Raw genomic sequence first — 72089 nt, 5'->3', positions numbered from 1 at the left:
GGTGGCGCAGTGGTTGGTTAGCATCTTGCATGGCAGCTCGGTCGCCATTGGTGGGTGAATGAGACTTAGCTGTAAAGCGCTTTGGGAACCGTGAAGGTTGAGAAGCGCTATATAAGTGAGACCATTTACCGTTTATCATTTTACATGACAGACTTGACATATTTGGTCCTGGTCCATTTATAAGCACCCCAACTTTTAAGACTGGCGCCAACCAGCTTCGTCCTTGTTTAAAGCCGGAAGAGCCAAGAGATAGACGGATCTCAACTACGGCCTTGACGAAAGCCAAATCGAATGGTTTGAAATCCTCTGCAGCAACACTAAGGTTTGATAAATAAACTCCTTCTTTTGTTTCCGACCTGAGAAGCAATCGCATCCCCCGCCTCCAACCCATCTCTCTCACCATATTCTGGCGCTCCTTTATCCACCTTTCCGCTGATCTGAAACTCCGCGTGAAGGCTTCCCGACGAGGTCAAACCGAAACTGCATTACCCTGAAGTTGTGCCCCCCCCCCCGTGATTTCCAGTTGACGTTTAAAATCCTGTCATTTGTAAAGCATTTTCTGTGGCACTGCATGGCTCTGCCCTCGCATGCGTCTCCGCTCGGCTAGAAGCCAGGGCCCCCTCCGAAACGGGGCTTTTGTCCGCCCTTCCATTTAAGAAGCAGTCATATGGCGACGGAGCTCCATCCCTCCTTCCATTCAGTCCATCAGTAACATTAAGAATGATCCAAAACACACTTGAGTGCCTGCATGAGTGGGGCCGTGGGTGTGTTTTGTTTTTTTTGCTTTTTGGGTTGATGGATTTCCTCGCTGCCCTGAACAGCATCAAGCGCGTCGTGTTTAAAGCACTGTTAAAAAAGTTCCGGTGAAAGTTTTGGAAAGTACAATAGAACGGAAAACAATAATCTGTCTTTTCTTTCTGCCTTTTCCTTTTTTTTTTTTTTTCTCCGCAACGTGGGAGCAAAGCCTCTCCGCGGACTGCTGAAGAACTTAAAACACGCGCACAAAATTAAGATCCTAATTTGGGATTAGGCGACGCACGCTGCCCACCCGCCCGCCCCCATTTATCTGGAAGTGGTATGTAAATGTGGCTGCTCTGTGAGAAGTTTTTTTTTTTTTTTTTTTAAACAAATACATTTTTGCTAATTTGTCAACCCTGGCGCTCGATAAGACGTTACATTCTTAATTAAAAGGGGATATACCGGAACAATCTGTGAAATGTTTTCCATTTAAAGCCTGGCAAAGTTTTGATTAGGCTCAGGCGATGGTTCCTGATTTTCTAGCGGAGCAGCAAATGACATCCTTCTTCGGCGGAGGAGCTCGGTGGTCTCGCTGAGGGGAAGGCACAGACGCTCCAGGCGTTTATCACTCTTGTTTAAGGCAGAGCTGAAGGTACTGTGTGCCACTGTTTGCGGACGTGGAAGACTTAAGGCGGGTTATGTTAATTAAAGCAGTCAGGACGGTGACAGATGAAGGCCAGAATGGAAAAACAAAACAAAACATAACTAAGATTCATTGGCTGGTCTGTCTGCACTCGCGATATGTGACAGTGGGAATTCCTCTTATATTTTCCCTGAATTTTCTCTTCCCCAGGTGTGCTGAATGATGGCAACGCCCCCTAAACACTATATCAAGGGCAGGCGTTTGGCCACGTGCAAATACTCAGGCACATGCCCGGGAATGGGAGAGACACCACCAAATAAAATGCTGTGAGAAGACGCAATGCCCAAGCCAAGCGCTTTCATGGCCTTACAGTCACGTTTCCTTGCGTTGGGCAAACAGTTTGAGGACTGTGTCTTTCCCCTTTTCTTGGCAAGAGTGCTCTCGACCACTCGCAAAGTTTCCTCTTACCTAAGAGAGGAGCGTTGGTGAATCCCAGAAATCAACGGGCAACTAACTAAAATAAGAACCGATCGTGGATATCAATGAAAGAACAAGAGGACATTTCTGCGTACATCGCTTCCTGCATGAGGCCCCAATGAATTCCAGGCGTGTGTTTGTGCGTCTACCTGTTAGGGAATAGGGTCACGAGGCCTCACGCGAGGCAGATCTGTCCTCAAGCGTCATTCGCGGGTGATTTGAGAAACCGAGGTACTTGCGCTGCTCAAAACCTGTGATGCTGCCTTTGAGGCTGGGGATCCAGAGCCAACTTGCGGACACAGCTGACGCCAGGCGAACCCCAGCTCGCGCGAACCCTCCATCTAGCCCTGTCGCACCTGGATAACAAGTACACCCACGTGGGACTGCCGTGTATTGATTTCAGCCCCAGCTTTCGGAATGGATATTGAGGCCCCTGGGCCTAAACAGCTCCCTTTGTAACTGGATCCCGGACTTTCTCACAGAGAGAGACTCCGCACAGTATACATCTGGGACACACCATCTCTGTAGCTACCACACTCAGCACCGGCGCCCCCCCCCCCCCAGGGATGTGTGCTCAGTCCATTGCTGTTCACACTTATGGCTCATGACCCCTGCTAAATATGACTCCAGACGATATCAGGTTTGCGGAGGTGGGCCTCATCAGAGGTGTCAAGACAACAACCTGTCTCTCAACGTCGACAAGATTAAGAGATGACAGTTGACTTCTACTCATCAACAGATCCTGCAGTGGAGCAAGTCAGCGGCAGACCGCCAGTCCGTACAGGGGATGGTGAAGTCAGCAGAGTCCATCATTGGGACCTCTCTCCCCTCCACCCATGACATTTACACTAAACGCTGCACAAACAGGGCCTCCGGGATCATGAAAGACCCCTCCCACAGACTCTTCACCCTGCTGATGTCTGGAAAAAGGTACCCGGAGCATCCGGGGCGAGATCCTCCAGGGCTGTCAGACTCCTCAACACCGTGCTGCCCCCAAACATGACATACGCAAAAAAAACCATGGACCAACGCAGAGAGAGAGAGAGAGAGAGAATATGCACTAATAAGCATGGTGGGGTTGGGGGGGGTGGGGGGGTCCACTCTGTCTGGGTGAAAGTGTGTGTCCATTGTTAATGGATGTTTCTGCTTTGCGTGTGGTTGAATGTGCATGAATGTGTCTCAGTGTTTTCTCTCTCCCTTTTAGAGGCGCACTAATCCCGTTACACAGCCAGCGTTGCGTGGGTGTGCACCTTATAATGGGGGGGTCGCCAAACTTTCTCATCTTCCTTCTCACTTTGCTTACCGCTTACCCCCCCCGCTACGTCGTGTTATTTTCCACGCCGTCAATACATCCTTTCATCCTCAGCTCCAAAGGTAGACCTACACAAAGCCAAGCATGAGGGGTGGGGGGGGGCTTAAATACACTAGCCAAAAAAGAAAAAGAAATACTTACAAGAGTCGACTACGTCTTCCGAGACCTAAAACTAATAACCTGAAGGATAAGAGTTCTATACAAAGCCTCCTCAGATTGGAACATTTTACCAGCCTACATCAAATGCATCACTTGCTCGGAAAGTTCCAAACTGCAAGCGACATGGATTTGATTTAAAGTGGCGCAGCGTAAACGTCTGACTTCTATCTCCTTTTTGGGGTTATTATTGGGGTTAGCCTTGTTTTATTTATTTATTTATTTATTTTTGCCTCCGGTCACTGTTGCGGGCAGAGATATCATTTTCCCGAGCATGTTTGTGTGTATTAATGGACGCCACGAAGACCAGCAGCCGCATTCAGAGGCAGCGCGCTGCACGGCATCCTGCTTTGACGATGAAAAATTAAAAATAAACTGACACGAGGGAAACTGCACCGGGAAGCCCTTTCGAGTTTTACAACCCCCCCTAGCCCTCTACTAATTACTTTTTTTTTTTTTTTTTTGCATTACAGCTTTAGCCCCAGAAGGTTCCACAAATAACAAAATTGCCAGTATTGTATTGTCACTCTTGTGGGCTGTTTAATGAGCATTAAACCCTTCAAGGCCACGAGTGGGGCTTTTGGGTTTCAGCAGAAGGGGTGCTATCATCTTACTTAACATATACTGCATTACTCAATATATCATCGCATACCTCTGATGAGACAAAGAAACCTTCTCGAGTCGACCCCACCCACCCCTCCCCACTTCCTTCTCCTTCAATTCCTTTGCCACCCTGCACCTCTGTCTCTTTAATGGCCGGCCAATTAAGCCGCTCACCGCGTTGTTAGTGGGGTGTTCAATAACACACAAGGGTCAACGGCACTTGAAAAACATTGCGCGCCGATGGTAATTATAGTTTTTGGAAAAGTCAAAGGGGCGGGCGGGTGCGGCAGGTTTAAATGCCAGCATGGGGTAACGGTTTCTAAATGGACCTCGTCAACACATTTGCCTGTTATCTTATCTTTTCTATTTCTGACCCCCCCCCCCCCACCCCACCACCGCCCCTTTTTTCTCTCCATCTTTTTTTTTTTTTTTTTTTTCTTTCCTCCACCCATCCTTTCCTCTGTATTCTGGGGGTTTCTGATTAAGTAGGGGTTGCTGGTAATGAGCCATGAGGACTAATTGGCATTGTCACAAAGGGGGGAGACAGCGGGAGACGTAGTGCTTTGGCATTTCCAAGTGCAATAAGTCAAATATGAGGAGAAGAGATGAAAAGAGGAAGTTGCAGAAATCCCTCAAGATTCCCCATGAATCACGAAGAGTCTGAAAGCCTTTTTTGTATTTTTTTATTATTATTAGCTTGAAATAAGGGAACAAATAGTAGCTTTTTTTCCCCCCATAGTGTTATTATCCTCACATTTTAAATCATTGGCTCATTTTGGCCAGCTTATGATTTGGCTGCAGAAGCTCTCGACACTGTGAAACTGAGCTGAACTGTCAGCTTTGGGTAATTTGCTTGTGTGTGTGTGTGTGTGTGTGTGTGTGTGTGTGTGTGTGTGTGTTCATCTACTTGCAAGGAAAATTCTGCTAATGTAGTGAGATACTGTCGTGCATCTTCTTGAATTAAGAGGCATTCATCTTTGTGGTGCCTAACGTGTGACTGTTGAAAAGGAGTGAATGTGAGTCACTGCTGTTGGTAGGTCGCTCCCTCGCTGAAATAAAAAAAAAAAAAAAATATATATATATATATATATATATATATATTTATATTTATAATAAAAAGATGGCTATAGCTGAGACACAAGGTCAAAACACATGAAAACACATTTTTAATTCCAGTATTATAGTGAAATTGAGTCTCTACGCGACGGCGAATAGGTCAAAATGCCAGCGTGCAAGGTGAACACCGGCGCTCGCAAACAAACGGACCAAGTAAGCAAAAAGTGAGGAAAGTTGAAGGCCATAAAAGCTGTTTTTCCTCCCCTCTCCGTCTCTCTCTCTCTCTCTCTCTTTTTTCCTTTTTTTTTTTAAATCACTCATTACCGAGTTGGCACTGCTCCAGAGACCGTCATTAAATGAAGGTCCGGGGATATATTTCTTTATTTCTTCATAAAAAAAAGAAGGTAAAACAACACATTCCTTACTCTTTAATTTTCTTCCCTCATCGTTTTTTTTATTTTTTTTTATTTTATTTTTATTTCACTTGGACGAAGAAGGCTATTGTCAACCTGTGCCCTCAAAATGCACCTTTCGCATTAAACTGAGCGTCTTAATCAGGCCAGACCAATTGAAGCAGGATGAACGGCATCCAGAGCCGCACCTTCCTCGACATCATCACCGACTCGGGGGTCAAATCAGAAAGAGGGGTTTTGCGCAGTTTAACGGAACGCGTGGTAATTAGACTGCTCAACCTATAAATTTCATGTGTTAATACACTTTTTTTCTTTTTCTTCCTGCGACTAAAAGAAACACATCAGCTATTTTTTTTGTGTAAAAGGAACAAACTGTAGTACGTTCTTTTTCTTCATTTAAAAAAAAAAAAAAGAAAATTGTAACACATGTAAAACATAATACAGTTGCAAAACATTTATTATTGTATTTAGAGTCACTCTTATGCACTTCCTGTGGACAAAGACAAAGCTGTGTTAATGCCACGCCGACATGATTTTGATCTTTTTTTTTTTTTCTGAACTCGCCCGTTGCACAATCCGGACGTCATGTCAGATGCCGGACTTGTCGCCTCCTCTTGGGAAGCCGACGAGTCCGGTACAGGCTTTTCAACAAGTCTTTTTCTTAAAAATCCTCTGGCCTCTACAGTGATTTATTTGTGTGTGTGTGTGTGTGTGTGTGTGTGTGTGCGAGCGAGCGAGTCTCTCTGTCATCCACTTTGCCTTTTAGATTGCATAGCTTCATTACAGACATTAGCGCATTAACAAACAAAATCCTCTCAGCGCGCACATTAAAACGCATCTCATTCCCACCTCGACGCACAATCAAGGCCATAAAACAATACGTTACAGCCCTGACTAATTACCAGTGTGAAAACTTTCATAATTGAATAGCGCCCCTTACCCAATCCCGCCTGGCCAGGGTGTATTAAAAGAGGCTGCTCTCAATTTGAATTTGTCAAAGCAAACAAATGAGATAGTTTGCGCGGAAGCGATTTGTCTGAAGTCAGGTAATAAGGCGGGAATCACAACCACTTTGTTGTCCGGGCGTTTGCTAAATGGAGCTCATTAGCGGTGGGGGAAACTCCGCGGAGGACGTCGCTAAATTGTACCGAACCCCGGTGATGAGCAAATGAATGTACATCTGCGAACGCAGACAGTATAGATCAAGGTTTACGATTGAACAATTAAGTTGTAGTTGTTTTTTTTTTTACTGTGGCAGTTTGTGTTTGCATTGATGTTACTGTCTGCACGTCTGTATTGTATCAGCAGGCGCTCCCTTTGAATAATAGGGACCGCCGCTATTTTAAGACAGAGACCTAAAAGGGTGTCTTTTAGAGTTTAGCCTGACAATCCTGAGTTTAGGCTGCCATTTTGTTTTCACTCGCATCCGGGCTATTTGAAATGACATGGGGGAAAAAAAGTCGGAGCTGCGGACGCTGACGCAGAGGTCTGGAAGCCGGCTCATGCTGCCACGCAGGAAAACAATAATATTATAATGGCAGGAATGCACCAAAAATCACAGTCATAGTCATGCACTCCCAAAAATGTACCACTTCCAAGAACTTAACAGAATAAAGGAATGTCTGTTACCCGGAGATGTTATGTAACCAAAATGAAAGAGCTAAATTAAAGGAATACTTTTTTTTTTGGCCACTAGGTGCCACGTCCCCTTTAGGAGACCAGCGGCAGGTCCCGGGTCTATTCACTCTGATAAGAGAAGCGACCGTGAGCGCAGGTTGCGACCCATTCTTTCACCAAAGTAAATATTGGACCCATTTTTTTTTTCTTACAAGCCGTGTCACCGACAGACGAGACGGGAGAAAATTAACTTTGTCCAAGATCTGGCAGCACAGATATCACTTCTCGCTGCTGGTGCAGAATTAAACGTACCTTTGATTAATACTACTATTGCCGTTATTATTATTGAACTGTTTTTGGAGGGAAGAGAAAGAAGGAGCGGGGGGGGCGACCACGCCCACTTAGGAGACAGGAATTGTACACCATACTTATATGTCCGGCGGACGCGGAGAAACATTGGAATTCGAGCGAGACCACAGCAAAATGAAGTGAATGTGCCATAAAACCAAAAAACGAGGAGTTGGGTGCAAGAGGGACATCCGGGAGATCCATTTGATTCAGTGCTAATGCATTAACATTGACTCTCTGAGAGAGTAAACTTGATTTAAATAATAATAATGGTAAATTGTGTTTTTTTTTAATGTATTTTACTTATGCAACTCCATTCAAAACTACTCCTATTTTCACTCATCGTATTTTGTCTGATTTTATATATATATCTTTATATATCTTTACCTTGTTTTATCATGTGTTTCTTCGAGCTAAATGCCGCTTAATTGAAACAAGGAGAGAGCCAGAGAAAGACATCCAAATGCAAATAAAGCAAAAGAGACTGTGACATTCACTTGACATTTACTATGGATTTACACAATGAACTGCAATGTCATTAGAGACGCGACGACAGCCAGTCAGTGATCCGAATCAATTTGATGTTTGTCACTTGTGTGTGTGTGGGGTGGAGGGTGGGGGTTGGGGGGGGGGTCTCTTTTCTTTTTCTTTCTTTTTTTTTTTACAAAGTGTTTTATTGATTATGAAATTACTCTTAGCGATTAGAGAAATGCTGCGTTCCCTCACCTATCCTGGAGCGTACTTCTTCAGCTTTAGACGGCGGTCTAGTTGGTGGGGTTGATGAGAGAGGCAGAGGGGGAGCACTAAAAATCTGATTGAGCCCCGAGTCTGAGATCCTGAGAGTTTTTTTTTTTTTGTCCTATCTGCACTGGAAGCTTATTTCGTCTCTGATTCCTCAGCCGAACCAGGGAAATTAAGCTTTCAAATTCGGCTACAGTGGACTTGACGCAGTGTGTTTTTTGTTTTTTTTTTGCTCATGAGCCACAGAAGACTAATAACAATAATTGTGCCTGAATTTGCAGCAAGTGGAGAGAGCATCTGTTTTTTTTGTCTAAAAACCACTTCACTTGCCTCTATAAGCATCTAGTTTGTGGAGAAAAAAACAGAACACATTAATTTATTTTTAGAACAATTAAAAACTCCTTTTGCCCGAGCTCATGAACGCAACGCTTGCCCGACTTTAACTGAACGTTCCAGCCAAATGTTGGGCTTTTTATCATAAGTGTTCTCGAAATGTAGCGCGTTGGCGTCGGAGGTCTGCCCGCTCGGCGCCTGGAGACATTAACGCACGTCCGAATGTAAGGCATTAACAGACGCAGGATGCACAAGATCTAGATGTCTGCATTTAAATTCACGTTTAATTGTTGTTTCTGGTTGACAAGGAAACAGAAAGTCCCTTTAAATGTTTCAACTTTAAATTCATCCCAACCGAGAGAAGGGTTTAGCGAGAACCCCCCCCCCCCCGGTAGCTGAGCTGGAGAGAGTAGGCAGCAGTATGCTTTATAATCATATCTAAAAACAAAATATAAAATTGATGAGAAGATGTACTCAGAGCTTAGGCTCCGCGACAGAACTAAAAACACACCGCGGTTCTACCTGTAATGTTCCTTTAAAGCCTGGGGTAGGCAGTTTTATTTTGGCATCATTGGGGAAAAGAAAAACCCCCCAAAACAAAACAAACATAATAACCTTTCAGTATGTTGTTATTCAAGCGGTCTGAGAGGAAACTAGATTCATCCTCCTGGCTTCAGAAGATCCAGCCCGTGACGGGAGATTTTTGCCCAGTCACAGAAAAACGAAAGGGGCCGATGAGAGCGGTGAGAAGGTGAAAGGAGGGTGAAACATAACACAAACACAAGGGAGGGGGGGTGTTTCTGTCAAACACAGAAAGAAAAGGGAAGGGGAGTAAAAGATTTATACAAATGGGATGAACGAAGGAGGAAAAGAGGGTCTTTGATGAGGAAAATGGGGGGGGACAAGCAAAAGTCATGAAGGAATAATAAGAGAGAACTGGAGATGAAAATACTTGGAAAGGGCCGGAAAGGTGTGAAGGGGAGAGAGAGAGGAGACACCCCGAGAGAAACAGAGGAGGTGAACACAAGAGGAAGTTATTATGGAGGAAAGAGCCGTGGCGGCCGAGGCAGATGGAGCCCCTCTCCCAAAGTGAGATACGGCCCCCCCGCAGGCCGCCGCCGTACAGATCAGGGGGAGAGCAGGGGTCGTGGTCCTGGTTGCAGTCTTCAGGGGGTCAAGGTTCGGCCTTCGCGTTTAAAGGAAATGACGGTACGCACAACAGTCGATGCCGATGTTTTTTTCTGCCTCCAAATTTTAGCTGCGAGTATTTTATTATTATTATTTAATTATTTTATTTTATTTTATGCCCCCCTCATTCCTTTTTGTCCATTATGCCCAAGAGGATCTATTTTATGTTTTGTTTTTTTTAAGAACCCTGAAACGGCAGGGAAAAAAAGGGGTTACCCTAAGACTGGTAAGAAAAGAGATGGAAGTTCCACTTCTACAACGGGGGCCGCAGAGCCCTCTCAGTGTAAGCGACTTCCGTCCGACTAATTTATGTCGTCTTTTAACAAAAGCCAGGCCGTTTTCGGGGGGTAGCGTGCGGAGGCGAGGCGAGCTGAAATCTTAGTGCCGGGAGAAGGCTCTCTCTCTCTTGGCTGTTAGCTCTTTATCTTTTTATCTTTTTTTTTTTGCAGGGCGTCCACATGAACTAAACACCAGGTTAAAAAAAAAACAACAACAAAAAAAAACATTTGAATAACAGCAGACTCGTCGCACGTGATTTACCTCACAGGAGTATTTTTAATTTGGTTGCCACGGCGTCACTTCTACCACGACCAATGTCGTAAATGCATTTTAATATATTCAACTGAAAGATAATAGAACTTAACATCAAAATGAAGCTCACGTCACAATTAAAGGTGTTTTTGGCAACAGTATTATGCTCGAGCGCAAATTACATTTGCACGCTTAGTTAATATAATAACACGGTGTCTTATAATTATTATGATGTATAACATCTGTGTTATAAGAAAAGTTTAAAAAGCACTAGGTTTCTTTCTTTTATCCCTTTCAGGTCAAACATTTTGGGGGATATTTTGGAAATATCTATATTTTGCTTTAGTTTTTGTGTTTTTTTTTTTTTTTTCTTTTACAATCTTTTATTTCCGCAGTTACAGCCTGAATTGACAAACGGTCAGGGACGCTAACACACTGCTGTACCGCAAAAGGGGAGGTGAACAACAAACACAGATTCAGTAGTAAACCGAACATTTGTGAGAAAATTGAAGTGGAACTGGTCCAAAACAAAAAGAAACTACCTTCAGCGTGTTCAAATTCACCAGCATACCTTTTTGGCCAAGGCCTTGCTTATTATAACAGAATATGGTTCAGCATCAGCTAGAACTTTTTTTTTTTTTTTTTTTTTTTTAATTTCAGTAGATGATGTAAGTCATCTTTTCTTTAAAAAAAATAGGGGTGGGCGGGGAGAACGCTGACATATCGACCCAGAAAAGAAAGTCATCAGCCTCTTTACAATAATTTCAGATTCACAGCTAAATAACGTCCTAATAGCGACATAGAAAAAGACTGAGCCGCTCAGCAATTCAGCATTTTAAAAAATGAGTGAGCGCTCGCGGTTTTATCAGTCCCTGCAGAGCCGATCGGTCCGGAGAGAGAGAGGGGGGGCGGGGGGGGTGTTAACACTTCCCCAAAAGTATACCGACGTGCTGCATGCAGGAGATTTCTGTATAAACAACACTACAACGTTAGTTTTACCCGGCCTTGTGCAGGGAGATCCCACTTCCATCTTCACGTTGGGACGCATGCATGCACAGATCCACAATAACAGATTTGTGTGTGTGTGTGTGTGTGTGTGTGTGTGTAGGGCAGACAGCACTGCTGCAAGCGGTGAAGGGCAACATGAACAATTTGGCCCTGTTGAAAACCCCCGAAGGAGCCTTTCGTACATGCAGACTACAGACAGCAGTTTCAAAGATTCGAGCATTTAAGTCAGTTGCAGCGGACTCGGTCCTGTCCACCGGCTGAAGCCTCGGTGGCAACTCTGGTTTTTGATTGGATTGGTCCCAGTCTGGACCTTACTGTTACTGTACAGGACTCAGATTCACATGTTTGTAATAATGCCCCTGCTTCGACTAATAAAGCTAGCGAATTCGAAAATACCTGGATATGAACAAAAGAAGAGAGTTGAGCGGAAAAAGCGGCCCGAAAAGCTTAAAGGCCAGAAGGAAAACGAGGAACACTCACCCCCTCCAAACTTTCAGCCTTCTTCTTCGAACGCCTGCACGAGCTGTTTCTTTTTTTTTGTCCCCCCCCCCTTGTTTTTCCATCAGTTTGTCGGCGAGCTAATTTAATAACACTGTTCCCTCGGCTAAAGTAAATGACAAGACTCAAGATCAAAATTACCTCGACGTTCCAGCCAATAAACAACACAGTTTTTCTCGACAGACACCAATAACAAATATTTGACCAAATGTCTGGGCAGCGGGCTCTGAAACTCCGCACAAGCCTCTGCGCCATTACTTATTCAGGAAGTTTATTGGTGTGTTAATAATTGATCACCTAATTAAGGGGGGTGGGGGTGGGTGGGAGGGAAGTTGGGGAGATAGGGGGCTGAATGCCTCTTTACCAGTGGGCTTTTGGTAAGTGCATGGTTTGGTGGAGCGCGACAGAGCGGCGCCGGCGAGAGTAACTTCTGACCAGCGCGTAAAATTCCTTTTCGTATGAATTGACACAGCTTTTTTTTTTTTTTTTTGGTCACGTGGAGAGCCACCTGTGTGTGTGTGTGTGTGTGTGTGTGTGTGTGCCTTTTGACTTGGGCAGGTATTGCTGTTCATTTGAGACCTGATCTTGCTGGAGTTGTGCAAGTCTTAGAACATTAGTTGCCAAAACAAAACAAAATAAAAAAAAGAGATTTTTGAACAAATCATCAATATCAAATGATAATAACAATCAGCTTGACACGTGTCCTGACAATTTCGCTGTTTGCAGAACAACAGAAGAAGTCCGCAGGGTTTCCTCCTTTCTTATTGTCAACAAATCCCATGAAAAGATGCAAACCAACGATGAATTGATCCTGCCATCAAGTATCGTGTGTGTGTGTGTGTGTGTGTGTGTGTGTGTGTGTATCCAAAGCCTGATGCATCTCATTCAATGTCTGGAAATACACCGTTGTATTGCTGCTGCCACTGATAAAGCCTTCAGGTTCCTGCATTTTTCTTTCAAAATGTCATTAACTGAGATTAAAAAAATATTGACCATCTAATTAATAAAAAAAATAATAATAATAATAAAACAAACCCACAATTGATCCGTCATGTTTCGCGTTCGTTCTACAAACAGCTCCGACAACGTTTTTATCCCCATCAAATTTCCACTGCCGTCACAAACACATCATTGCACTGGGTGACACACACACACACACGCCCTGGTGGCCAGCAAATCAATCGATCAATCAATCACGTTTATTTGCTCCATGTAATCACAAGTGAAATGTAACCCCCCCCCACCCCCACCCCAAGTCCCTTCGATGTATCCCTTCAAACGCTGAAGTGACGGAGGTTAAAAGGTATTAAGTGACTGACGCATCGTTAGTTTTGGTCCTTTTTTTTTTCTTCATTGACAAGACAAAACACAGAGTGACACCAGCCTTTCCCTTTTTAAAATTATTATAAATAAATGAAAGTTATCGCTATGGAATAAATGGTACGGGTACCGACTGTGAGTGAGATAATTTATTTGGATGAACTAGATAGCGGACAAAGGTTGACAGAGCAGGCCTTTCCTGTGTGCACTAGCTAGTAAAACTCACAGAGGAAGTATCTGGGGGCAATCAGTTCTGGAGGGCGTTGATTTTTCCAGCACTATTTAAGAGAAGTTTATGCACAAAATGTTCAAAAAAAAAAAATATATATATAAATATATATATATGCAATATATATGCAATTTTCCTATTTTTTTCTTCTTTTTTTGGCAGTATAGGGTTTGTCATTCGTTAAATCATAAAGTCACAAAAAAAACCAACCCATCAACGTGCACTGTGAATATGGTAAAGTGGCTTTCCACATCAGCGATGGTTCTATAAAGCACCATTTCCCCCGTCACACTCTCCGCGGGACTCGCTCTTTTCAGAGTGATGATTTCACCGTCGGAGCCAAACGGGATCCTCCTGGAGAGGCCTTTTAAGAAAGCCGCCTAATGCCAGCCATTCATCATCTCGTCGGAAAACACATGCCAAGCCGAGGCAGATAAAAGTGGCATTCATCATTCCATTTAGCGCACATGAACATAAATATCAGCCATTTGGGCCACACTTTTTAACTCGACGTGGCTTTACAGTAGAAGCAATTCTGGAGCGAGAGGCTCCAGCGAGACTGGGATCAGTGTTTTGCATCACGCTTTGCCCAGGGGAGTCTTAAAGATTCTTATTTTCTTCTTTTTGTGTGTGCGTGTGTGTGTGTGTGTGTGTGTGTATCGGGGTAAATATAGTGTGATCAAACCATAACAATGTGCTTGAAATAAAATAATATGTGGAAACTTTCCACGTACTGCAGCTGAAAATTGCAGCTTGAAGTGTTTGGAACCCCCCCCCCCAAAAAAAAGAAAAAAAAAATGTCTTTCACTGTAAGTTTCCAGATAATGGAAAATATGATTTTGCCTGAATGAAACCATCCAATTTTTGTGAAAGGAAGGGATTTAAATGTGAATATATAAACTCTTTAAAACACTGCGCGCTGCAATCTGACATGAGAACAGAACGCTGTGTCGCGTCATGCATCCATAATAAAGTCAGACGAATATTAACAAAGACTGTAGATAGTGAGCGCTAGTGTCTTTGGTGGTAGTGTGAGCGTAGTAGTATTTGCTCTTAAAGTGCACTGACGTAGAACGCGATGACATGGTTAAGCTACGTTTGAGTCAAAAAAAAGTGTTGCAAGAACAAAACTTTCCACTCAGGATGTTTGATTTGGAGGAGAACTTATTTTAACTCTAATTATAACCATTCCAATCATCTGACTCACTCTGTGTCGAGTGTTTTGTCAGAGTGAGTGTCGCTTGGGGTGCTTTAACTGTGCGCTCTCCCTCATGGGGGAGCAGTTTTTCTCCCCTACCCTGCTCTCTGCTGGACTGTTACAGCGCGTAACCATCGTCTCTTCTTCCCACAGCAGCAGGTTTTATGTTGTTTCCCAGTTTGATTCCCCCCCCCCCCCCCACGGTGAGTATCAGGTGTTGTGCTGCCTCTGTGCCATCTGCACTCGCATGATGTACCGTGACGCATTGGCAAAGTGTGGACTGGTTATTGATTTCACCGCGAAAGTGGGTGCGTGTTTGTGCGTGTGGGTACCGGACGGACCCAGTGGGGGCTTGGACCACATCCTGCTTCGCTAGCGATAGCTTTAAGATGGATTTATGGTCGCCGTGGTGTCCCGGGCGCGAGGGGTCCGTGTGCCCAAAATGACACCATCGTGAAGGTTTGTAACTAGGCGACGCGACATTTCAACGTGGAAGCTCACGCGAACCCGCTAGCATAAACAAGGCTTCAGAGGGTGAAGCCTTTACGAAACAGAATAATAGTTATGTACCGTAACTCCAGATTCTATGAGTAGCATGCAGGCGTAACCCCCTAAGGCTGTCGCTAGTGCGTTCACCCCTAGCCTCGGCGCAGCACTTTAAGACTTTTAGTCCAGCTTACGCCCATTTATTATGTGGGCCTCACCTTGTGTACATGTTCATACTGAGGAAAGTTAAAGGAACCAGAGGGCTGCGCCTAGAATAGAATCTGGATTTACAGCAAGTAACTAGCATTCACGCCTGTTCATTTTGAAAGAGCGATGGGGAAACCCAGTGGTGTAACTCCGTCTCTCCCTCTCTCAGTAGGTCAGTCACGGACAGACTTTCACGTCTACGGGGTGTAAAAAGATGTACCGACGTACACGTTAAAGCATCGGGTGTCACCAAAGACATCAGGTTGTATATCTGCAGCCTTTTTTAGCTCCCTCTTTCCTCCAGTATCCAGATGCGCTGAGTTGAAAGAGAAGTAGGCCATCTCCCAGCCAGAGGCAGCTGAATGCAGTATTTAAAAAGCGTCAGTGTAGACTACAGTACAGTAATGGGCGTGCTGGGATCACTGTATTTAAGCGTCACACTGCTGGCATAAGATCCCAGCGTGGGGCCCTGAGGGGTAAACTTTTTTGTTAGCAACAAAAGATGCCAAATAAGAATGCTCGATTCCAGGCCTTGATCAGGGCTCATTACCAGTTGCGGCCTATATGTTGATTTTAATCTAAATTACAAGCCCCTCAGCATTTACTGGGGGAATTGAACATTCTGCAGTAAGTGAAGTGAAAAACAATCCCACAGCGCATCTACAAATGTAAAGATAATAACATGGCAACAGAAGAGTTCATAAAAAGGGTGGCTATGAGCTCCCGGCTGTGCTTTTTCAACAATATTTACACGTCATTTTGTTTGCATTTAACCTAAGAAATATGCATTGTAAGTTCACCTCAAAATGTCCTCAGCCTAAAAGGCTGGGGGGGGGGGTACCGCCGAGTCATCGTCCAAACGTGCCGAAAAGTGTGCCACTGTTGAATGAAGCAACAAACATTTCTGCACGAGGTCAGTCACGGTTAGTTAGTTTATTTTATTTTTTTGAAATTGACATATGTCATTTTCCTACCAAAAAGAAAGCGTTTCAAAATAAACTGAAAGTGACGTTTTCCACGTTCGTATTTTCCAAAGTGCCCGAGCTTTTAAAACTAAAAATGAGGAATGGAATCAGGGTGGAAATCTGGGCACACGCTGGATTTATTTCATTTAAATCCCTACAACAACAAAAAAAAACATGCGATGAATACAGAATATCGGGCGGTACAGACTGTTATTGTCGCCGTGGTCAGGGAGGAAGCTCCGTCCTACCACAGGTTGACAACATTAATCAGCTTCAGCGTCAGTCGAACCCTATTTGAAAAAGCCCTCTCGGCGCGCCTCTTACGAGACAATCAAGACATGGACATCGATAATTGGAAGTATAATAAAAAAAAGTATAATAAAGAACCCTATGCGTAACAAATGAGCCGAGGAGGACGAGACCACGAGTGTGGTCCAGCCGGGAGAGGGGTCAAAGCCCAGGCGCGGTGAAGTTACATCTGTGCCAATGAAGACGACCGCTGGAGCTCCTCAGTTGAGCTTGTTTGGCCTTTATTGTCTTCATTTAATTACTGCTGCGGTTGTGGAGCAGTCGCCAAACGAAGCTGATACTGTAGCACGTGGGGGGTATAACTGATTCTCCATTTCGATTAAACTCTAAACCAAAGATTCGGATGACGATGAAATGACGCTTGAATGATAATAATAATAAAGCGGCAATCAATCACGTCGTGCGGACAGACCTGACATTGTTATTAAATAAAAGGTCAATACTGGGCTTATTTGTTGGGAAATTGATAAATTAGTAGAGCCCTAACCAATTAGGCATGACAATACGCTGACGGCTTGATTTCAACCAACAAAATGAATGCATGTACTAATATAAAATAACAACTGTGAGATAAGAATGGAACCGTGTAACACAGTAGAAAATGAGCCGGGCCTATAACCAGACACGCAAAACAGCGAGACAGTCTTAAATGAACCAATCAATGGAAACTGAATAGGTTAATTACCCAATATGTTTTGATTAATCATTGTGATTAGAAAACAGAATCAGCGACGGAGTGGGCACGATGACAAATATGAGTTTTTTTTTCAATCAATCAATACTCATTGTATAGGTTAATAGTCGCACTAATTGCCCAGCAGTCGCTGGATGGATGGATGGCGTTTAAGGAGCGTGGCAGCCAGACGAGAACATGACAGGAACATCTTGTGATCTGAAGAGAATGGGACTGAGGAGGCATAATAGATGCGTTCTTTGCAAATCCGTATATTTAGGCATACTTGATGATGATGCTTTAAAGAAACCGTAACTTTCATATAATAGTCATATTATAGCAACAATACTTAGCTTAGTTAATAGTGCCATGCTCATGTTCTACATGGAGTATGAACAATGTAATGCTAATATCATGGAAACGGTTCATTGCTCTTAAAAAAGAAATCAATGGCTCATTGTTTTGGATCTAAATATATTTGTGGCTATTAAGTACAGTTCCTACATGACCTATCAAAAGCACATTTTCAGCTAATAATTATTTAATGCCGCAGTGCGGCTGAGGCTGAGTGGAATTGGGTCATGAGATTTTGAGGTTTCTTGTCATGAACCACTTGAAACGACTTTTGAACTGCTTGTGGGGAATATCTTGACTTCATCCAGTCAGTCTTCAGGATTCATGTGCCAAATTTCATGACAAAAAGTTCCGATAGTGGAGGGGGGACTGAAGGCCGCAGTGCACAGGAAACCCAGACCAATAGCTCAATTTGAAATCAAACCACCACTCACAACATAATAGGTCAGTTGTGAGAGGCGGATGGAAGGGGGAGGCTCAGCAAGTCCGAGGGGGGCACTCTAGGCCAACTGGTCCAGTGGATGATTAGAATCCCGCCCAGGCTTAAGACCAGGACAGACACCACTAACTTAACAGGGTCCACCAGGACAACCCATTCAAGACCTCTGCTGGTACATCCTAAAGACAGGACCGCTCAGAGACTTGAGTGATTTGTGGCATCAGGTGCAGCATGATCAACACGGATGCTGATGGACATTTTGTATCTTGCATTGATAAAAGAATAAACCTTCCCTGAAGTGTTGTCCACGTGGCCTTCGGGCCATGAAACAGGCTCTGTTAGGACTTAAGCATGAACTTCCCCAAAACACCCTGTCTTCATATGACCTCCGGGTCATGAAACAGAACCCGCCAGGCCTAAGACAGGAAGCGAATGGAAGTTAACTTGATAAACTCATGAAAAAGACGTTTCGGGCAAGACGCCCTTCTTCGGCATGTATTCTGGCAATTTCACCATCAATATACACAGGTGGGGTTAATAATAGGCGTCCGAAACCAGCACAACGAGTACATCCCAAGGGTGGGGGGGCCACAACCTTTCCAGGCACAGAGTCTAAGGATTTAAGATACTACCCCACAATGCCTGAGAGAGAGAAAAAGACCAGCAGGTGAAACTTTCCTGTGATAGCGGGTTGATGCTATAGATGCTATATATAGAGTAGCTTAATTTAGCGCTAGATCAGGAGTAGGATCTCCCTTCAATACAATCGCGATAGGGAATCGCTTCCCAATAACCCCTCCGCCGCCGAACGGTGCATTAAGGTGATTTCATACATTAAAGTTTTCACTTAGTGTTTTCCTGTGCTTACACAAGTTGATCCAGCTTGCCAAGATAGACCCTTCACTGCATCATCCGGTCTAAAACGGTCCTCAATTTATGCATTCATTGTCTATTGTTGTATTCATGGCTTCATTCATGCCTTCATTAATTCATAGCATTTATTCATGGTTGCACTTGTTCAGTTACAGTTGTGTGTGCAGTTGGTCATTTTGTGAGGTACTATGGTCACTGTACACAAGCCGAGACTAAGTTAATCAATTAAATAAATCCCTCTACTTCATTTTGCACCAATTTGTATTTCGGCCTACACCACATATTTTTGGTGCTGCCTTAATTAAGTGGTATTAACGCTACGCATGCAACAGCTCTGGGGAACACTACGTTGGTGAGATAGTAAGACCCTGGTTAGGCAACCCCATTGCCAGACAAGAACGTTGATATAACGCAAAACGACGATATGTTTACGTTCAAGTGACAAAGCCTTCTAATGGTGGGTATTGTGACGGGACCTCTGCACCCTTACTTTCCACTTTGGTACATAAAGGGCGCGCTACTTGATCATCCAACATGAAAGAAAAACTGAAGGATACTGAGCTGGGACAAGAGACTGAATGAAAACTTTTCGAGGCACAAACTAGGAGGAGGGTCAAAATCATCAACCAGGAGGAGTCGGCAGGAGAACCATCAAGGAGGGCATTCATTTCCGACGGCAAAAGCCACCTTTGAACTGAGACAAGGGCGCCACCTCCATTTGCTGAAGAAGACTGTGGAGATGGGGTTGGCATCGGATTACTAGATATCCAATCTGTCAAGATACTTCAGTCCGTTAAGCGTTGGACTGACTGACATCGCCAGGCCTAAAGGATACATCCGAATACACAAACTAATGCATGTCCTGGAAAGGTCCGTCGATGGTTTTGATTCGCAACATTTTGCACATTTAAAAAGCTGACAAACCAAGACACAGAACCATTTACACATGGTGCCTTAAAGACCTCCTCCTCAGACAACACATTTTCTGGAAGACTTGAAGAATAAAGAAAAAAGATTTTCAAGGTCCGCCCGGCCCCTGCATGCATGCATGTATGGTTTGATGGACTGATTGATAGGTGGCTGTGAACCTTTCGATGCCAAGTGAACACCCACCTTACTGAGTGAAAGGTCAGGGAGAGATGAGAGATGATAATGATTTTTTAATGGCGGTTGTGAAAGGCACCCCATTTGCCTCCCATGTGAAGTGCTTTGAGGGACGGAAGGAGTTATGCCGAAAGACAAAGCGAGCTCGAGAAGACACGGGCCTGACAAGCACAACTGGCCACCCCTTATATTCAGCTACAGGGCCTCACCCCCCTCCGTTCTTCTCACTTCTTAACTATAATACTGTGTGATGTAATGGCTTGAAAAAAAAAGAAAAAGTTTATTCAACTGTTTGATGTAACATCTTTCGCTTTACTTACATTTCAGTTGTAAAGTTTGAGATACAGCAGTGTGCTCAGATGTAAGAGACGTTTAAAAAAAAAGAAAAAAAAGAAGGTCAGTTTTCAAAGGGCTAGCTCGGTTTGTTGTTTGCCGTTTCTCAGCAGGTTTCCTGTTCCGCAGAGGCAACAGAAGAGAAAACATAAAGTATGGAGTATGTGTGGAGAGCCGGAAAGGAAGGAATCTAAATTTAGCGGAGGTGGTGAGGAGAGGATTACCATTGCAGAGTCAATTTGATGCGTTCACATCAGATGTTGTTTGATAACGTGTTCGTGTAACGTTACAATATGATACAAGGAGTGTGCACTGATATTTAGGAGGCTTTCAGCTTCCTAAAGGTGGTTATTATAACTCGTCATATTAGTGAAATATTGACTGGTGCTGTGCATTTAGATAAATCCCAAACACTGCGGATTAGTGCTGTAGGTGGGAAGCGCATTGCCAAGACCTTGATTATAATGATTTCAACGAATCACAACAATGGTGCCTCCTCAGAAATACATCAGTCAGAGGAGAACACACGCTTCTTTTTGTTGTTGTTTTTTTTCCCAGACAGCGAGAAAAACAAGAAAGAACTGCAGTGACACAGAAATTATGACAACACTCAAGAAATGAAATGAATTATTCAAGCAGCCAGTCAGTCATCTGTTGCGGATGCAGTGGCATTATGACCTACGCAAGAAAAGCGGCATATGGAGGGAGGCTGCAGAGCAGGTGAACAGCGTTGCATTCTAGCAGTACAAGGGGGGGAGCGAGAAGTTTCACAAAGTGGCTCGTTTTTTTTTTCCACAACTTTCACCGGCAGCTCCGTCACAGCCCGCCCTGAACTGACGGGCGCATGCGGCGCCGGGGGAATTCGTCGTTCTTTGGCGTCGCTCCAGACAGGGGCTGCTCATCGGTGGACAGATTGTGCGTCGACCGGTAGGCAACTGTGTCTCCTCAAACTACTTGCTTGCCCCCCCCCCCGAGTCCAGATTATTCCGGCTTCGCATTTTCCCTTCGCCCCCTTCAGACAGTGTGTGCTGTTACTGTGTGCTACTGTGTGAAGTTCCTTTATTGAGGGGAAGTGCCAGTTTCATACAATTTTTGGCCATACTTGCTGTACTTTCCCAGGTAAGTGCTTAGATCTGGGAATTGTATCTGCACTGCTTAGTTCAGGAAACCCGAGCAATCAGACTATCAGGCAGGTTGTGTAACAAATTCCTTGGCAAACCAGCATTACTTGGAGGAGAAACCAAGGCGAACAGTAAAGTGTTACCCAAAGGTATTATTACTGATATTTTGGTGCACCCATTTCTGGTTTTTGCCAGTTTTAGATGATACGGCCGAACTGATTGCCTGACCGCACTGGAAAATGTTACCCTGGCGCACAAATGTCGGGGACTTTGACGAGTGTAACGCTGCCATAACTATGGGAACGATGGCCCAAACTACAAAAATATCACATCGCATGCTTGCATCTGCGCGTGCATACCTTCTTGTGTCTTCCTGTGAATTCCAGTGGAGTTGCCCAAATGCCGGGAGTCCTCTGGCTCTACTTCATTGCAGTGGGGGGGGGCAGCACTTTGATCAGGAAAAAAAAATGCCTGTGAAGCAAAACAAAAGCAGTTATCCGGTTGACATATCTCTACCAAACTATCACCAAACAACACCAACAACAGATGGCCCCCCGTGGACTGAGTTATGCTGCATAATTTGACTCAAAATAATAATTACATGAAATTCACTTAGCTCATAGTCCCCCGCTTTCACCCCTTTTGTTTTAGCGCCACTCTCAGCACATACATGGTGGCTCTTTAATTACAGCATTTCAAATAGCATTAAAATGTGCTGTTGGAACATTTGCACGTTTTCCTGATTTGCAATTCAAAGCAACAGAAGGACACAATGGGATATAAAAAAAAAAGAAATCGACAACAAAACCACGAGATAGTCGTTTCAGTGCGCATGTGCTCTGCATTCTGGGATACACTGGTTGAACTACAGGTCATAAAGGAGAGCTCGTAGGAGTTTTGGATCGAGGATCCCATTTCTCTCACACTGCTGCTTCCGGCACAGAAAACACTTTCGGATTTCATGGAGTGGAGTGGATCCGTCGTACTTGACAATGCATTAGCGAATGATGTGGTCACACTGATTATTTCCAGGACGTTATAAACCTCCCAAAGCTATGTGCAGTCGGGAGGGTTGTACAAAGCGCAGGACTTGGGTTTTGCGCACTGCGTCTCCCGCATAGGTTTAGTTCTACTTCAACACTTTGGTTACGGGTAAGGGAGAGCTTGTTGTTTTTGGTTGAATACTGATAAAGTCAAATAGTACATTATGGGGTTTACCAATATGTCCTGAAACTGGTGAGTGAGCTCCTTTAACTGGATTTGGACACACAAGAGACATAAACCCCTTTGTTGGAGTTTAACTATGCTACAACTCTCACTCTCCAGAGGTAGAAACCCTTTATCCAGATTCCTTAGAATGTCTAGACACTGTCCTGGAGCAAGACACTGAACCCTAAGTGGCTCCCGATTGGTAGACCAGCACCTTTCACGGCACCTGGGTCGCCACCGGTGTGTGTGAACGCGTGAGCGAGACCAGATCTGTGAAGCGCTTCGGGAACCTTTGAGCTTGAAAAAAAAAAAAAAGCGTCCATTTGGCTTGCTTTTTGAGATACTGCAAAATTGAGTGTATCATAATGTCTGATTTCATTTCATCAGTTGAAATGGAAAGTTTTACTCCCATGTGTTAAAAAAAAAAAAAAAAAAAAGAAGTTGCAGACGCGCTGAAAAAACGCGCACATGGCTCAGTGGTCTAAGTATCTAATTGAAGGTGACACAAGTACGGGCGACTGGCGCATCAACAACTTTTCTCCAGCGCCTTAATTTGTACCAGCTAATGGCAGACACACATACATAAATTAAAGAGATCACTTGTCTAGGGCATTATAACACATTAGCACGCACACCGAAGGCTGAACACAGAAAGCTTTTATTTCAAAAAAGGAAAATGACACACACAAAGAGAGAGAGAGAGCTGTCAGTCCAACCAGGAGAACAACAACAGCATTGAGGCAGAAACACTCCAGATGTCACCTCTGCTTGCTCATGCACATGCGTGTGCGTGTCTTAAAAAAAAAGTGTGTGTGTGTGTGTGTGTGTGTGTTTGAGAGGAAAGGGAGGAGGGTACGATCTTGTGTGGTCTCCTCTGTCCTCAAATGCTCTTTTGGGATCCCCTCCATCACCACCACCACCACACACACACACACACACACACACTGACTCTGTCAGAGTGCTTCACTTCACTCTTCTGGGTCACTGGTAGGTCTCACACATCACGCACTCATCAAACTGTGAGTGTGAATTTGTGTGTGTGTGTGTGTGAGAGAGAGAGAGAGAGAGAGAGTGTGTGTGTCGGCACATCAGTGTGTGAGAGGGCAATTGAATGGAAGAGTATGTATGCCTGTGTCTGCGAGTACTTTACGTGCATAAATACAGTATACAGTAACCTACATCACTGCCCCACCTCGTCGACAAACACACACACGTATAAAAAGGAAAAAAACGAAACAGCACTGATGACGTGTGCAGTGATCACAGTTCAGCTGTTCAGAAGATATGAAACAGGGTGCAGTGTAAATAGGCCATTACTCAGCACACTCCCGTGTTTGGAGTCTCCTTCGGGTGACCTTCTCGTCTTGCTGCTGGGGGAAACTTTTTTGTGCAGGGATCATGATTTAAGGCGTTGATTCAGGAAGCAAATTACTGTCGCGGGCTGAAAAGCGGGGGTATTTACCCACGCTGCCGGTCATCAAGACGAGATAAGCGTTTTCAAACTGCAATCGCACAATCTTGGTTAAAGGTCCCGTGTTAAGATAATTTCAGCTCTATACTTTTTATTCTGGGACTCCACTAGAGCAGCTTTGCATGATTCACAGTTCAGAAAAGTCCTTATCTATCCTCTCCTGGCCCTTTCTGCAGCCCCCCCTCTGTCTGAAAACAAGCCAAAAACCTGAAGAGTAGTTCCTGAGCAGAGCGCTCCAATAACTCAGACAGACTGAGCAGGGTGGATGAGCGTCCCTGTACTTGGTGGGTGGTGCTATGCCTGGAGCAGATGACCTGCTGGGGGGGGGGGCGTGGCTGAGTGCGGTGACTGTATAGTTGTGACATCACAACCTCAAAGAAGTCCTGACGGCTCGTTTTAAAAGACACAGTGTCTGTGTGTCTGCTTTCCCAGTATTTATACAGCACCCAGACCTGCTTTATAGTCAAACAAGACATGGACATCTCACTTTCTACAATATGGGACCTTTAAATAATGCTGTCAGCTCGACAAAAGTTGTTACACTGGCAGTTCTCCTAGAATTCTGTTGCTATGAATGAGTCCAGGTGCAGACCAAAAACATTCAAACAAGGACAGAAAGATATTAATACATCCACATATCAATGTCAACATTATTGGCGGCATTCTTGCTTTTCTAAACGAAAAGATGGGAGAGATGTAATTCCTAATTATTTTTTTTCCCCTGGAAGGGTGTCTCTCTCTCTCTTTTGTTTAAATTTTTTTTAAATTTATTTTATAACATGTTTTACCTACTTGCAAACAGGCTGCGCTCGTATTTCTGGCGTGTTAGAATTGACACAGCAGTGAAGAAGTGTGAAAGTAAGATTGCGCGGACGGAGACGGAGAGCTAAACTAACAAGCTGCAGCGGTTGTGGAAGATCAGTGAGTGTCTCCCCCCATAACTGCTGCAATTTATCTCTCAATTATAAAAAAATAAATAAATAAACAAAATCTGATGTGTGATAATTATACGACTGGCTGCCTCGGTCACAACACAAATCCAGTATCAAGGCGAGTGACAGCGGACAGCGGTGAGGCACAAAGATGGGTGGAAAATGATTTTGTCGCTGCATTGTTGGCTTGTGTTGCGGTTTTGTGGCGTTGAGTCCTGTAGAGAGGACTTAACACGCGTCTTTTCATTTTTAAGTTTTGGTAGCCGTTGTCGTACATCAGTTACTCTACTTAAAAAAAAAAAAAATACAGATATTATCAAAAGGATCGGTTTCTACCTGAGCAGCCATATAATTAAACATAATTAAACATAATGTCGGGGTTCAGTGCGTGTCTTGTCTTGACTATTGTATAGCCAAAAAGATGAGACACAACAAGAAGCATGTGTTTTTTTTCTCTCTCTCTCTCTCCGATCACAATCAATCTCACTTGAAAGTCGGATCTACCGAGCTGCAGCTGAATGAGTTGAATAACAACAAGGTGAGAAATCATTACAGCCATTTGTCTCGGAAGCTCTTGTTGTTTGCGAAACAAAGGGAAACCGAGAGGCTTTCTTCTAGCATAGCATCGGTTTTCCGAACACGTTCCGAGCTCCTGTTTGCATCAAGCCTAAGTCCACGGTCAAGTGAAGTGAAAGTATATGCCCAAATGAAACTCCCTCGATGTGGTTAAAATGGTTCACAGTATCCACGACATGAAATAAACTGAAATAAAGATGAAGCGAGTTCTGAAATTGGTCAGCTAACAAAAGTAGTAATTTATATTTATGTAAAGAAAGAGGTCACAAATCAGAGACTGCTGGCTGGCGTATCAATCAGGAAGCTTTTCAGTTAGGTGGTCGGGTTGAGACTGAAACCACCACCCAGAGTCCTTCCAAACAAAGCAATCCTCTTCGAAAGAGCCTCAGTCCTCCTCCCTGTATATATCCTTTTTCTCACTAAAAATGAAAGATTCATGATCATTTTGGAAGAAGAGGACTTTGGAAGTGTACTCACGAATGTTTCCGCAAACTTTTAGCACTCATATAAAATTGAAGAACTACATGTTTCAGTGCACGCATATGCCTGACTGTAAATAACCACATGGACAAAGCTTTTACTCCTCACTTTTATTCACATTTTGCCGATTGATCAGACCGATCGACTGTGATGTAAAGGCTCGTGGGGGGGGGGGGGGGGGGGGGCAGCTGTGAGCAGTAACAGTGCATGCGCCGTTATCGGAGCGGCCTTGAGGACAGTTGGGACCTGTTGGGACTACGGATGGCTCATAATGCTCTTCCAACCAGCAAGGGCAACCATTCTCCTGCCCTCACCTCTGCAATAGCCTGGAGCAGGGAAACAAAGAGGTCCCCCAGCTTGTCCCTCCACACGGCCCCAATGCTCTCTGCTCTTTCCTCCCCGGACACTAAGACGGTCCAGAGGGAGGCCGGAGACCTGTGTGGCGTACTGTATCACAGGCATCTGTCAGCCACACTCACTCGCAAATGAATGAGCCAGTTGGTACCGTCAAACTGGGACAACGGTCAAACAGTCACTAGAAAGTCCCTCTAAAGGCTGCAATGTCCACTACACCTCAGAAGGATGTGTTGTGAGTGCTGTAAGTCGTAATGATGACTTTGCAAATCCCACAGCCTCCTCGCTAGTGATTCTAGAAATGTAAAGTTTGCCCTAATGGTGGGAGTGTTCAATGGTTAGGATGTCGCCGAGAACGTTACGATTCATCCACCGAGCACCATGAACTTCATTCATATCTGGATGGCAATTGTCCAGATATACCTTGTGGTGAATCAAAGCTCTCAAAAAAGTTTTCAAAAGGTTTGAAAAGTTTTGCTTCACGGTGGCAGTAAACAAAACCCAGAATTAGTACAATTCATCCTGCAAGGACCATGAATACCCGCAACATTTGTCATGATAATCTAGACAGTAGTAGGACTAGCGCTTTGAACAGACTGAGCGATTCCAACTCGACAAAACATGGCTCATGAGCAACTCGATTGTTTTGCCAATTTGACGTGAGGGTGTCCCTCTTGTTTTTCTTTCCCTAGGGCTGAGTGGCAAAGTTCCGAATTGTTGCGCAGTCCAAAACAGCAAATCAAACTCACTCCCTTTTAAGCTCCCCTAGCTTTCCCCCACGTGCGTCCTATCAGTGGGTAATTATGAGGCAGACCTGCACATTTCGTTCAATGGCAGCTAATGCTTTGATTATTTTGAGTTAGGCTTTCATCGTACCTCATCAAGCATTTTTAGATTCTAGCTTTAGCTCAAGGTCGGTGATGTGTGTTTTCGTCACACACAGTGTAAGTCTACGATTTTGCGGCGCTGTTAGATAGGGCCGCAAGATTCGGGTCCAAGTGAGGGCCTTTTTTTTTTTTCTTCATGTGGACAGTACAAACAAAACGATCATTAGCTTCTGGTAAAGTGGTGATAGCATCCTCCGTAGTCTTTTTAATGCTTCGCTGGATGTTTGAGTGGTCAGACACTTTCCAGTCGACTTTTCCTGGTGGTTTTTCGTGACGTTTCAGACGGCTGTGCAAACTAATGCCAAGCAACGTAAGTGCTTTCGACTGTCGCCACCATCTTTGATCCAATTCCATACCGCCTCTTTGCACAGCCTCTTGTTAGAAGTCGGGGGGTGGATAAGTTGATTTGTTCTCCCTCACCGTCACTGGGGTGATGCAATGAATCTCCTTGCTAAAGCAAACGCATATAAAATGAACATGATCATATAGAGACCTGAATCTAGAGCACATTTTGATTAATCATGCAGCTCTATTGTCAGTGATGTGTTTTTTTTTTTTTTGGTGTGTATTGTTTACACCCATGGTCAACAGTTTTGCATTATCAACTCAGCATGTTACGGAAGATCAGATATAGAAGAGTGCCTCAGAGAGTGGAATATTGGCTTGGGCATGTGGTAGGTACTTGTGATAGTGAGGTTGGGGTCTGATTCTTTGTTTGTCCCCTTTCTCTCTGCCGTCTGTTTCTTTTGTGGCTGCACATTTTTCTTAATTAAACCGTACATATTCAACATCAAAACTGACTTCAGGCCACTTGCGGGCGATATTCATTAAAATGATCTTAATCAGCGTGTTTCATTTGTTTACATCAAATTTCACGATGCCATATAAGCTGCGATTTGTTTACAGTGAGGCTGAAGAAACACTTGTGTCGGGGAGACAAGTGTACTTGGAAAGGTCAAGGGGAACAAAGAGAGAGAGAATAAAGGAAAATTGAACAAGGGAAGGAAATGGTGGGAGGATAAAGGGAGGAGATAATGGTGGGAAAAAAAAAAAGGAACAAAGAGAGAGGAAAAAAGAAGACGACAGAGAGCAGAGGAGGTTAAGGGACGGAGAAAGAGGAGAAAGGAAAGCTACAATACGAGGTAGCGAAGAGGAGATGAAAGGGTATGGTGAAAGAGCACGGAGCAGACGAGGCAAAGTGAAAGAAAATAGAATAAAGAGGTTGGGAGACGAGGGAAGTGAAAAGCCACTGTTTGCCTATTGAAAACTAAAGCAGGAGTGAAAGAAAGGAAAATCAAATGAAGGGGCGGAAGGAAGCAAATAATTTGCAAATTGATTTCCAGGGAATTATCACCTACAAAGGAGCGGCAGAAGGTGGCGGCGTCCGTATTATCAGCTAGACTGCTTAAACTGTTCAAATGTGATGACAGAGGAATTCGGGTAGGGCACTGGTACTGAGGCAGAAAAGCATCTTTCTGGGAGAGATCTATTTTGTAAAATAGAAGCTCTCCTTATCTAGATCATATATAGGTATGTCGCCGTGTATGCGGCTGCCTTACTGCACCTGGATCAAGAAGAACGTCTTTTTAATTCAGGTGTGAACGCATGCAGGTCACACCGCATATATGACATCTCCAATGCTCTCGCTGGACATGCCTCCGGTTTCATAAAATTGTAGACTGATGCTTGTTTTCACGCGGAACTCATTTGGAAAAAGTGTGCCACTGGCTTATGTAGAGTTGATGTGCTAGTTTGAGACTGAAATCTCGGAGTCTCACTCTGTCTGAGACTGAGGGGTTTTGGGAGGGTCTCCATTGAAACTCATTGTGGCCTTGGAATAGTCTGTTACCTCACCTGGGTGTCTCTCCATACCCGAACATGAAGTTTTGTCTTTAGTGTGGAAGTCGTTCTGCGTCCCCTGATTGTCGTACGGGTTGAAATGACCCGAAGAAGAAGCAGCTGAAGCTGGTGCAGAAACAGGGGTGACTTATCAGTTTTGCAACCCCCTTTGGCGGTTGGCAGTGCTCCACCACAGATCCGTGCATTACATCAAACCGGAAGCCCTGGTGTTTGTTGCACCTTGCGACCGTTTCTCTGACAGAGGAATTTTTAAGCTCCTGTCCTCTTCACTCTGGAGCTCTCACTGTGACAGAACATGAACCTTTAGGGTCACAACACTTGTGGGTATGGATATGGACATTGGATGTGATACAGTGTCCCAGGTGTTACCCTGGGCAGTTCCTCTGCGGCCAGCCATGCAGTGACTGGGTAGTGTTGGGCAGCCTGTGCTGGATTTCATATGAGTGCCTGTTTCAGGTTGCGTTTCCCTTGATTGACAGGCGTCTCAACCGGTCATCGTCAGACGTGGTGGCGCTTCCTACTTGCCTCACCTTAGTTCCGCTAAGGATTCCTTTTCCACGGACTAGATTTGGATTGTCTGGCTCCGGGACCCGGCAATGACGGTAGCGAGCAGTAAACCCAAATCAAAGCTTCGAGGATCCCTTCAGTAAACTGTGGATGACATGCTTATGCAGTCCGTGGCTGTCCAGTGCAACGGCACATTTGGTACACACATTTCATATGACAAAGTTTGCAAATTGCTGTATATTCTTTTTATATTTTACACACAATAGAGGACGCCCCGTTTTCTTACATGACTTCCTCTTTGTCAAGACACCGTGCGTCACTTTGACTGCTTCTTGCAGTTATAGTTCCCTCAAGCTTAATGTCTCTGCCTTAATAAACAAACACACCCAAGTACTAAAGCGGCTCGGCACATATTTGAAGTACTTTTTGCATCTGGGGGGAAACTGCTTGACATTAAGTGTGTAAATGGAAATGTGTCTACATGGCTAATAGCAAAGGACTGTTTGCCTGCAGCCTTTCTGGCTCATCCAGCGAAAAATGGTATGTGTAATTCTCCGACTTTTATTGGTGCATTTACTCTGTAGCAGTTCTAGTGGTGGTGGTGGTGGGGGGGGGGGGTCCTACCGTGAGAGTTTTCTCAGCTGGATAATCTTGGAAATCCCATCACAATACCTAACAGACGTGGGCTGAAGAACACATACCACCTAGTTTACATATAGAACAATGGCAAAAAGGACTGCAGCGAAACCTTTTTTTCCTTTAGCCATTGCTGACGGGGGAGTTTTGGTTTCGACCATGTTTGTCTCATATGTTCCTTATGTGCACCAAACATCTTTGCTAGATGCATGAGTGGGGACAGATTGGGGCAGACACAGCTGTGTTTCTAGCAGGGGGCATGTAGTTCACAAATTAAATGCAAATGAGTCCCGAAAATAATAACGACATGGCTACGTAATTGATTGCCGTGTTGTTAGACTGAATGCCATGAGCCTTTCCAACTTTAGGCTCTTGTTTTATTTTGGAAAAGAACTGTTGGAATCGGCAGGTTTCTTTCATTTGAATGTTAAAATAGCTACAGTGAGATGTGCATTTATATAGTTCAGGGCAACCAGGAGAAGGACTTTTGCTTGGCCCCAAAGAGGCTCCAGCAAATCGTCTGAAGACTCAAGAAGGGAAAGCAGGGCATGCTTTGAATCGATGTTGCATGCAGGAAAGGGACAGCGCCCGTGGACTGGCAGACCAGGGTGGTGGTGGTACCTGTTTTTAAGAAAGGTATCCAGGTATCACCATGCTGCTGGAATTGAGGCTTCTGGCTGATTGTCTGACCTCAGATTCAGAAGGAACAAAGCACAAGTGCATTCCACCTTGATCGTGGAACAGTGGACCAGCTGTTTACACTGGCATGGACTCTGGGGGGGGGTCTGTTGCAGTGTGAAAACTGATCAGTTCAGACAGCAACTTTTATCAATAAATAAGAACTTTCTCTTCACGAGGTCGACGCATCTCCAACTCTGAGGCCTCGGGACTCTGTTCAAGCATGGGGGTTTCTTGTTCAGGGGTGAGAGTGAGACGGGGCGTGACGGGGCGGATGGGTTGTAGCGTCAGGAGTAGTGCTGGATGGATGTTCATGCGGTACTGATCGTGTTCTCTCGTGACCTTTTACATTTATTTTCCCTCGAGAGCCCGGTCAATAACTGCAACGCTGTGGCCTCTCTCGACATACTGTCAACATAAAAATCTGAAACTGAAGACTGGAAGTTTCCAACAGTCTTTCTCTTATTGTGTGTAAGAACTAAATAATAGTATATATAACATGAGAGAGAGAGAGATTTTTTTTTTGTCTCTGTGTAAGTATAGTGTGTGTGTGTGTGTGTGTAAGCCGATGTTGGTGATAATAATTGATTTGACAGAGTCTGGAAGTTAGATGTCAGCTAAAATGAAAGTAAGGCTGAATGAACCCTCTATGCGCACGCACACACACACACACACACACACACACACACACACTCACACACTGTCTCTGCAGGGTTAAATAAGAGTTATTTCAGCTTGCCTTCATCATCACCGACACCTGACACACACACACACACACACACAGACACACCTGCCTTTAGAGGCAGCTAAATAGACGAAGCAGAGATACGTGCCGGAAAAAAAAAAGAAGCTACATTACTGTATCTTTACAAGCTAAACCTGACGAAATGATAAATATCCCGCACAGCTGAAGTCTGCAGCATTAAGAATGAGCTACCGTGGCAAAATGGAGGTCGATAAAAAAAAATTACATATGTAATGCATTTGCCCAGCAAAAAGTTGGACAATTCGAACACACTCCGAACTTTTCAGAAAGTGATTTCAGCGGCAAGATTGCACGCTGACAACAACAGTGGCCCGGGCCTCCAGTGTTAAGTCAAAACATGTGCATCAGATCCGAGAGCCAAAGCCAGTAATTAGAATAAGTGCGTGCATGCATAATGAATGAGGTTTTCAACCTGTTTTCTGTGATTTGTTTAATTGCGCTGTGCGTTGCATGTAAACAGTTAGGCGCTAGGCGCGGACAAGTTTGAAAAAGTTATTTTGTGCTCTCAAGCCTCCAAGGTCACCTTCAGCCTCATTCCGTTTTCTTTGCGGAATGTACGGGATGTGACTTGCGCGAGGAAAAGTCCTTTGTCTTTTAATCTTAGTGTTTATATTCAACAAAGAATGAGAGCTTTTGTTGGTAATACAAAATCTCTGCTGCGCAAATGTTCATTTATGGATGTATTTTGTTGCTGAACACAATGTCAGTGAGTCAGATGCAGCCATGCGAGCCTTTAAAAAACGCGTTCTGCATGAAAAAAGCGAATGGCCAGACTTCTCCTTTTAACACAGTGTGGCTATCTAAATGTTGTTTTCACTAGGTGTGAGGTTGAATGACTTAGTAGCCCGCAGTGCTCAGGTTTAAAATGCTCTGGAGTCCTGCGCTGGGTTGCACCACATGCGCGTTCAAACGTAGCCTAGTTTGAATGCAATTTGTTATTTAGGTTGGAGCTTACGCGCAAAAAAAAAATTTAAGGGTCGCGCCAGCTGAAATAGTTCCATGGTAGGCATATGTTTGAAGTTAAATCTTACACCTAGCCCCTAGTAGATGTAAAGTCCTCCGTAAAGCAGCGGTTGACATGGAGCATCGTTTTGAAAGGCGGGATAACTTGTAGGATGAGCTAATTATACTGGTTGTTTTGCATCAGCAACGCGTTCTCTGGGATAAATTACACCCCTTGGACATTTGTGATGACTTTGATTCATACTTTCGTTTTCCACGAGTGACGATACTGAGGATTACTGACCTGTCGGCAGCAGACTTGTTACATGACACGGACGGAAATGGTGAACCTCAGCCCTTCTCGGGTGGCAATTCACGTCATGATTCAAACATGGTCCAATGTGACGCTCCCGTAATTGACCTAGAGGGTGCCTTAAAGGCACCGCTGGGATTCGAACCCAGGATCTCCTGTTTTACAAGACAGGTGCTTTCACCATCCTCTCGGTTAACAGCCGAGCGCGCCGGCCACAGAGACACGTCTTTTGGCATTCAAAACACCGTGAGTCTTCCTCTCTCGGTTCCATGATGCATGAAAGCCATGTCCTTTTGATGTAATGAATGTGTCCCCACCATTGGGACTTGTCCTACAATCCAACGTCATTTTCTGCGACAATATTTTGGTTAGTGTGGACTTTACACCCGTGTAGTTAAGATGAACCTTACGTCTGGGTGGTGCAACCAAACATCAAGAGAGCTTTATTATCAAAGTAACTCCTTTCAACGTATCGTTCAGTCACTTAAGAGAGAACTTACAGCGTATAGCAGGCTACAGAAGTGAAGTCAGTAAGGAATAACACAACAAAGAGCCAATTTTAGAAACAAGACTTTACTGAGATGATTCAAACAGGGTCCAATGTGACGGTCCCATAATTGACCTGTACCCTGTCTTAAAGACACTGCTGGGATTCGAACCCAGAATCTCCTGTTTACAAAACAGGCGCTTTCACCAACTAAGCCACAGCATCGACAGCTCGCAGTTCTTTCAGGTAGCCTCTTGAGATCTCTCGCTATCAAGTCTTACGAAAGTCATTCATGATGGTGTTCTTACCCAGTCAAGTTGTTTTACTCCTCAGGAAGTGGCGGAAGTCTATATAAAAATCCAAGCAGGCGTCGCTGGGATTCGAACCCAGGATGTCCTGTTTACAAGACAGATGCTTTGACCAACTAAGCCACGGCGCCATGCCCTTTGTACTTTTGAGGGTGTGTCAATGAACATTTTACTGAAATCAAAACAGCTTGTTAACGTCTTTCAGTCCTTTTTCTGCAAAAACAAAGGTAATGAAAGCAAAGTCACATCACAGAAAAACAGATTCACTGTTGCCTAGGACGGCATGTGGTATCAGACAAGCCAACACCTTTGAGGCCTCTGGAGCAAGGGCTGAGTTGTGGGAGTCTGGCGAGGTCAGCTGCAAGGTCCTGTTTGACAACTTGGACAACGTTCAGAAATCACGCATGGACCTCGTGCTTCAGAGATATAATAAGTAATCGTCCCTGGGTGGGCTCGAACCACCATCCTCTCAGTTAACAGCCGAGCGCGCTGGCCGATTGCGCCACAGAGACACATTTGTGGCCTTGGGGGGGGCATTCAAAACACTGTGTGTCTTCCTCCCTCAGCATTCAAAACACTGTGTGTCTTCCTCCCTCAGTTCCATGATGCATGAAAGCCATGTCCTTTTAATGTAATGAATGTGTCCCCTCCATTGGGAGTTGACCTACAATCCAACGTCAATTTCTGCGACAATATTTTGGTTAGTGTGGACTTTACACCCGTGTAGTTAAGATGAACCTTACGTCTGGGTGGTGCAACCAAACATCAAGAGATCTTTATTATCAAAGGAACTCCTTTCAACGTATCGTTTAGTGACTTAAGAGAGAACTTATAGCGTATAGCAGGCTACAGAAGTGAAGCCAGTAAGGAACAACACAACAAAGGGCCAATTTTAGAAACAAGGCTTTACTGAGATGATTCAAACGGGGTCCATTGTGACGGCCCCATAATTAACCTAGAGGCTGCCTTGGACACATTAAGACTTAAAGGCACCGCTGGGATTCGAACCCAGCATGTCCTGTTTACAAGACAGGCGCTTTCACCAACTAAGCCACAGCGCCGACAGCTCGCAGTTCTTTCAGGTAGCCACTTGAGATCTCTCGGTATCAAGTCCTACGAAAGTCATTCATGATGGCGTTCTTACCCAGTCAAGTTGTTTTACTCCTCAGGAAGTGGCTGGAGTCTATATAAAAATCCAAGCAGGTGTCGCTGGGATTCGAACCCAGGATGTCCTGTTTACAAGACAGGTGCTTTGACCAACTAAGCCATGGCGCCATGCCCTTTGTACTTTTGAGGGAGTGTCAATGCACATTTTACTGAAATCAAAACAGCTTGTTAACGTCTTTCAGTCCTTTTTCTGCAAAAACAAAGGTAATGAAAGCAAAGTCACATCACAGAAAAACAGATTCACTGTTGCCTAGGACGGCATGTGGTATCAGACAAGCCAACACCTTTGAGGCCTCTGGAACAAGGGCTGAGTTGTGGGAGTCTGGCGAGGTCAGCTGCAAGGTCCTGTTTGACAACTTGGACAACGTTCAGAAATCACGCATGGACCTCGTGCTTCAGAGATATAATAAGTAATCGTCCCTGGGTGGGCTCGAACCACCATCCTCTCAGTTAACAGCCGAGCGCGCTGGCCGATTGCGCCACAGAGACACGTTTTTGGCCTTGGGGGGGGCATTCAAAACACTGTGTGTCTTCCTCCCTCAGTTCCATGATGCATGAAAGCCATGTCCTTTTAATGTAATGAATGTGTCCCCTCCATTGGGAGTTGACCTACAATCCAACGTCAATTTCTGCGACAATATTTTGGTTAGTGTGGACTTTACACCCGTGTAGTTAAGATGAACCTTACGTCTGGGTGGTGCAACCAAACATCAAGAGAGCTTTATTATCAAAGGAACTCCTTTCAACGTATCGTTTAGTGACTTAAGAGAGAACTTATAGCGTATAGCAGGCTACAGAAGTGAAGCCAGTAAGGAACAACACAACAAAAGGCCAATTTTAGAAACAAGGCTTTACTGAGATGATTCAAACGGGGTCCATTGTGACGGCCCCATAATTAACCTAGAGGCTGCCTTGGACACATTAAGACTTAAAGGCACCGGTGGGATTCGAACCCAGCATGTCCTGTTTACAAGACAGGCGCTTTCACCAACTAAGCCACAGCGCCGACAGCTCGCAGTTCTTTCAGGTAGCCACTTGAGATCTCTCGGTATCAAGTCTTACGAAAGTCATTCATGATGGCGTTCTTACCCAGTCAAGTTGTTTTACTCCTCAGGAAGTGGCTGGAGTCTATATAAAAATCCAAGCAGGCGTCGCTGGGATTCGAACCCAGGATGTCCTGTTTACAAGACAGGTGCTTTGACCAACTAAGCCATGGCGCCATGCCCTTTGTACTTTTGAGGGAGTGTCAATGAACGTTTTACTGAAATCAAAACAGCTTGTTAACGTCTTTCAGTCCTTTTTCTGCAAAAACAAAGGTAATGAAAGCAAAGTCACATCACTGAAAAACAGATTCACTGTTGCCTAGAACGGCATGTGGCATCAGACAAGCCAACACCTTTGAGGCCTCTGGAACAAGGGCTGAGTTGTGGGAGTTTGGTGAGGTCCACACATGGACCTCGTGCTTCAGAGATATAACAAATCATCACCCTGGGTGGGCTCAAACCACCAACCTCTCGGTTAACAGCCGAGCGCGCTGGCCGATTGCGCCACAGAGACACATTTTTGTTTGTCTGATGCCAACATGACATGCTATTTTCTGAAATCTGAAATCACATTTGCAGTTCGGCATGCGAAATACTTGCAAGGGGCTATGGGCCTCTCTCTTGCTGTTGATCAGCCTCCAGCCAGAGGTGAAAAGACGTCACGATCGCAAACCAAGAACAAACCACAGGACTTTGACACCAGAGTCCTGTCTGTGGTCGGGTTTAAACATCAGGAGCACTTTGCTTAAGGTTCGGGAAAGATTGTGGTTTTGGTTCCTTCAAAGCACATTTTGCGGTAAATTCCTGGGAGACACATAGTACAACTTTGAGTTGGGTGTTTCTTGGTACTTAGTCGTTGACCTCTTCAGTAAAGTCATGTAGGAATTATAAGACCGCAGTTGCTCATCGTTTGCGCCACTGATGAAGCCATAACCGTGTCATGCGTCATCGACATGTCAGTCACAAAAAAAAATGAAATGAAATTTAAGGATGATAAATCTAAACACCACCCCCTTTGCTACGCCATTTTATTATGATGTCCAACCTTTTTTAAATCCTCAGAGGAAGCCTGGAAAACAAATACAATCTTAAGCCGTGAATTAATGGAAGTGGAGCGGCCAAGAACTACCCCCCCCCACTGTCTCTCTCTCTCTCAACAGCTGTGCCAACAATCCCTGGGTCTGCCTGTGAGCCCAGAGGTCCCGCTCAGTGGCCCGTAGTACAAGCGGAACACTGCGGTTGTACTGGGCAGCTCCCAGCACGTGGACGCACGGAGGTGTGAGGACTTGGAGCGGGGGGCCGAGGTCTACAACTGGGCATGGATTTCAGATCGCTTCCCCTCGATAAATAGAAAGAAAAAATTGGGGAAAAAAAAAAAGTATCTGATGCAGATGCAGATAGAGGCCCTTATGTCCCGTCTTTCTCTTGTTCCCTGTAGAGTTCCATTGATCATACTTGTTCTTACCCCCCCCCCATTCTGTTTTTCTCTTTCTGTGTGTTTGCCTCTCTGTCTCTCTCTCGCTACAGGGTTCAGTAGAGCGTATTCTCACTGGCCACAGTAACACTCCAGTAATCCAGGGAATGCTCACACACACACACACACACACACTGTAAAAGAAGAAAACAAAAGTGGATGCGCCACTGTCAGGTTCACCTCTTTGCCATTTGCTGTGTGTGTGTGTGTGTGTGTATGTGTGTGTCATCAGTAGTTTTTCGGGGGGGGGGGGGGGGGGGCGGCTCATTTAAGATAGTGATTTTATCATTATGTAAATGACATCAGGAGAGCAGCCTCATCTATTTTGATTGGCTGCTGCTCCCACATCCCTGTGTGTGTGTGTGTGTGTGTGTGTGTGTGTGTGTGTTTATATGTGTCTACGTGAGTGTGGGTTCAAAATGGGCCAATCAACAATAATTGTTTCCTGTGTGTGTGTGTGTTTGTCTCTCATCTTGTCCGCTGAGAGGTGATGTCAAAAAAGCCACTGTTAATTTAATGCGTCCTCCCTCTGTCTGTGTGTGTGTGTGTGTGTGTCAGGCCTATAGAGCGCCACTGACAGCGGCAGTCACCACTGCCACCTACATTAACGAGCAGCTCTGTCTTGGAAACTTCCAAGGCCAGACAAGGCCGCTGATTGAAAAGAGTCGGCTCTGGAGGAGCTTTTGTCGAGTCTGGGAGAGATTACTCAAAGGGATCATCAAGCAGGTATCTCGGGCTTGGAGGACTGCAAGGTCTTCGTTACGCACTGAGGGGCATGGAGCCTTCAACAACAAACAATGGTCCGCTTGCAACCCTACATCTCGTGCACAGTTCAAGAGCGGGTTTTCTATCTCTGTTTAATTTGAAGGATTTTAGAGACCTGAAGAGGTGAACGTTTGCACCCTCGCTTAAATAAGTGTTTCCCTCCAAAACAAGCAGCTTTATCTCAAAAATATGGAAGAAATTGGCGAACAACAAGTTGTTTTCATTTTTTTTTTAAAAACACTACTTTCTTTTTTATTTGATACCAAACGTGTGACATGTGTAGCTTTTTAGAAAAAACACCAGATAAAACAACAAAGTGCACTGAAACACTTATTTCCTATAACTTCATAATTTATCATATCTTCCTCACACACACAAAACACTCTTTTTTTTCTTTGAAAGAAACTCGTCATCCACAACATGTCTCTCCGTCCTCGACGTTCAGAGTCTGACAAACAAAACAGCCCCTCAGCTGGATATCGCTAGGCTTTCAAAATAAAATAGAAATGTCCCAGGCGTCAGCCCACACAGCAATATTATGAGAACAAACAATGTGTCGTATGTGTCTTCGTTGACTTATATGAGAAATCCGCGAAAAAAAAAAAAAGCCAGATGTCAATTGTATCTACAATGCAAAGCTCTGGACTTTATTTTCCGTGTTCTGACACTCTGACACTGGGAATGGCTTTAAAATGACGGGGGGCGCTCCGGGGTCCAGAGCTGTTATAAGGAAAGTCGAAGAAAGGTAATAAAAGGTAAATGACGCTAATGCTAATCCCGCTAATGTAAACTCTGCTGTTACTAATAAACTGCTAGTTGAGAATGAACTTTGATGCTCAACACAGACAAGAGGCCATTAACTACTCAGGGCTGCAGGCTGTGGGCATTGAGGCCACTTAGCTCATGCCCTGTATTTTATTTATTTATTTATTTATTTTAGGACTTTCAGAGGAAAATTCTCGGGAAGAAAATCACTAAATATGTCGAACAAAACAAAGTGAAGAAGCACTCCAGAAGAGTGTCGCGTCAGCTGAGGCCGTCACGAAATGAGTTCGTCACTATAACAGATGTTATATATGCCCTGCTGTGTGAGTGTGTGTGTGTGTGTCTGTGTGTAATAACTGTGCACGTCAGCTGCGTTGATGAGATATTCATTAAGCGCCAAAACCGTGAAATATCAATTATGCAAAAAAAAAAAAAAAAGAGAGTCTTGTTTGTGTTTTGCCGTCCAAAGCTCATCCAAGACGGCTGTGAAGAATGCCGACAGAGAGGCATAATGACGCCGAGAGCGGATTAACAGCCGCTGTTACAATGGTTTCAAATGCCAAACGGGGCTGAACCCGCCCGTTTGGTTATCACGGCCCTCGCTGGCCCGCACAACAAACCCCGCACTGCTAATTTTGCTAATTATTCTGTTGTAATTAGCGACTGGCATTGTCCCCCCCAATAAACATGCGGGAAATAAAACAAATGTAATTTTAATCAAGACCTTTTTTTGATCGAGTTTTTACAGCGCAAACAAACAGAAACAAAAAGCTCGATGCCGCCGCGAACTCGAGGAAAATAAAGAGTGGATAGACAATGACACTATGACGCCATACGGCAATGAGAAGTAACACACATATGTACACGTATACGTTTAACATATAAATAAGACGAGTTCGCACTGTTAAGAGAATATACACAATGGAAAAAGAAAAAAAGAGGGAGAAAAAACAGACACAGTTACTAAAATAATTGGATTAAGACCTTTTTAACAGATGTGGGTGATTGATGCCATGTTCATTTTTTTTTTTTTTTTTTTTTAAATCAGACCCACAGTTTTTCTTGGGGCCACGAACTGAACGGAGCAGCATCCAGATCTGGGCCACGCTGTGACTGAGAGCTGGTGTTTATGTAAGCGGATGGCATTTGCTCCCATTTCGGTGACGCGCAGAGGGCCAAAAAAAAAGTAATTTTACGAGGAAAAGTGGACGGCAAAGGAGTTGGGATTGGCCAGGCGGCCGAGAGAGGGCGGGACATCCTGAGAAATAACACCAGTAATAATGAGAGTACCGATCCTGAAGCGGCTGCCCTCTCGGTTCAATTTGGTTCGCGGGTGGGAAACAGACGCTTGCAATCGCCAAACCAAGTGTGAATTTTTTTTTTTTTTTTTAAATCATGTACATAAATAAGAGAATTGAGATTTTGCTGTTATATATGTGTGTGTGTGTGTGTGTGTGTGTGTGTGTGCAGATAATCAATGTTGCCAAAGCATCAAAATAACAACAAAACAACAGTACACGATAACAGTATATATTAATTGTGTATATATATATATATATTTACAGTATATCCTATGCGTGTGTGTCTAGGTCATTCAGTGTTTTTTTTCCTCTCTCTTTATTGTTTGTTTGTTTGTGTCTTCCTTCCTTTTTTTTTTTTTTCTCGGTTGCCAGTTAGTACCTGCACCTGGTTCGGATCTCCGCAATCGGCGACAGATGGATGTCTTCATCAACATTCAACACAAATCTCACTTCTCAGTGGTCACTTTCCTTATTATCATTATTTTTTTTTCTTTTTCTGATCATATTCATCGCAACTGATCAGCTTCACTCTGGTTTTAATTCTTGAATCTTCTCACTTTCTATCTATTCAGAGAGGGTATGTCTTGAGAACAAAAGTCACGTGGAAGACATTTTGTAATTCTTGTTATATACTCAATATTCAGTATTGTGCACAGTATTGTTTCCTTTCTTTTGTTTGCACTATTTTATGTCTAGTATATCATGTAATTAACCATAAGATTTGATGTGAACATCTTTTCCTTCAAATGGACACATTTTTAAAATGCTCTGTGGGGTGAATTGAGCTGCTGCAGAGGATTTACAGAGGGTTCAATCGGGTCACGCTCGCTTGTGTCTTTTTCGGGCGGCTCTGAATAAGCGGTGCACCATTTAAATGCACGACGTAAGGCCCCCCCCGTGAATGAGAGTTTGTACGGATCCTTCAATGGCTGAGAAGTAGCCTACTCACACCATGACCACTTTATTTTTCTTTTTTGCTCGTGTTCATTAATATGTTTTAGGCATTCGGAGTAAAAGCTTTCAGCGAGCCGTATCTCTCTCTCTCTTTCCCTGCCAAAAACCTGGGAACGGAAGGCGCTCACTCGAGAGCCATTTATTAAGATGCAATGGAATCATTATCTCACCACTCCAGCACAGACCAAACTGGCATCGGAGAAAATAATTTCCCGTTTCCAAGACGCTTATGAGCCACCGCATCAAGGTTACACTAATAACGTTGTGCTCTGTTGCCATCCTGTGGAGTTCAGAGGAGGAGAGCGCACACACACACACACACACACACACACACACACACACACACCACGCGGCATCAGTTCATACAGAACATGGATTTAGAGGAGTGCTCTTGTCTCAGAGCCATGTGCGCGCACAAGGCCACGTTTTACTCCGTGCGTTTCGGTGTGTAAGGAGAGGTTTAGAAAGTCTTGTGGTAAATGGGCTCGTGGTGGTGGAATATCCCGTCCAGTTTAATGGATCAGTTCACCCAAACTACCAAAAGACATTGTTTCTCACTCATGTCTGCTAATGTTTTGGGATATCTATCTGCCACCCCATTACAAAGTACTGTAGGTGAACTGAATTTTGTTTGTGGCGTTCAAAGTCCCGTTTTTTTCTGCAACTACCGATGGAGCAGATTCTAATGTTATGTTATGTACGCTCCGGGGAGCTGACCCTCTGAGACACAGCCGCCTACTGGAATGAATTAAAAGGTGTGTATACATTAAGAGGTGGACCCATTGCTTCTCAGCGATGTACTTGAATTTATCAAACAAATCAGTTTGACGGGCGCTCAGAAAATGGCTCTTGGGATGGTGTAGTTCAGCAGTGAAATTGCACTTCTTCTAAAAAAAATTAAAAAAAAGTAGGTCCTTGATTTTTGTCTAGCAACCTGGGACAATCCACGTGATATTTCTTAAGATATTTCAGTACGGACCAAAGTAGCTGAGCCACACAAAGCCGATTCGGCCACTGATCCTGATTACAATGTGCGCAGTCCAGCACACGAGATCGCCTGCCCCCCCCCCCCCCCCCCCCTTTTCAATTTGTGGACCGCTTTCTCACTAATTCAAGAAGGTACGTACTGCATGACGTAATTCACGCCTGGCTAACTGTGCCCGAGATCCAATCACAATATGAGCTGCACCACCTGCCGAAGGTGGCCTTAGCAAATCCAACCACATTTCTGATTGCCTGCCGCACGCATTTGCGCCGCACGTAATGTGACATTTCTTATCCAGGGGACACCTCCGAGGTACAGGTGGCGTTTTAATTCCATGTGTAAATGGAGTGTTACTTCTACCTCTAGCTTGAACGCAACCTTTCTCCTCCTCTCCGTCGTACGCACGGGTTAAGATTAGAAAACCCTCCGTCTTTAATTGCAATTAAGGTTCCATATAGCCATTGTTTCTATTAAGGCCGGCAGTTGAGAATCTCAAAAGCAGGTGTTGTCGTAAGTATAACCTTTAAAAGTCAAGAGACATCAATGTCATCCCTTTTCTTTCCCTCTCGTAATGGCTTTGATTGAGACAAACATTAAAGAAATTAGAATCATGTCTTTTCATAATGAACAAGTGCCATTAGCGCACCATGAGAGGGATAATTAGAGAGTTGACTGGTGACACCCAAGTGTGTGTTATTTCGTTTTGATTAAAAGGTGACTTGTAAGAGCTGGATTTTTCTTATTTAATTTTCAAATTGAATTACGGCCACTTTTCCCTTCGATAGCGAGGTCAAATGCTGTCATTTCACAAGATTCCTGCTGTTCCCTGTCGCCATGACCACCAGAATTACAAGCGATTTGAAAACAATCCCCAGATAGCTAGGATAAGGGCAGTTGTAGTATGCTCTCTTTTACTAATAGTGCCATGCCAGTGCGGTGGTATCTGTATGTATGCATGTGCCCTAAGAGTTTCTTGACGTCTCCTTGATATGGCAGGAACATTCACATACATCTTGAGCAAAGACATTGAGGTTATCCGGTGATGACAATGTAAAGGAGTCAGTTGATCGGCCCAGCACTTTGGTCCAGACTGAAATACGTCAAGAATAGGCATGGAAATTTTCGACAGACATTCGTGATCCCCGGAGGATGAAGCCTACAGTCTTCCCGCTGAATTTCCCTCTAGCACCATCATGAGGTTGACATTTGTGGTTTCAGATGAAATGTCTAGTTCATCGCCATAAAATCTTAATGATTTTGGTAATCCTAAAGAAAGTTCACAAAAACCTTGATGATCCCCACTTTATATATATACATATATAATGCCGTCATCATCGTAAAATTCAAATTTTTGTCGACTACTTTGGTTGATCTATCTAACAGTTTAGTTTTCCTAGTATTACAGCCTCATAGTGCCACCACGGTGGCTATAAATGGTCTTTTTTTGCACTGCAAATGGCGATCTTTCTAAAACATTTGTCAAAAGCAATGTATCTTGACGTATACTGGCCATGGACTTTGGTGAGGATGTTCACGGTCACCAGAGAATGATTCCAAATGCCCTGTAATCTTCGTCCAGCGCCACCATAAGGCGACGACTTCCATCTGTACACAAGAAGAATCCAAATCTAATGCCCACATTGCCATGACATTTACTGGACGACATTCATGCTTCCAGCAGGATGAAACCTTTCCATTGTGGAAACTCCATTGCTGTGTCCCAGTTTCTAGGCCGCCTCCTTTGAACTCCGCCTTTCAAGGCCGAACATGTCAGAACGGTGTGACAAGGCGGTGTCATTTCAAAGGCTCCTCCAAACGCGGCCCTCTCTCCCTGAATTTGGAGAACACAACTGGTGTGCCCTCCGTTGCATTCCGCTGTAAAGCATTCAGACAGTCCTTGTCGACTCAGAAAGTCTTAGAGTATCGCGCCACTGGTCACTGGCCGATATATATATATCACATAAAATGGACCAAGAAAAGACCCAATTCAGGATGGAATTAATAGAAGCCAGGCATGAACTCTTTTTCTGGCAAAGTTATACCTTTGTCTTACCCGTCAAAACTCTTCCTCTTTTCTTTGTAACATCCCCATTCAACTACAGCAAACCATGTTTCCTGCTATTTTCCGAAAAACACAGCAATGATATGTTGATGTAGAGGCCGGTATATTTGCTGAACGCCAATAAAAATGGTAAGGGAACAGTACCACGAAAGTCAAGCAGTATAAAAATCTAACATAAAAAAAAATGACAACAAGATTTCATTTGTTTTTTCGAATGAAAGAACTGTACGGTTTGTGCAGAAATGCGCCAAATATTGACCAAAGTGTGTAAAACTTCACAGTATGAGGTGTAAGGAATATGTGCAATGTACAGACATGATAGTCCAAAAGATAAATTATCTCACTTATATAGCGCTTTTCAACCTTCACGGTTCCCAAAGCGCTTTATAGCTAAGTCTCATTCACCCATTCACTCACACATTCACACACCAATGGCGAGCGAGCTGCCATGCAAGGTGCTGGTCTCCATCGGGAGCAACTTAGGGTTCAGTGTCTTGCTCAAGGACACTTTGACATGACGGGGGCAGCCGGGGATCTAACCCCCAACCCGCTCTAACCAGCTTTACCTCCCGTGCGACAGTGCTAACCACTGTGCCACCATGCCGCGCAATGTGACGCATTGAGACAGATAATGTAATATGTGGCGTCTATGGGAGGGGATAAGAGTCAGTATCAGTGGGGAGGGGTCTCGAGCCTTGTTGATGTGGGCCAGCTGCAGATGGGAAGAAACTGTTCTTGCTGTAGGAGGTTTTGGCTCTGATTGGCCGCAATCTTCCCTTCCCTGCTCCTGGAGGCGCGAGGTGATGGAGTAGGTGAGGATGGAGTCAGCGATGGCAGTGCAGAGGTGCATAAACTTCAAGTCATAAACTTTGGCGCGTTTAATTTATTCAGCTGCCGCGGGAAGCACATGCTCTGCTGTGCTCTCGTGGCGATGGAGCTGACATTCATGATGACGAGGACTCCACAGTGTCGACCGACGACGGGCCTGTACCGCTAGTGCTTTGCTGGGGGCTCTGCCTCTGACGTCCCTCTCCAGGACTGAGAGAATCATCGTCTCTCCCCGTCCCCTCGGAGGGTGGGCAGTTGTGGAAGAGGCCCGGGCCCCCTGCTTGTGGCGGGGGAGGTGGAGCTGGTGGGCTGGTTTGTAACTCACCCTGGTGCGTATCTGCCTTTAGGTCCCTTTCAGTTGAGTGCGGCTTGGACTCCGGTTATGGCTTTCAACTATTATCAAAGTCAAATCTGGTCCAAATGATGCTTTGTCATAGGCTTAATTGCGTTTTGCACCGGTGTGGTCCAGAGCCACCCTTTAACTGCATTTTGCACCCTGGCACCTCCGTGGCCCATTGTGTCCGCGGATCACAGGCTCGGCTTTGAATCGGCATCAAAGAGCACAATCTCCTTCTCTAAAAGTCAAGCCATTTCAAAGAGAGCTGCTCGTCCGCGTGCCATACGGAATGGTACTGGGCTTTTCTGTGAAAATGTTGGCGGGAAATGTTGTCGAAAAGAAAGCAGGGCTCATTTTAACAACGGCTTACCATTTGAGCCACATCAAAAACCATATCCGTGTTTTTCAATCATCTGTGTTTGGCCAAGCTGGCACTTCAGGACATGCAATGCTGTATTGTATGTCCATATATCAGAAAGAAAGAAAAAAGTCCTACATCAAAGCAGGCCCACTCTTTACTTTCTCCAAAAAAAAAATAAAAATCTCAGAGTTTTAATGACGGCTTTCTTGGTGGTGTGGCGCAGTGCAACGTTTGGACTCTGTAATTACTAATGGCAGATGCAGAGTTCCAAGGCGGCGGTCCTCTGCCAATCTCACAGGCACCTCTCTGGGCACTTGTGTGCCGTGTCGCACGGGCTCCTCATTTTAGAATCACATCAAAGTCACAGGTCCTACGTATATGTGCTGTACTCAAGCAGATGCATACTCTCAACCGCAAGCTGAGCACAGCGTCCTCGCTTAATGGTGTATTTACTGGGCATGATTAGTCAAGAATAAACGAGCATCAATGACTGTGCTTTTCACGCGGTTGGACAGGCACTGACTCAGGGACAGGGACATACGGGACATATGAAAATCCCTTATAGGCTTACACACACACGTCAGGTTGCATGCTATTTTTAAGAGTGTCTATTGGGATCGAATGTTGTGTCTCATCAAAAGAACCATGTGTACGGTGAAACCAATTCAGATCAGGTGGGGGCATTTGAAGAATTGTTTGTGTGCTGTGATGTGAAGGTTAAAGGGTCAATCAGCGCTCCAGCACTCCATCGGTGGAAACGTTCCAGTGCGTCGCACATCGGGCCAACCCTCGAACCAGCGACGCCACAGGAGGTGCTCTGTCTGACAGGTGGCCGGAGAGCGGACGTTTGTGACATCACCGATTGGGCATGATTAGGGGCGGGCAGTTTCGACTCAGCCCTGTGTGAACCCTTACGCCTTGAAAATAACCAGGGTAAGCTCACGCCTGCAGGCAGAGGTGGAACAAAGTCAAGTCAGGTCTCAAGTCCCACGCAAGTCAAGAGCAATGAGTAAACATTTTAAATAGAATGACAATAACAATTAGCAACACATCACATTGAATGAAGTACATTCCGGTTGTACTATATAAAAAGAATAATATTAATAGACATAGTTTAGTTGATTTAATATGGTATTTATGTTACTTTTTAATGAATCCTAAAATGCCTGTGACTTTTTTTTTGTTTGTTCGTTTTCAAATATATATATTTATATATATATATATATATGTATATATATATATATATTTTTATTTCCATTCCTCTAAGTGGTTAACAATAAGTTGCCAAACTCCATGACTACGACATCAACATCACAAAAAAAAAAGAAGAAGAAGAAAAGAAATGGAACCAGGGTCACAATGCTATTTCGCTACGCTACTTTTCTGTTTCCATTATTTCATTTTTTAACAGTCTTCGGGCAGATTTGACACGTCAAAAAGGTAGGTCAGTGTATGCCAACAGAGACGCCCACCATTGTATGGCTAATTAACAATGGCTCGCGACACCAGACACAGATGCAATGTACACACACACACAGCAATTTATTCTACAAAACACATCGCAAAACCTACATTGGAAAAAAAAGGGAAAAGGAACTGAATGGTAAAAATTGGTGTAGCCTTGACTGTGGGCCGCTCCTCCTGTAAATCCTCTAAATTAACATTAACGCTGGTATTGAAGTCAGGTGAGAATCACAATTTCAAACAGTCAAACACAGGTAACTTACTCTTCAGCCACAATAAAGGTTTCTGTGTAACACTATTCACTAAATCTGGAAATCTGAAAGGGGCCGACAACTTCCCAGTGGCGGCCTCAGACTGGCGTGTGCGCGCCAGTAACGTTGGAAATAATGAAGTAACCTTACATAAGCACATGAGATTGAGTCATTCTTAACCCCCCACCCCCACCCCACCCCACCCGCCCCTATTGAGTAAATTTTACTCCAGGGTTGAAAAGTAAAAACAAACAAAAGCACCCGCATGTTCACTAATATAACCCCAAAATGTTGTGTGTGTGTGTGTGTCAGCAGTCTGCTCAGAATGAAATGTCGTCGCTTTGACGGTAAAAATGGCAATCCGTGAAGTTAGTGCCTTAGAGAGTGTGCTTCACCCGTATTAAAATCCCCTTCGAGTCATACCTTCCTCTCTGCTAGAGCCTACTTAGCCTGGTGAGGATCTGAGGAGCACACTGGTGTTTTCTGAAGAGGCTTTTTCCGCTTACAGAGGGAGAGGGAGAATTTAAGGGTGGGGGTGTTGAAGAAGAAAAAAGGAAAAAAAGAAAAAAACTAGGTCATTTTTTTACTACGATCTCTCTCCCCCCCACCCCTCATTGTTGCTGAGCAGCTTTACACCCCCTGCTGTGACGTAGAAACCGGCAAATCCGATTGGCCGAGAGGCTGGGGGCGACCTGCAGGTGTAGGGGATGCGGGTATTGGACGAGTGGAGTCGGACATGATTGGAGGGGAAGCAGGAAGAGGACGGGGGTGTGGTTGCGGATAGGAGTAAGGCAGGGGTGACGCTCCCCTCCCACTGAGTTACTATGATACCCTGGGGAGACTGTTGGGGGGGGTAGGAGTGGGTATGTGTGTATATGTGAAATTGTGGAATCAGGAATATAGAATGGGGGGGTGGCATGAATGTAGCTTGAATTGCGCTGACAGGAGAGACAAAGTAATTGGATGAGAGGAAAAGCAGAAAGAGAGGGGGTGTGATAGGAGAAAGAAAGAAAAATGGTGGTGGTGGTGGGGGCGTGTTGGGGCAAACCAATGTGTGCACAAAAAAGTATAAAGTGTATCATTCCTTGTGCAGACCCCGCTGGAGACTGCTCGACATTCATATTTTGCCCCTCCCAACAAAAAAAAAACAACCCCACGCCCCCGAGGCCTTGCACTTTTGTCTCCAATATGGTGCAGCAACTGGTCCTACAAAGGGGCCACATATCTCAATTTCAAACACGCATCCAGTGACGATATTCCACCTCAGTGCAAGTGGTACGCCCCGTCACGTGGCGAGGTGGAAAAGGAAGGGTGTGAAGGTCGGGGGTGGTGGATGGGTGTGTGTGGGGCATCCAGTGTGTTTGCACCCGTCACAGACCTTGATTGATCTTACCCTAACCCTTAACTTTATAGCTTAAAGTATTGCAGCTGCTTGCCAGATAGTCAAACAGCAGTGGAACCCCCCTTCGCTCTACGCCTTTCCCGACGTGGGGAATTGGAATTGGAATTGTCAGGGCTGCGTTCTGAAGCCAGCGATCAACCAACGATCTTCATGGCCAGGTGCGCAGATGCGAGAAGGTGAGCGAGGGTTTCGAGCGCTTCGCTCAAACTCTCGCCTCTCTCACCCGTCAGCACAACTACTGCCTTCCATCCACCGCGTGAAACAACCTTGGATGTCTTTGACAGCATGCATCGTCATAGCCATGCCCTCAGATATGTTTGGGGCGACAGATCCTATGAACATCGCCGTCTGAACTAGTCCATTTCAAGCACCCCGAGACCTTTAGCTATACCTGAATCGTTGCTCATTTGCCCTACCCACAACCTTTCCCCAACCTTCATTTTTTTGCAAGCCCACATCTTAATAACCCCCTTCCTGTTTGTATTCCCGTTGTATCTGTTAATGGTTGTATTTCTTCCTTCAATATTCAGCTAGATTCCAATGAATTGACTAATTGGTCCCCAGATCCTTAATAACAGTTGTCCTCGTTGTATTCCTGTGTTATGCATTTATTTGCGTATGTCTTTCTTTGTATTCATCTCAAGAGACTTGATCACTAATGTGAAATCAAGAGGTCACGCCTCGCCCCCTGACTCTCATGCATTTGAACTTCTCAAAGTAGAACATCACAAGCAAAAAAGAACAACCCCTTGAGTGCCTGAATTCCTTTGAGTGTTTAAATCATGTCATAACCACAATTGGTTTTGTTGTTTAGTTTGAGGGTTATCCCATCTCTCCCATGGCAGAATCAAGAATCCAGTGATGGTTCAACCCTTGCTTTTCAGATCTCGCAACGGCGAGCAGATCACCATGGGTAACTTCAAATGCACGGCTAACCTCCTTAGATTCAGGCCCCTGGACAAAATAGCCAGGATATCGGGTAAAAAAAAAAAATTCATTCATTCTAACATTCAATGTAAATGAAAACCAAAGGTGATGGCATAAATGATATATATATATATATATGCTATTATGCTATTGAAACGAGGGCTGTTTAAACAGAATGCGTGTGATCAGAGACCAGAGGGAACATTTGGTGATTTATTGTGTCACAGATGTAATAAATATCTGCGGCGTTTCCAGGGCGTTTTGCCCACTCTTGCCACAAGCCGTGCTTCTTTTAAATAGCACATGGCTTGCGTTATTTGACAGCGCCTATTAATAGTGGACGGACTTTGCTGTCGGATATATTAAGCGCGCTGATATTGTTGCAGTTATTCGTGCAGGTGATTATTCCTGTATTCCATCACCGCAGACGCATTTTTACCGGGGAAATATCGTTTTTTTACAGCCTCGGTGCGGCGACCGGCAAGGACGTATCCCAGCGGTGCTTCAGAGAACTCACAGTAATGAGCATCACTGAGCACGACTATCTTGCACATTGCAAATATTCTCGCACTGTGAGCTAATGTTTTGCACACCCCTGCACAAATATATGAAAAGATTTTTATTTTTCATCTTTCTATCTATGCCTCTTGACTTGCAAGTACATGGCGTTCCAAAGGCGAAGTCCTCAACCTGATTCAGATCTACATCTACCGCTGCAGCCTGCGAGCAGCATGTGTTTATTACATTATCCAAGAAATATGACTACAGTGCATACTTTCTTTCAGTGGACCTCCCATCAGTGATTTGGCAATTTCATTACTTAACTGGGAGTTTACCAGTTCAGCATTGTGTCCATTTCCCAAATAATTAGTACCAAAATTACATAGCTCTTTCCACGAAACTAAAAGGAGAATTTATTAGATTCCAGCTGTATGATATCATTTACAGTGAAATATTCAAAACCCAAGACTCCAGGATTTCTATGGATGCAACATGACGTCAAATGGACATATATTGTCTTTTGCATCACATATTTGAAAACCTTCTGATGTGTCCGCTGGAAAAATTAAGTTCCGAGGGTTTGAGCGACGTTTGGCGGCGCAGCGTGAGGTTGTGACGAAAGGCCCACCGGCAGGCCACTGCGTGTTCTGTCGGACTGATCACCTTTTTAAAGCACCTGATTGCTGCTCCCCTATGGGCCAGAGCCACAGCTTCGGGTCCTCGGGCAGGGCTCTGCCGGCTGGTCCCTAAGTCAGTCAGAGACCACCCCCCCAGCTCTGGAACCCCCCCCCCCCCCCCCCCCCACCTGCCTGAAGGTCTGAGGCTTGCAGAATTAGTGACATCGCTTCTCAAAACATTTTTTTTTTCCATTTCCATTTCATTCTTTATGATTTTTATTTCATCATTGCAGTCCTGTATTATTTGAAAAGTGCTGCGTGAACACATTTTATCAATATTATTATTATTATTATTATTGTAAATGTTTAAAATGCACATAATCTGGTGGCGCAAACCCGTCTTCCTCAGCGCGGACTGAAGAACTCACAGGTTTGTTTAGGCTGGGGGGGGGGAATGAAATCATGCTTAATGAAGCATGACTTTCATCAATAGGTCTTGGCCCTTCTGGGACACACCCCCCCCCCCCCCCCCCAGCCCCCTCTGCATTGTGAGTCAGATTCCCAATGCAATTCAGTTTGACCCCTGTCCGCTTTCAGAGGGAGCTGCACACACACACAGATATTCCACAAGTTAGCAGTTTTCCTCCTCAACATTCAGCCGGATGTAGGTCAGTAGAGTAAGTGTCGTTAGCGCTGTCATCACGGGCGAAGTATCTAAACAGAATCTGCTTAGCAGCCCGACAACGAGCGAAGACTGTGAGCGCTATGCGAAGGTCGCAGGCGGAATTAACCTCATTAACCGGTGTGACAAACGCACTCCGGCCAAGCGTCTGCGGCGTCGAGGCTGCTTGGTCGTGTGCTCTCTGACACACACACACACACACACACACACACATGCCACCGCCATGCTAATCCTGTTAGTGCTGCGGCCCGCCGCCTGGCACACTCACACACACACACACACACACTCATGCGCAATATGCAGGCATTCTGAAGCTGTTTGTAGAACAGACAACACGGGAAAATGCTGGGTTTTCTTTTTTTGGGGGGGACTTTTTAACACACTTCTCCACTGTAATTGTCGCAGTGGCCATGACGACGCGATGGCGCCCTGTTTCCCTAGAAATGACGTTTACATACAAGTAATTTACCTTTCGAGGGAACATAAGGCCGACCGAATGACGTCTTCTGTTAACATAATGAGAAGATCACTGTCTGTTTTTTTTTAACATTAAACCAAAATCACTGTGGCGTTTCATTCACTCGAGGAAACGCTGTCTCACCGCAACGTCATCATCATGGAAAAACAATTTAGCAAAACATCATTCCTAGGAGATGTAGAAAGTATTCCACGCTCCAAAGTTAGCATTCACTTTTTCCACCATCTTCCAAGTGCTCTTACGTTGCCTTAACATAAGCATAACCCCCCCCCCCCGATAATTCCCTTTGGTGCCACAAGCAGACATCGCAGGGAAAACAAATGATTGCCATTTTGCAGACGCATCGATCATTTTATCTTTGTCCTGCAAAATGCATTTAGTTACGGACATATATATGGAAACCTCACCGCTCTTTCCTGCGCATCATCGCTAACGCCAACATTATCGATTTTGTTTGTTGGCGGGCGGTTCACCTGTGGCCGGTTCATCCTCACAGAGACGCGGGCCCGCAATCGCCGTCGTCATTCTTGAAAGCATGTGTCGCACAGTTGCAACCAAACGTGGGCGACACCTGCAGAAATTTGACGGCACTTTACCCATGAAACCACGGCAAAATTGTATTTAAAAAAAATGAAAAATAAAAAAATAAAATAAATTGGCCATTCTTTTTGTCATCATTAGTCTGTCAAATAGACACATTCTTGTCTGTGTTTCATTGTTTTGGATTTTTTTTTTTTTGCCTTCCATAGGTTCGAGCCGAGCCTTCCCATCGTCGCAGGGAAGATTCTGCTGACAGGTGATTCTGAACAAGTCGGTATTGCAGTGCAGTCTTTGCTCAAGGGGAAAGTAAAACGATCCCAGAGATGAGAGGGAAGTGGCAGAGGAGGGGAAAAAAAAAAAAAAGAAGAAGAAAAAAGATAGAAAAATTAGTGAAGCCAGCAGGAAAGGACAGGCGGTAAGGTCAGAGGGAAAAAAAACAAAAAAAAACAGATGGACAGACGAAGGCAGGCACCCCCCCACCCCCACCCCCGGGGTGTTCTGATCTGATGTCCAGTACAAAAAAATAAAAAAAAATAAAAAAACTCATTTGGAAGAGAGAACAAACAACCAGCTGGTAAAATCCGAACCACATCCTGCGCAAAAGACGATTTTCTAACAGCTGGAAGTCTTCTAATCGAATTATCGAGCAACGGTGAACAAATAAAACGTTTAAATGTGTCAAATAATAATCACGAGCAGCAAGAAAACAATACAGTGTAACGAAAATGAGAAAATTAGAATCCGGTTATGTAATCTTACCTTATTCTAATTATCTTATGATGATTATCAGTAGTATTAGTAGTAGTAGTAGTTGTATCAGTATCAGTTTCTATGCATTATTGGTATCACTATTAGTGTCTGTGTAATTGATTTGATTAAATCAAGGCTTTACACAAAATCAAGACATCAGAAATGTTCATCTCATACTCAAAATGTACAGGGGGAAAAAAATTAAAAAAGCATTACATAAATACAGTTTAACTCCACGTTTATACAGTTTTTGCTCCCTGCAGTCTCTCCAAGCAGCGGCTGCCGCTACTGCCCAGCGGCGGCAGCCTAGTCTATCTATTTGGATTTGTGTTCGTTGGCGGTGCATAGCGGCCTGTCTTCACAAGAGGACTCTGTAGGTGTAACGCGCTGCGCGTTCCTGCAGTCTGAATGGGAAAACCAACCAAATTACACATTAAAAGCAGCAGCTCCCATTGAGGAAACACTGAGGTCATGCACTTTGGTGTTTTAGCACCCTAATGAGTGTGTACAGTTCAAAATGTCCATATTTTTAGACTGATTCTTTAGGTTTTTTTAGATCTAGTTCCACCAGGACTTCACTTTTCCTCACCAACGGTTGTTCCCTTTCTTGATTGCTCTAAAACATCATTTAGACTTGTTGGTAAAATGAAACGGGTAACTCTTATTTTTCCACTCATGACCTCACTGTTTCTAAATATATATATATATATATACATATATACTGTATATATATGTATGTATCCTGGCTATGGTCCTGCACGCTCATACGATCTCTCTCATGTCACATTTGCTCATGGTCGTTGGTTTTGGTGTCGCACTTTAGCACTAAAGCACTTTAACCAAACAGAACTGAGGATGTAATTTTTCTACTTTAGACTTGGGTAGACAACAAATGACGCCAGTGCACAAAATGCTATATATGGAAAAATTGCAGTTTTTGTGCTGCAATGTGGTTTGTGTCTCTATCTTTGCCACGGGTACAATAAACAAAGGAGAGGGCTTTCCTCAATAAAGTGGATTAAATACACTTTTTTTTTTCAAACTTCTTTTTAGACTTCAATGAAAACGGGGCTCGGAAACTTTTTACGACATCTGCCGCGTCGAAAACAAGTGTCTATCTGTCAGGAATAATTTATAACGGGCACATTCAGGGAACATGATTAATTAAAAACTGGTCTTAATTAACAGCCTCAATCAATGGAGCTCATTACCGACTCTGCTGGAGGTATCACAGGTAGGCCTGCACACACACACACACACACGCTTGCAGACACAAATGCAAGTTCATATTTGCACACACACACACACACACACACACACACACACGGTCACACAAGAAAGCAAAGGCAAACATGCACACACCCAGCAGGACGTCCCAGAAGTAATGACTTATTTTTTGGTGGATTTCAAAAGAACTCCTTTGCGTTCAGTATTTTTTTTTTACCCAGGGGATATACACACACATTCCCACAGACACACACACACACACACACACGCACACAGGCACACTGAAGTGTCCCGGCAAAATTCAAAACATGAAAATTAAAATGAAATCACCTCGTAAATGAACTGAATTTAAATAAATAAAATAAAACTGACTGTTTTTTTGCTTTTTGTTTTTAAAAAAAAATCTTTTTATTAAATTAGTGCAGCAGCAGTAGGCCGCACCGCCAGACACGCCCCTCGGGGCTTCATGCCTCCTAAAACAAACCCAGCAATATCACATTTAACCGGACTGAAGTCAGGACTGAGTGCAGGACCAGAGCCGACAGCTGCAACGGCAACTGCAACCACGGGCCGCGGTGCATTTCACGCTCCCGGCAGGAATATCTGGGGCACAACCGGGAGTTTGGCGCCAACTGCTCCGCCCGGTGAAATTAGCAGCGCCCAGCCGCGCCCTGGCGGCCGGCCAGCAGGCTAATTCATTATTGATCGCGAAACACAGGCGAAACATCTGCAGTGGCATGTTTTCACCTCGCAAAAAAAGAAATGTGTCATATATTGCCTTGTTTATGGAAAGGCTGGCCGGTGCGGAGAGCGCTTTCCTTTTTTAACGCCCTCACTGGTGACAGAGGATTTCTCATTGAAATGAATGGAAATGTATATCCGGCAAGGAACCATATATGGTAACTTCATTGATCTTGATTTTCAACATAAAAACTGAATATTTTTAAAAATGTCACAAAAGTAAAAAAGTCACAAAAGTAAAAAAGTCACAAAAGTAAAAAAGTCTTGTTGTGTCCTGCAATGACACTCTAGGGTTGAAATTTTGCATTTTGACACTCTAGGGTTGAAATTTTGTATTGTAAGTATTTCAATGAGTGCCTGATAAAGGGTTAAAAGACATTTTGAAATATCAGTGCGTGCATTCAAAATAAACATGGAGATCAATGACCAAAAACGGGCATTTTTAAATTAACAGTTACAAAACGGATGGAGTTTTCGATGATTGTGAATAATAACTGGATCAGATAAACCCTGCGTTTTTGCATGCATGTGATTCAGTTTTTGTCGCATACACCGAAGGCTAATAGAAATAGACTGGACACAGCATCCATATTTAATAACATATTGCGGGTATACAATGTCACCTGCAAATCAACACATTCATTACAGTTGGTTCCCAACCTGGGGGGGGTCCCTCTTGATTTTAAGGGTGTAAGAATATATATATATATATATAACATTTTTAAATACATGCATGTAATTAAATTCTGTGATGAAGACCGCTATATTTAAGGGCTATTTTAGATTATTTTTGTTTATTTATTATAAAGCCAGGCTGCTTGGACTATTAAAATGTGTGTATGATAGTGAAATTAAAAGAGAATCATAATACAGACATAGAATTGCGTTCCTAAAAATATAAGGAAAAAAAAATGTCTGATCCATTGCAATAACCACAGCGAATAGAATTTTTTGCAAATTGATATTTTTGCACAAACTTCCTGCAGGTATGAAGTTCACTATTTAGTTTAATTGCTCTGCGCTGGGGCGCAAAAGGTGTGGGGCCTGAAATCTGAAATTTAATATATTTTACTTGTCTTTTTTGTTTTTGTTTTTGTACATAATTCCAAAATGCACAAAATTAACCTAAAAAAAATATGTAATGAAACAAACGTGTACACAGTACACATATGTTACACAGATACATATTATACAGCAATACAAGCCAACACTGTCTTCTGCATTTGGTACAACTGAGTAGGTCTTTAGCCAAAATGGCTGCTGTCAGTCGCTCTTTTTCCTTTATATTTTTAAGATGTGGATGTAGCAAAATGTAAGCAATTGGTCTAATTTGATTCTGCATTCTAAACTTGAATTTGACGGTTTTTTTTGAAATAGCGTATAAATGTACAAAATGGGCTGTAAATCCACAAAATTGCGCTGGCGGTTGACTTTGAGTGAGAAAAAGAGAAACAATAAAAAAAAAAAACCCAACACAAACTGTAGTTTTCCAAAGATGTAAATGGTTTACCGCACCATACTTTTTTGCAGTGTGGCTGCAGAGCTTCCTGCCAGGCTGCATTCAGCCCCCTGGCTTCCACCAATCAAATGGATTTGTGGGATGGCTTGAGGAAAAACTGCAGCCTGGGAGACCGGATTCGGGGCAAGTGCGTCCACCGTGAGAGTGTAATGCGCATCTCTGGTGCAATTATGCGACTTATGTGTGTGTTGTGTTGTGCAGCAGAAGGTGCGAACAATGGCGGTTGGATAATCGTGTAACACACACACACACACCAGCAGCAATGAAGGCGTATGTGTTACGACTCAATTTGGTGACATCGCTCGTTGCTAGCCAATCATGTTATGGCACTGGTTGTGTAAGCGAGGTGTACTTCATACATGTTGAGCGAGAGAGAGAGAGAGAGAGAGGGAGAGAGACAGAGAGAGCGAGTGTGTGTGTGTGTGTGTGTGTGTGTGTGTGTGTGGACTCTTCTCGGGGGGATTTTTGCTAGATGTCAAAGTCGAAGTTACGGCCACAACTCAGCTCAGCTGCTGGGCGCCACTTCAAACATTCTCTTTCTGTATGAGTGTGTGTGTGTGTGTGTGTGTATATATACATGTTTGTGTGTCCGTATGTGTGCATACGCGCACTTTACCAGCAGCGCTTTCATCTGCACACCTACAGTGGGACGCTGTGGGGGAGCTCGGGCTACTTAGCGGTTGCACACACACAGGGCTGGGGCTGCATGTTGAGCAGCCCTGCCTTCACCCCCGGTGTGCTGCGAGGTGTTAACTCTGGTGTGAATTCTCAGGACTGACTCGGAGAACACAGTCACCTATTACAACTAGCTGCAGTTTAAAGGTGTAAATCCACCCCCAAAAGAACAATTTCAAAAAATGAAAAATAAAAAATCTGCTTCACATTGAACATAAAGACTGCGTTCAGTTTTTGTCAAAGCTGCATTATTATTACGGCGGGGGGGGGGGGGGCATAACCTGTGGTTACTGGTGGGAACAGCAAGTGTGTTACAACACGTTCCATTTGAAATTACATGGGCATCAAACATGCTTTGAGCTTGACTTCTGGAAGGGCCATATCAATACCTGCAACATTTTTTTTGAATCTGGATACCTTGAAATTTGTAAGGCAATAAATAATATATTGTCAAAAAAAAAAAAATAAAAAAAAAAAAAATATATATATATATATATATATATATATATACTTTTGTGTGTTTAATAGTTACTCGTTCTAATGTCTGCGTTGGATGTCGTGTGTCATGTTTTCTCTGTGTGCTGTGTATATAGTGTATATTCTGCAGACATGTGCTTGTCTTATCTGTTTACAGTACAACTAAACACACCACAGCCTGTCTCACACACACACACATATATATGCACCCAGACAGTGGCTTTTGTCTTCCGCTTCACATGCAGTACATGAATGCATCATTTCCTGTGACTCCTTGGGAATTTGAATGCAGGAAAATTTCTATTTCTGATTTCTTGATATAATGGATCTCTGAAGGTTTATAACTTCAAAGCACTGAGTAGCATACATGGAGCAAACATAAGATCAATAAGGTTTTAGCCCATTTACTATGAATCACATGTACTTCACACGCGCACATCATCACGTGTTATGGCCCTCGCTGCTAGCCTGGTACGCACTGTGCCATGAAGTGGTCCTTGTGGTCCAGATCTCGTCTAATTTTCAGCAGAATGCTGCACTGTAGAGGCCTCCTGTGGTAAAAGTGAACATCGCGGCAACACTAGCAAGCTGAGGTGGAGCACAGTAAAGGCAGGATGCCCCAATCGCCCCCCCCCCCCCGACGCGATCGGCTCAGGGCATCACTAATGTGAAGGTTGAATTTTTGCGACTGTTGGATCGGAGAAGCGGATTTTGAATGAAGTCAAACAGAAAAGCTCTTCACTGGCAATGATGCTGGCATGTCAGCATGAAATGGGAGACAAGTTCGGCAGGTTATCTTTAACAAACCGAGGGTACCTCAGACGCGACAACAGTAACCAGGAAAGACAGAAGTTCAAGTGCAGATCACTGTAAGAGGGACTGGTCATACTGGGCTAACAGGCAGCAGGACAGTGGAGAATGCAGGCTGTCCACAAGCACCAAATCAGACAAAAGCGATGAAGCAAACACGAAAACTAGAAAAAAATGAAACTCACCAGAAAGACACCAGGAAGCAATGTGCTCACAACCCCTCGCTCCAGCTGTCAGCCCCCCAGACGTTGCCGACGTAGCCACAGCAAGCAATACCCTCTGGAATACATCAGCAGCACCGACAGCAGCAGGGTACAGCAATACAGCAATAGCTGATGCACCTGACGCAACAGCATACACCCAGCGCATGCTGGAAATGTGCGAACGCCATCCCAGGAAGACCCTCGGCGACCCAACTTCCCCAGAAAGCCAGGTTTAACTGCGATGTTCGACAGTTGGCATGCTGTCTGGAAGGATGTGTGGGGCAGCTTGGAGGCTAATGGTGAATGCAAATATAAAAGTGTGGCCGCGTACAGAGCAGCTCTATTACATAGCGTGTTACTACTAACATGAAAGCAGCACACTGCTCTTTACTCCCGACACACCTTTGGCTGCGAACCAGAATCTATATGTGTGACTGTGAGTGTAAAGACCGCCGAGTACAACAGTTCGGTTGTTTTCCATCTTACCCCGATGACACGGGGGTTCAGGGAGGTGAGGCATGGACACATCTCCCCGGAGTCCCATTGGCTGCACTCAGCGATGTTTGGAACAGGAACATCGCGGTTACAGAGTCTCGGGTGAATCCCGAAACGGACAGTTCTGCCCCACAACTGAGTCCACTCAATGTGCAGTAGAAATGCATGCGTCAAAGCCTTTTAGGGCCGAGGTTTGGAAGCTCCATCTCAGCAGCCAGGGAAGGAAATGCATCCCATCACGTGAACTCAGAAAGGAGGATGGTTGTGGCAGGGACACCAGTCACATGCAGTATGGGATCGGCTGTGCATATTATCCCTTGGTTGGGTTTAAGCCCTAGGTCCGGACTTATATTCGGACGAATATTCTCGTCTGTTGCTAAACCAAACTAAACCTACGACTAGGGTGCAACTACACCCAGCCTGTCCACGCTGACGTGTTCTGCTGCTGTAGTTACAAACTTACATTCACTGGAGCCAACGAATAGATTCAAAACGACTGCTGAGTCCTACAAGCATATTTCAGATGCATATTTCCTGAGAAAAAACAAGATGTCTGGCGGGTGATAACAGCGGCAGTCAGTGATAAAGTGAAGGAAACATGGCCAGGAGAGACTCAGGGCTGCTCACCCCCCCCCGCCCCCCCAACAGATGGGGGAACCCCCTCTTAAAAGCTCACCCTACAGCACTATCATCACGGATGTGTCTGGACATGTGCGTTAGCCCGTCCACCCAGTGTTCGACAGGCTAAGAGGCGCTCGTGTCTGCTACGTAGGCTTCCACATCAAATGCAAGCTCATCAGACACCAGTCATGACGGCGACATGGCCTCTTAACCCCCCCCCCCCCCCCCCCCCAAAAAAAAAAACCAGTATGCTAATAAATCGTAACAGAAATAGACCTGTTTCCACTGGGAGCACGGGGTACCTTTCATTTGAATCAAGCTGCAGCGAGAATATGCTCATGGGTCTAAATCCCATTCTTCCCATATAATTAAAAAAACATTTTACATTTTTTTTAAACATCTGCATCAGCTATCTGATCGTATCTCTCAACATGAACAATTAGAGATTAGGGGATGTTAATAATAATAATAATAATAATAATAATAATAATAGTAAGGTCTCCCATCATTCAAGTCTTGTCCTTGTTCCCACAAATGAATCCATCCTGCCAGGATTTCATTCTATCCTAAATTGCTCAGCGTTGCATTCGTGGTTGCATTTATTCATGTATTTGTGTGGGTAGCAGTTGCTTGTGGCGTTTGTAGTCAGTAATTCAAGAAACCTTTCATTTACGAAGAAGTCGTTCACATGGTTTGTATGAGGTACAAAGTAGTGGGTTAGTACAACGTGCACCAAACATTATCGCCAAGACAAGCTGTTCCAACAACGCACCGCACAGTCTTTCGCAGCGTTCCACTACCATTGTGCTTTCTGTCATGGTTCCGTACAACAGCATGTACCTTCGATGAGACCGAAGGAAAACATGCAATGTATCCTAGCTTACAGCTATGAGCACAAAATGATCAAATGACATATGGGGAGGGGAGGGGGGCTCAACGTTCACTAATATACTTGTTATTTCCCCCAGTCAGCTGCACCAGAGAGAAGGGATCGTGAATACAAGGGTAAGAATGAGAATAACAGAAGTGGACAGGTGAGGAAAGCAGATTAAAAAAAAAAGAAAGAAAGAAGATATTTGGAGGAAGATTAAGCGTGGTGAAAACGATGAAGAGTTCGAGGAGGACCGAAATCGGGGAAGGCGAAACTACTGTGTGGAAAGAAGAGAGCTTGGAGGAAGAAAGAATTGTACGGGAAAATAATGATGGGGGGGGGAGAAAAAAAAAAAAGAGAATAATAAACAGATTTGGAAGAGGGAAAGGCAGACAGACGGAAAGGAAAGAAAAGGGAAGTGGAGAGAGAGATTTGGTTCATGGTCGTCACAGGAGCAGATCCCTCACTGGTCTTGCCATCTTGTAATTCAGACTCCTCTGTTCCTCTCATCCTCTGACTCTCCTTATGGGTGACAGTCGGGTGTCTCTATTTGGCGCCAATTACAGATTGTTCGGTGCCGGCGTGGCGCTGAGACTCAAGGCTGTGGAGTCTCCGGCCCCCACAGCTCCCAATTTACCCATCAAAAGACTTCCCATCCACAATCCGACCACTTAGGAAAGTTACACTGCTCCTTAATAACTCCCTCGCTGGTCACCGTTGCTGGAGGGAGTTAAGTGAAAGAGCAGCCTTTTGTTTGGTGAGGGAAGAATGAAAATGAAAAAAATGGTGCCATTCAAATATTACTCCCTAAGTGCTCCGGGCTATTTTTCGATCAACTTTACAAGGGCGTGGACAAAAGCAGTCCCTGATGGAAAAAGTAACTCAATCACTCAAACACTGCTACAACTGCTGGGGCACATTACGTTGATGGCGACCAGCGGTTTCACATATGAGGTTTCAAAGCCACATGAGGTTGACTAAGAGCTCCAGGACGTCCAAATTATGGAGTAATGTTTGGTTGGTGGATGCAGATTGCTCGACTCCTCTTTGACCACATTTGGGTTTTGGTCCTGGCCTCCCAGCGAACGGCAAGAAAATAGCCAGTGGTAAAAAAAAAACGAATCCACCCACCTTCCCTTTTTCTAGACCGCTCAATCCTGTTGAGGTTTCACGGCCCTGTCCAAAGCGTTCCACTGAGCGAGACGCAGGGTTTCATTGGAATGAATGGGGGGGCGCCGTCTCTGACACGGCGCCGGGTTGTCTTTTCTCCAGGGCCGCTTCCCCAGCCTCTCACACTAAAACCAAAACCCAACCCAACCTTGCAACCTAATTGGACCTTTTGTAGCGGTGTTCAACGCTATCGGCTCAACTAAAATTTCTCAACCATCGTTGGATGGTTGGATTCACGTGCCCCCCCCCCCCCCCCCGTGATGAAATGCTGTAACTTTGGTGAGCCTGACGTTTCATCGTCAAGGCACAATTTCAATTTGTCCAATACCCTGGCTTATGACCAAATAATGGCAAAACTAATGGTCTTCCCATCAGCCTCAGCTGTACTTTGTGTTTAGTGCCAACACCCTTAAGCCAACATGATGGACAATGGTAAATACCGGGGTGTTAGCATTGCCATGTGAGCGTGTTGACTTTAGCATTTCGCAATACAGCCTTGTGTTTTTGTGTTCATATAGTGACCCCCTCGATGGCCCGGTTGGCCCAGTGAGGAAGACTCGGCACACACTGATGATCAGGGACTTGATCCCTGTTGATCCCCTCACTCAAAGCATTCAAAGAAACACCACGGACTTTTGACACGTCAAATTCAAAGCATATGCCGGTCTCGTCAAAGCAATCTTCTCATGGGTGAAGGCGACAGTCGACAGGAAACAGACCCCCGAGTTGCGTTCGCTTGAGGTACGACCTTGCGATATATATATATATATATATATATATATATATATATGTATGGCGGCACTCAATTTCAGTGCGACTGAAAAAAAAAGACCACAGGATTTTCTCCTACAATGTCACAAATATACAAGTGCTTCGGCGATGCAGCTGTCAACGTGCAGCTGGAGTGCCGACGGCTTAAATCCACCTTCCCACCTTTTTGTTACGATGAAAGACCACAGCATAACCCCCCCCCCCCCCACATTCTTACACTCGCTCGCACAGAAAGGGAACGCGGGCACACACACACACACACACACAGAGCTGTCAGTCAGCCCTGTTTTCACAAACTAGCGCCATTCTCACATTTCATTTATTATATTTTCATATCCACTTAATGTCTGTGTTATTGGATTTTTCTTATCCGCCACATCCATGTTGTTGTGCATTTTGCAGCTTTATTAGTTGACTGATCCTGCTTTTATATTTCCCCTGTCCTTGTTTTCAACCACGTTTTGCTCCATCATTTCATGCATTCAGTTTTTGAATTTAACATAATTGTATATTATTCTATTCAGTAGCTCTGACTTGTGTATAAGATTAATACGTTTTTTTTTTATACGTCCTACGATTTGAATGTGTAGCGTATGAAATTCAAATGCCAAACCATCAAATATTGTTTTAACCCACTTCCTTGTCTCTGGGCTTGCTGAAGACAGTTTCAAAATCTGGCTGAAAAGTCAGCTATTCTTATCATACTATGTTTATATTTTCAGAAATCCTAATTTTGACCATCGATGAAAGTGTTATTTTTCAATTTCAAAGTTAGATACTTGCCCAAAGTGTGTCCGTACCAAATTTCTTTAGACTTTAGACCAATCAAATACATACAGGAACCTCTCTCTCTCTCTCTCTCACACACACACACACACACACACAACCATGTGCTTCTATACTTGTGTAATAGAAATACATACAAGGGGGGCTTCTATCTATATATTCCAAATACATAAAAGTTGCACAGAGCTATTATTAGGCGAGGCGAGGCAACTTTACGTACAGCACATTTCAAGTACAGAGGCAACTGAAAAAGTGGGCAAATGAAGAGAAGCACTGGAATACATGGAAAACAAATGTAAAAAAACAAAAAAACAAAACAGAATGAAATCAGTTACGATAGAATAAAATGTTAGATTTAATTAAAAAAAAACCCAACATATTTTCGAATTGATCTGAGGTTTCACAGAAGCAAACAGACACACTTCCTGAAAAAACGCATTGAAACTGAAGGAGAACAGCTCCTTGAGCGAGTGTTTTCACCCGCTGTATGACTAATGATAGTTCCGTGCAACTTTCTTCTTTTTAATTCGGAATATATAGACAGGAGTCCCTCACATGTGCGTACTGAAAACAATACAAAGCCCAACATTTGTGTTAGTTATTTCAGGTTCATTTTCTACCATTTTAGGAGAAACCAGTAGTCCCATGTGCCCAAAGACGGCTGTATCTCAGTAAACTACGAGGAGCACAATCAAGTGTTTGGTGTCTATGAACTCATAACAAGTTGACTATCAAAGATATACACACACATAAGCAGTGTGGGAAAAAAAAATCATATGGAAGACATTTAATAAACACAATTTGAGCATTTTTCAAAAATCCTAACCTCCTAACCTATGGCCGTACCAAATGTCATGACTTTAGACCAGTCAGAACAAATGCGGTGGTATTTTTCCCTCATCACGCTGAAATACAGTCCTTGGGTCGCTAATGGGTTGAAATGGGGGCCGTGGGGCAAGGTGGTGAGACGCTCCCACATACAGTATGAAGTGTGCGTTAATGGTGGCGGTGCACAGTTGGAGCGATTTCATTTCCATCCGCAGTTCGGGTCTCTGCATGGTAAGAGTGCTACCGGGCTACCGGGAAATATTTTTTGGCGGTCAAGTGTGGACTGAAAACTACAGGCGATCGATTTTTTTTTTTGCACTCACAGCCCCATAGACTTTGGATAAACCTAATCTGAAGACGCTCAGGTGGCATCAATTTGTTGCCACTGCCCACACACGAGCTGCCAGGCAAGGTGCTTGGTCTCCATCGGGGGGCAATTTAGGGTTCAGTGTCTTGCTCAAGGACACTTCGACATGACGGGCGGCAGCCGGGGATCGAACCCCCCGACCCGCTCTAACCAGCTTTACCTCCCGTGCGACAGTGCTAACCCCTGTGATACACCATCTTCAGCTGTTTGTTTTGGTTTTTCTGGTATTTCTGGTGGTGCAAATTCAAACTGCGCATACAAACAGGTGGTCGCAAATCTACCAAATGACGCACATTACCTCTACTGTGCATGTCGCACAGTAATCTGAGAATTCCTGCGATTGGACCTCGCGAAACAAGAAGGGAAGACTGTGCAGAGTGCATTCAGACTGCGGACACATGCGTATTACATTCCCATCCAAGAACAATGAATGCCAACATTCCATGACAGTTCATCCAATAATCGTAACAAATAGTGGACCGGCTGGTGCAAACTGCCAAAAGTGCAACGGGATCACAGTCTACAAACTGTAATAGCATCAGCATGCAGAATTGGGACATGTCAGCATACATACAGGTGGTAGAAAGCTGTTTAATTAATTTTTCCAACCACCGAGGCTAACACGCTAACACCATTCAGCTAACATTCGCGAACCGTGCCGCCGCAGCTGATGGTTTCGACATCACACTGCAATTAACATGCCGCGTGCCTACAACAGCCCACGAAAGGATTATGAGACCATGGATCATTGCCAAACATCAGAAAACCTTCACAGATGTAACCCTACGATAGCGCCCTACGGAGCACCCGGTCACTTTAAAACCATCGAAAGTGTCAAAACACAGAAAATCCACAAAAAAGTCCTGAGCTTTGTATTGTAGATACTTCCAAGTTGTCATCAATAATCAATAATCTTCCTCACATGAAGAATCGGAGATACACATCGGAACGTTGAGATCTGGGGGGGGGGCCCTGACCCACCGTACATCGTGGAACTCGTCTCGAGTTCAAAGACACTACCTGCCACCACATTACTGTTTCTTCTAATGACATCGCTGTGTGGGTTGCCGCGCGGGACGTGTATGTCTCTTTTATTTTGAAAAGCCCCGTGTTATCCAGCGGGGGGGGTCTGTTTTTGTCGTCAGAATATAGCTACTTACAAGAGCTTCAGTGCACTTTGTTGTCTTATCTAGTGGTTTTTCTAAAAAGAAAGAATAAGTTGTGTTTTTTTTTGTTTTTTCTTAAATGAAAACAACTTGTTGATTGTCAGTTCCTTCATGTTTTTGGAGATAAAGCTGCTTGTTTGGATTCAGTGAGGGTGCTCAGTGAACTGCAGCAGCATTCCAGAACTCTACTGGGGGTCTGGAGGTTTAAAAACCTCTCCCAGGTGAGCCCCCCCCCCCCCCCCTCCAAAGACCGACAAACTAGAGTGCCCCTCGCTATTAGATGACGAGAAGTGCTACCTGGACTTTGTCCCGCGCTGTGTTAAGAGTAAGCGGCAAACACGTTTAAGCAGGTTGAAAGACGGGTGTAAAGAGGAGGAGGAGGAGGAGGAGGGGGAGAGTCATGCCAAGGACGTGGGAGGGTGTGTCGGTGCGATGCCCAGCACGACATCAGCTGCTGCGAGGAAATTGGTTTGCAAGGATGCAACGGCATTAATAAATGATGCTGCAACAGCGTGTTCACATTGCACACATGAAAAAAAAAAAAAACCACAGCATTTGCTTGGCATAGGAGTTGAAAAACCAGCAGGACTCCCTCCTTGGCACACGCTCACAGAGGCTAGAGTATGGACTTTTTTTTAATTTTTTTTTATCTGGGTCAAGTAACCTCTGATTTTTTTTTTTTTTCCTGGCCAAATCCTAGCGCGCCTCATAGCCAGACTAATATTAAGGCTAATAATCACACAATTAACCTTGTGTTGTGTCGGGAAAGCAATCAGATGAGGGAAACGCTAGATGCGGGGATTATGGATGCTATCGCTCATCCCTCTCTGTGTTCCTTCCTCGCAGCTCATGGTGTGTGACTCACACACACACACACACACACACACACACACACAATCGCACCAGTATGGCTCCCCTTGAGGGTTCCACTACGGGGGGTTTGTCCCAATTAGCACAGAGTCAAGGTGTTGAAGGAGACATACTGAGCTTGCAGGTTACGGTAACAGGGAACGCGCTGAGCCAGTATGCTGGCTAACTGCTAACTAGCCTACTTCACAGGCACAGCATGCCTTTTATCAGAAAAACACTTTCATCCACAGGCACTGACATGACTTCTGAAACATCTTTATTGCCAAGGACTCCAAATAGACGGCGCAAAGGACGCCAAAGTACACAAACAGTTATGGTGATATGTCAGTGGTTCCCCCGGATCGGCACTCGCTGCTGTCAGCAGCCCTCCGCGCCTCGCATGAACATTGCAACGGCAACTATGGTGCAGCAGCCCGCCATCCTCCATCTTCCCCCGCATCGCTTCTGCATAGGGGTCGCCACGGCAACAGTAAGCGCCACGAAGATAAGTCAATGATGACCCTCCGCCCGCTCTACATCGGCACCGCGGCGTCGCAGCCGTAGCCGCAGTCATGCGCCTGCGCAAGCGGTTTGCAGTTTCCGCTTTTCCGAGGTGGCAGTCTCCACTTGTTGCCCGTGCCCTCATCATCTCCTCGAAATGTGCGAGTCTCGCTCAAAGTGGGGCCCCAATTCATGAAGTTGCCGGAATAAACGCACTGAAAGCTTGACCGGGGAAACGTGGAATACCGCCGCCTCAGAGCCGGAGCGCGAAAGGAGGTTGTGACAGAGGTTCCCCTTCGATAATGGGGATGTGAGGTGATGACATGTGTCGCCTTTCTTCCTCCCTGGTTCGTAAAATTCAACTTTCTCACTCAAAAAACTGCATTCGAATCATTTAGACGTGAATTGGAATCACATCGTTTGAATTCATTTATGGGCTTGCAACTGAATTCCAGTAATCTCTCAATGCTCACAAATATATAGTTCCCCTTTTAAACACCTGGCCACTTGCCATTTTTAAGCAAAAGTCACCCAGGCAGGAGTGAATAACTCATTTGTTTGGGACTATTTTGAGCACAGTGGGGTACAGTATAGGCTCATTGACGTGTTTTAATTGTTTTAATAGTTCGAAAAAATTTTTTTTTCCAGCTCCGGGGACGCCTTAAAACGCAGCTTGTGTTCCACGTGTCTTTCTCCTTGAAATCACTCTATCGGCTGGTTACCTTTGTGTTAAGACCTGCAGGAACATGCTGAGAAGCTGGTCCGGATCGTGTTGTTCCGTGTTTCAACACACTCGCTCGGTCTGTTTATAGCCTTCAAAATGCACTTTCAGGGTATTGGTCGAAGAGCCATTATGAGTACAGTCCCAAACCATAATGATGGGGTTAGTGCGTGTGTGTGTGTGTGTGTGTGTGTGTGTGTGGTGTGTGTGTGTTATGATGTGTGTGATTGTTCAGTGGGGTGGTTGGTGTTGGTGCAGCCTGAAGAGGTTCCATTACCTGAGTCTGAAAAGCAGATGGAGGCGGGGGCGGCTATTATATACTAAGACCAAAAGTCTGTTCCCCAGGGAAGACTTTAGCAGGTGCACCATACTGCTACACAAGCAGAATATATTGAGTGCAGGAAGACCTTAGGATTGTGTGTGTGTGTGTGTGTGTGTGTGTGTGTGTGTGTGTGTGTAATGTCTGCTACATCAAAAACACAGCAAAGCACAAAAAAAGAAAGAAAACTGAAATAGGGAGGGGGCACATTCATTCTTTGAAAATGTGTTTTGGCGAGGTGCCGAGCATTTAGACCACATGAGAGTGAAACTCTTCGACGTAGGTGAAAGCAGTGGCGTTCCCTTTTTTTTTTTTTGGGATGTTCGATTGGAGGGAAACGTCCTTAAGGCTTATCATACAGGCCAGAGATTAGCACTAGAGATTACCAAAACACTGTCGTCATGCCCGCCGCTGAGACCGACACCTGGTGGACAACGCAGTGTGACGAGGTCAGAGGCGGAAGAAGTATTAAGATAAGATAAAATAAGATAAGATAAGAGAAGATAATCCTTTATTAATCCCTCAGCGGGGAAGTTTGCGTCGTTCCAGCAGCACACAGGGTAGTTAAAACTCAAAAACTGAAATTTACTAATTTACAAATTCACAGAAATTCCGATTAACTTCAACAATGACGCTGTCAAACACTCCTTACAAGTAAAAAGTCAAAATATTACATGAGCAAATGCAAATGTATTATTAGCAATTCCCATATGTATATTAGAACTTTAATATGAATGCATGAGGCCCCGATCAGACAGTGCTTTTTAGCAGCCTGGGGTTGTTTTTTGTTTGCAATTGTTTTCAATGAGACTGATGCGATTTTGCTGGAGCCACCCCCCCCCCCCCCCCCGAATGCCTAAAGTTGAAAAAAACTTGCAGGGAAAACCAGCAAAACCAGTTGTTCCAGGCTCAACTTCTGCTGCAACGCGACGTCACATAGGCAAAGGCGCTGCGTTGGGCCAGTCCATCTGGTGTCTGATAAACCTTTCAGCAAGTCAATTTGTTACTCCAACTCACTACACAACATGCCAGCCCCCCCCTGTCCCAATTAAAACTGCAATAAAATGAATTGAGATTTGTTTACGAAACGATATTGGTTAAAACCACTGCAAAGTCACCCCTGGACCCTTTTAGGTTTAACCCACCCATTGAAAGCAAAAACAAAAGAAACTCATGAAGTAAGACAAATCTGTCTCATTTTGGGAGGTATTGTGGGCAAAACTGGTGGACCCCCCCCCAACGGGTAAAAATGAAACAAAAGTAATGCAGAAGATATTTTGAAAAGCGTGAACAATAAGACGGTAGTGATATCCAAAACAAGCCATTTACCTCATGGAATGATAACGTTCCAAGCAAGACAATTCAGCTATACAAATATATATATATATATATATATATATATATATAAAAAAGAAAGTAGATCAGATAGTTGGTTTGAATAGTAAAAGGGTTTATAGCGAAGCACTTCAAAAACACAAGCCTAAATAGGGGGCGTGAGGGTTATGAAAAGAGAACATTTAAATCTGTCCGTGCCCAGCAGTGGATTCAGCAGGGAGTCTGGAGACATTCCTGCCTATTAGACACTTTGACAGCTCACATCCAGTGAGGCCCTTCTCTGGCAAACCAAATGAAAAATTCAAATTGCCAGTATAGTGCACTTTGTGTCTTTTTCTTGCGTGAAGGCGTCTCGACACTTCTCTCAGCATTGTGCCTTTTCCCAGCGAATGGTTTCTCCCGAGTGTCTAAATGTGTGTCGTAGTTTGGCTTGAAAGGTCAAATGAAGTAATAACAATTGTAGGCCACTCGTGGTAAGGCCCATCTGTCCGGCCGACACTTTGGTCCAGAGGAAGGTCTCAGTAACTACTATCTACATCATTCTCCAGAGGATGATTTCTATTGATTTTGGGACACCCTGACCTTTATTCTACCCTGCGACAATTAGACCAGAGTCTAAACCTGACCAATACTTTAGTCCATGACAAGGTATCTCAGAGACTATCGGCCGAATGTCCATGAAAGTTGGTGTGTGCTTTTCGTTCCATTCATAAATGGATACTGAGCATAAAGACGACCTCGCTCACGCAGGTTCTAAGAGGTCCCGTTTGCAACTTACGCACCTGCGATCTATAAACCTCAAATTGATGGCACCTGCCTTGCAAATCAGCGACTTCCACCTTTATGTCCCGAAGTGGGCTGAACTTGGGCAGATGCGGGTATCACGTGATGAGGGGCTAAATCCACGCACAAATCCAACAGAACATGGGAAGACCCAGTCCCAAACTGCAGTGCCCCGACACAACCAGCAGGAGAATCACTTCATGTCAAGTCTGGGATCAGACCATTTATTTCCACGTCAAAGTGAGGTTTTATAAAGAACTACTTATGAAAGCGGTTTTCCGCTTAAGCCACACTTAAGATCAAAATCGATCGTTTTATAAATGAGGCCCCTGGTGATGGGCCATTTCCAAGACTGGGCAGTATTCATGCTCCCCAGAAGAGGAGCCCTTTTGAATGTGATTACACAATCTATTCTTTAGTTTTAGTTTATGGGTAATGCTGTGTGGTCCTTCTATTTCTATTACGGGGAGAGTTTGACAACTTAAGTTCAGTTCAGTCATAAAAGCACCAGGAGTCACAAAAAGAACCTTTTGGGCAATGTCACTGACAACTTAGGTCAACTTAACATTACATAGAGGTGTGTTGTAGGGTAGCTAGGCTCGTACAGGTGTGAAGGTTGGGGCAGTGGATGGGCATGGAGTAAGGGTGTAGGTTTTCCCCATGATTTTAAAATGATCACTTCTTGGGAAAGGCAAAGCTATCATAAGCATCCATTCTGGCCTTGTGGTTTCAGTGGTTCGCCGTTGGATGTTTTCTGCACTTGGTGCTCCACCTACTCTGATTTTGGGGATTGAACCAACTCTTTTGGTTGTTTGTCCCCCCCCCCCCCCTTGAAGTAAACCTGGCTCTTATGCACAACTGCGCAAGCACCATATACAGAATCTGGGTTCCCTCCCGCTGGCGACCCGAGCGAACTCGTTCCTCTTTAAGGGCCGTTCAAAAAAGAACCATCCGTTCGCAGATGTAACATCACTCCCTGCGCGTCCGACGAAGCCACTTGCTGAACTGCCTGCACAGTTTTGAAAGTTAGACTCAAACACGTTGCCACGCGGTTTGGACCGTAAGCCGATATTTTAGCATCACAAGTTATTTGATCCAGTTATATTCGCATTAGAATAGCACTTCAAAGGTGGCTGGAGCTGCAAGATCACACGAGAATCCGGCCCTGATTTGCTACACAGCCCCGGTAGACATTCCACATTCCTACCATCGTACGTTATATACCGTCATATCACCCAACAATATGTCAGACCAACGGCGTTTTAAACGTTTTCCCCTTCCACCTTGGAAGTAGTGCCAGAAATCCCCACTTGGCTTTCTTTTTCTCACCAAAGTGTTATTGTGTTGATGCTTTCCAGAATTGTCCAATATCAACATTCTGTGTTGTTATATGGAACAACTCTATTAATGTTGAATTGATATTAAGTAATAGCTGTAGAACAACAGAAACACTTAAATTAGATTTTTTTTTTATATACCAAAATAGACACTTGAGACACTGAAACTAAAGATAGACACGGG

At 44.4% G+C, this 72089-nt stretch overlaps 9 non-coding genes across 9 annotated transcripts; all 9 read right to left on the bottom strand.

Moving 5' to 3' along the window:
- Positions 1 to 33522: 33522 nt before the first annotated feature.
- Positions 33523 to 33596, bottom strand: trnat-ugu (transfer RNA threonine (anticodon UGU)). The gene has a single exon. It is a non-coding gene; the product is annotated as a tRNA-Thr (tRNA).
- Positions 33597 to 33736: 140 nt separating this feature from the next.
- trnat-ugu (transfer RNA threonine (anticodon UGU)) lies at positions 33737 to 33810 on the bottom strand. The gene has a single exon. It is a non-coding gene; the product is annotated as a tRNA-Thr (tRNA).
- A 307-nt stretch (positions 33811 to 34117) lies between these two features.
- trnan-guu (transfer RNA asparagine (anticodon GUU)) lies at positions 34118 to 34191 on the bottom strand. Its single transcript has one exon. It is a non-coding gene; the product is annotated as a tRNA-Asn (tRNA).
- Positions 34192 to 34666: 475 nt separating this feature from the next.
- On the bottom strand, positions 34667 to 34740 carry trnat-ugu (transfer RNA threonine (anticodon UGU)). The gene has a single exon. It is a non-coding gene; the product is annotated as a tRNA-Thr (tRNA).
- Positions 34741 to 34880: 140 nt separating this feature from the next.
- On the bottom strand, positions 34881 to 34954 carry trnat-ugu (transfer RNA threonine (anticodon UGU)). The gene has a single exon. It is a non-coding gene; the product is annotated as a tRNA-Thr (tRNA).
- Positions 34955 to 35261: 307 nt separating this feature from the next.
- Positions 35262 to 35335, bottom strand: trnan-guu (transfer RNA asparagine (anticodon GUU)). Its single transcript has one exon. It is a non-coding gene; the product is annotated as a tRNA-Asn (tRNA).
- A 443-nt stretch (positions 35336 to 35778) lies between these two features.
- Positions 35779 to 35852, bottom strand: trnat-ugu (transfer RNA threonine (anticodon UGU)). The gene has a single exon. It is a non-coding gene; the product is annotated as a tRNA-Thr (tRNA).
- A 140-nt stretch (positions 35853 to 35992) lies between these two features.
- On the bottom strand, positions 35993 to 36066 carry trnat-ugu (transfer RNA threonine (anticodon UGU)). Its single transcript has one exon. It is a non-coding gene; the product is annotated as a tRNA-Thr (tRNA).
- A 261-nt stretch (positions 36067 to 36327) lies between these two features.
- Positions 36328 to 36403, bottom strand: trnan-guu (transfer RNA asparagine (anticodon GUU)). Its single transcript has one exon. It is a non-coding gene; the product is annotated as a tRNA-Asn (tRNA).
- Positions 36404 to 72089: the final 35686 nt, after the last annotated feature.

The sequence above is a fragment of the Enoplosus armatus genome, chromosome 2 (genome assembly GCF_043641665.1).
Source record: "Enoplosus armatus isolate fEnoArm2 chromosome 2, fEnoArm2.hap1, whole genome shotgun sequence".
Classification (NCBI taxonomy): Eukaryota; Metazoa; Chordata; class Actinopteri; order Centrarchiformes; family Enoplosidae; genus Enoplosus; species Enoplosus armatus.
Note: the sequence above shows the minus strand (reverse complement) of the source record. Positions and strands in the feature narration are given on the sequence as shown.